Source organism: Nannobrachium achirus, assembly GCF_963921795.1.
Source record: "Nannobrachium achirus genome assembly, chromosome: 6".
Taxonomy (NCBI): domain Eukaryota; kingdom Metazoa; phylum Chordata; class Actinopteri; order Myctophiformes; family Myctophidae; genus Nannobrachium; species Nannobrachium achirus.
Window position 1 is genome coordinate 71,357,904 of NC_137815.1, and position 72,089 is coordinate 71,429,992.

A 72,089-nucleotide genomic window follows, 5' to 3' on the forward strand; every position below is an offset into this window, starting at 1 on the left:
AGCTTTGTTACTAAATAAAAGAGAGGTAGTCCATTATTCAAACCGCCGTTCTGCTTTACAAGGTTGTACAAAAGATTCTGTCAATTTAGTTAGCAGAAGAGCTCTCACCTCGCACAGACTGTCTTGTAGGCTACTTTGCAGTGTTGATATGGGCTTGAAGCAGAAGAACTTTTATTTGTAAATGCCTAAATAGACACAGAAGAGTAGGCTACCAGCTTTGCTGACAGAACGCTCTGCTTCTCATTGTTGGTCACTGGCACTTTTTGTGCATTTCATCAGTGAAACAGCAATAATTGCGTTTGCAGTTCGTTCGTTTGGCTTGAGCAGCGCGAGCTGCTGTTGAGCTCGCGCTGCTCTGCCTCTGATCTGAAAGCGAGACAGGCTGAGGGAGGGAGGGATCGCAGCGCAGGCAGAGAGTAGTATGAATAATACACGTTCCGGGGTTAGGGGTGGAAACCCGCCTCTCACAGTGTGTTTCCAAACGAACCATTGAACGTGCATCGTAAATGCCCGTGCTTTAACTGTGATATGCGCGAAACCCCGGACATTTGAAGAAATTTATAAAACCCCCCCGGACAGGCCGGACAGACCCCTAAAAGAGGACATGTCCGGGCAAAAGAGGACGTATGGTCACCCTACGTGACCCCTGCTCAGAAAAGATATGGGGCTGCGGGGGCGCGTGCCCCCGGACTATTTCAACACTGCCAATGACGCTCTTTTGAATTGAATTGAAGTCCCGGAAAAGATGTTCTGTGATTGGCCATCAGTCACTTTGAGTGGCAGCGTGCTTTCCACACTTCCACACTTACGCCAATATGTTTTTACAGGTCGTGCCATTGAAATGAGGTATCTAGCTTTTAATATCTATGTGCCCCACCTGAATTTGTATCCCTGTCTGTGGCAGACAGACAGGGCAAGACATTTTTTTTTGCCAGGTTCTGTGTATATTCTTCTGTCATTTAATGTCTATATGAATTGAGTACAAAAGGACCCCAATGTAAACAAGCCATTGTGCTTTCTTGGGTCTAAATCCTATTATTAGACCTTGTATCTGAACTGTACTGTCTTGTGCTTTTCCTATGCAAACTTCTAATAAAGTATTCAATCAATCAATCAATCAATCAGACAGACAGACAGACAGACAGACAGACAGACAGACAGACAGACAGACAGACAGACAGACAGACAGACAGACAGACAGACAGACAGACAAGTATTTGCCTTACTGTTTCCCTTATATATTTTAATTAAAAACATGCATGTTCCAGAAAGCATTACTGTAACCTTTTCTTTGTTTTGTTACATTTTACTCATTTGTATAAGGTCACTTTATTTTCACTTCTCTTTGTGAAAATCTTATTTTTTGTCCCATTCTGTCCCAAGTTTGTGCAGCACTTTGTCTAGAAATGTCTAGAAAGGTGCTGTATAAATAAAGATATTATTATTATTATCCTGCATTGCACTGTACTGTACAGTCATAAAAGCACCCACAAATAGGAGCAGGTCATCCTCGGTCACGATAGTGTGTGTGTGTGTGTGTGTGTGTGTGTGTGTGTGTGTGTGTGTGTGTGTGTGTGTGTGTGTGTGTGTGTGTGTGCGCGCGCGTGTGTGTGTGTGTGTGTGTGTGAATTCAATCTTTACACACATACACACACACACACACACACACACACACACACACACACACACACACACACACACACACACACACACACACACACGCACACCTCAGAGACTATAAGGTTTCAGATCCTCAATTATTTTAAATCATTTGCCTCCTGGTGCGGCCAATAAAGATAACATGACAAGGAAAGCAGGTGGGGAGGGAGGTTATCTCTGCACTAATAGTCCTCCAGGTTGGCCAGGGGGGGGGCTGTACTATTCAGTTGGGACAGGAACTAGTCTAGGAGGAGTGAGATCCTACACACTGAGTTAATATGTTAGTTCATAAGTTTGTCCCAGACTAGCACACACTGCTGCTGACTGCTGAGACACTCTTCATTACATCCAGACTGGACTACTGCAATAGCCTCCTATATAGTGTCACTATCACATAGCCAGACAGATCTGCCCTTAGAGGATTAGGTCTGGCAAGTTGTGAGGAACTGCAAATATAAGGCGGTCATATCACCTTTAGCGACTCTGATTGGTTGTAGGTTTGAATATTTTTTAAACCCCCTGTTGAAAAAAAAAAAAAAAAAGAGAACACCAACCAGGGCCCAGTATGCAAATATGGGGTGGGTGTATCACCTTTGCGCTACTCTGATTGGTTGTAGGTCTAACTCCTAGAGGTCTGTTTGATATATAAACTTTATTACAGGCTCAGGGCCCACAGGGTAAAGACAACACATTACAAAGATAAGAAAATAAAATAAAAGAGTACATTCACCAAGCCCACACCGGAGCTACAAGAGGCACTCATACTGTCAATGTTCACCGAGCCCCACCGGAGCTAAAGAGGCACTCATGCCAGTGTCCTCTAATGGAAGACGTGTACCTGACAGAGCTACGTCCAGGGTCTGTCATCTGCCCAATTAATCCATTCAAGGAGCGATCCAGTCTGCAAATGAACTTGTAAGTCAGGTTCCTCAACAGAGCCATGAAGGTGGTAAGACCCAAAGTAACAAAGAGCTCACTGGCTCTTGTGCTCCTGGGTTTCTTCAACAGTATACGAAGGCAGTCATTGTAGGCTATACTTGCAGCTTCCGTAAGCTCTCTCTCTTATACTTCACCCACAGAGGGGCTGTATATAGAGGGGTGCAGTAAGCTCTAAACAGGTTTACTTTAACCTCTGTAGTACAATGGTGAAATTTACGAACCAACATGTTTGCTTGTACATAAAGCATTCTCCTCTGTCTTGACATATCCTCATCATCCTCTAGGGTGTCTGTAATAATATGCCCAAGATATTTTGTACTTTTTGAAACACACATTGTTTGGCCAGACAGGTAAAAGGCAGGAAACTTGATTTTTTGAAGTCATCCTTAGTTCTACAGATCAGGACCATGCTCTTCTTAGCATTATACTTAATATCACAGTCAATACCATAATTAGTACAGATATTGAGCAGCTGTTGGAACCCACTGCTACTCGGGGAAAGTATAGTTAGGTCGTCAGCATACATAAAATGATTTATAAGGGTTTCTCCGACCAAACAACCTGTACTGCACCCTCCCAGCTGTTTAGACAGGTCGTCCATATATAAGTTAAAGAGGGCAGGGCTTAAAATCCCCCCCTGTCGGACTCCATTACCCACCTGAAAGGGGGTGGATAAGGTGCTTCCCCATTTGACTTGCATTTTCTGGTGAGAATACCAATAAACAAGAATTCGAATTAAGCAGCTAGGCACACCCCTAAGCTTGAGCGTATTAAAAAGCTTATAGTGATGGATACAATACAAAGCTCTGGATGCATCAATATATCCAACAAGCATTGTAGAGCCCTGCCTTCTATAGGTCTCCACTGCTTCTTTCAGAGCGTAAATACATAAGTCTGTACTATGCTTAGGCTTAAAGCCAAACTGATTGTCAGTCGTAGTTATATATACACTTAATCTGTCCAGGAGTAGTTTTTCAAAAACCTTGGACAGTATACTAGCTAAAGCTATGGGTCTATAGTTGTCTTTACTTCCTACTTTCCCAGCCTTGTCTTTTATTACAGGGACCAGAACTACACTCAGCATGGAGTCAGGTAAAGTACCATGAGTCAACATCCCTGTGAAACAGAGAGACAGCAACACTGCCAATCTGGGACCAGCTAACTTTAAGTGCTCAGCTGTTAAATTATCCAGACCACAGGATTTTCTGTCATCAAGTTGCTCTATGACTTTAAAAACCTCATGGATATTAAAAACAGTGCTTTGTTCTTCCATTATGCCTACATAGTAAGGCTCACCTTTGACACTATTGAACAGCGTTTCATAATGCTGTCTCCAGAGGTCAGCGATGCCAACTGGATCTGTTACCCCCTCTATGTTACATGGGAGAGCTGCTTTTGCCCTGTTTAGGGACTTTACCTCTTTCCAAAAATGAGTGATATCATTATTAAGCAGATTGTCAGCCATAGAGTGAGCACACAGAGCCTGCTCTTGCTTAGTTGTTGTACCGTAATGCATATTTGTACTTTGCATTGGTTTTCTTTTTATGTTATAGGACCGGTCCCAGTCTGGGCCTACCAGCTATTACCCACCATAGTTTTAATCTTTTTGTACCCACTAAACAATGTCCGTCTATTATACGTCTAGACTAAATTCATACCGAATTTTGCCCTGCTATTTAAAAAAAAATTTTTTTTAACAATATGTTTATTTTTGTTTTTCATTTTTTAAGAGACATACAAAACAACATATACAGGACAATAATATGCTACATAAAGATGAAACAAGCAAAAAAGAAAATACAACAACATACAGAGAAAAAACAAACAAAAAAACTGACACTAACACGACACATAAGAGTATTAAATAATTATAAAGAGCACATATACTATTTACACTATTTACACCCAGAGTCCTATGCCGTATGGCCGGACAAATGACTGCAGAGGAAATGCAGCTACCCCACACCTGGTTCCTCCTTTAAATAAGAGAGATCATTGCCCTTGACATACTGGATAAAGTTTCCCCATATTTTCTCAAATAGCTCTTGTTTGTTTTTGAGAGTGTATGTGATTCTCTCTAATGGAAGGCAGTTCCTTAAACCACTGAGCGATGCTAGGTTTCCCTGTCTTTTTCCATGAAAGGGCGATAACCCTTTTGGCTTGTAGGAACCGAAGATCCAGAAGTTTTATCTCGTTGTTTGGCTATTTTTTGTATATTTTTAGACCGAATCTAGACCTTTGAATTTTAAAACATTATTCACTAAATATTGATTGCGACCGTAGGTCGCATTTTCTACAGAAACCTCCACCGGCTGTCTGTCTGTCTGTCTGTCTGTCTGTCTGTCTGTCTGTCTGTCTGTCTGTCTGTCTGTCTCTCCGTCACACGTCACACTTTTGCCCTGCTCATATCTCCACAACCGTTGCCCCCATCCATGCCAAATTTTGCACACACACTCCTTACCTGCCAAACTACAACCTCCAAGGACCCCCGGAGCTTCAGGGACCCCCAGGTCCCTGGGGGACCCCCAGGTGTAAAAAATAACCAAATGTGCAAAAATGACCAAATGACAACCCCAACGGGGCTGCTTGCGGGGAATTCCCGGGGACCACCGACTCCTGGTGCTCCAGAACGGATGCAAAAGTGGTGGCGCCCCCAGTGGAGGACCCCCTGCCACTGCAGCGCACATAAAATGGCGTAACTCGGGCTAGGAGCGTCCGGGAGAGCCGGGGCCGGTACCTATTCGTCCGCCAAGGCAACGCGGAGACCCCACCCCTCATTTCTCACATGGCCCTATTCTAGCGCCACCTTCAGGCCGATTTTTAAAACACATTTTTGGACACTGCTCCTACAGTTTTTGCCCTAAAATCACGAATATCACTACACAGCATGTCTACACTCATGTCATCAACATGGATCAGGAAGATTTTGGAAAAACAAATTTTTGCCCTATTTGTGGAGATAAGCCACCTACGGTCGCTTATCTCCCGATTAGGGAGTCTTACTGGTACATGTACACTGTAGTTTATATTTAGACGTCTACGCGTGGGCGCCTGGTTCGAGTCCAAGGCCCCTACAGCAGTGGAGCTGCGGTCGGCGAAAGCCTGGAGCTCGGAGCATGTTCAACCGCTACACTTAGGCTCATTTTCCCACGTTTAGAATTTTTAACATTTTCTCCTGGGGCCTGCGAACGGCGTGGCGGGGCCCCGGCGCTCCATGGGCGGCCAGGGACCCCCGGGGGACCCCCCCTGAGAAGCGGACCCCTCCCCGGCCGGACCACGCCGCGTGGAGTGGAGCATTGGCTTGAAGATCAGCTACTTTTGGCTATTTTTCCATATTTTTTTCCAGGGGGTCCCCGGAACTCCGGGGTCCCGGCTGTGGCCCTGCCCCCGGGGACCCCCTGGGAGTCGAGCAGCGAAGGCCTCTCAAATCCCACTCATGTTGTCAATGATAATGTCATATTCAAATAGGACGAAACACTAAGTTTAGACGTCTAAAAAACTTGCATATCTATACCTCTGGTAGACCATTTTTTATACATATAAACTTAGACGTCTAGTATAAGTTTAGACGTATATTAGACGTCTAATATACCTAAAAATGTTTGCTGGGTAACCACCCCTTGGTAAATAAAATTACACTGAGAAGAACCAGACTAATATCCACACAGTGATATTGTCTGGCTATGCGAGGCTATGGCGTCACCAGGAAGGTTCTCAAGAAACTACAGTATGTACCAGCAAGACGCCCTAAGGGCGAGAACCGAGAAGAAGTACTCGCTCAGAGCCAGGTAGACCATCCTGTCATACTCTGTGATGACCGGGTCCACCGCACTGTTCACCAGAGGGGACTGCTGTTCAGACAGCTCGAAAAACATACCCTACACACACACACACACACGCACACACAAACAAACACACACACACACACACACACACAAACACACACACACACACACACACACACACACACACACACACACACACACACACACACACAAACACACACACACACACACACACACACACACACACACACACACACACACACACACACACACGTATCCACGCACGCACGCACGCACGCACGCACGCACGCACACACGCACGCACGCACACACACACACACACACACGCACACACACACACAGATGCCTGACTCCCTATCAAGTCCCCTCAGAAGAGGGAGAGAGGAGCACTCGTCAACAAACACAGTTCCAATACTTGTCTTGAGTGCATGGCTCAGGGAACGAATGTAATTTACAAACGAGATGCCAGCACTCACTTTAGAATGACTTCTTTCATTTTATTTCATTTTTGCCCCAGCAGCTACAACAAGTGGACGTTTCGACCCTGCCGGGTCTTCGCCGGGTCTTCCTCAGAGTCCTATGAGCAGACCCCAGAGAGCTGTTGTCTGCTTCGCATTACTGCTATAATACACCCCATACTTCCAGAGTACTGGCAGCAGTATGGCACTGGTGAGAATCTGCACATGCTTCCACTTCATCAAGCAGTCTCTCATCTTGGAGCACCACATCAAGACAGTGATCAAGGCACATATGCCTTGGAGACTGAAGATGACTGCATGGGCCAGGTGGGGATTAAACATGCAGTTATGGCTTCTGACCAATTACAATATCTAACAAACTTTGGAGAGCAAAAGACCTTGACAGAACAAGACACAGCATTGGTAGTAGAGAAGTACAACTGCTGAGACCAATAAGGCACCTTTCCAGTGTATTTCTTGCCACCTGCTTGCAACAGCCAAGGAACCTGAGGAAAGACTAGAACCAATGGAACATGGATGGATGGAAGGAACACTTCGACTTTAGTCCACTCCATGCCATGTCTGAAGCATGACCCTTTCGATAGCTGCCTTGCTGATTGAGTTGTGCATCATATTTTGCCATGGAACAAATGGAGCAAAATCCATCCTGTAATACCCATCATACTAACGTGCATGAACACAATCACAATATGGTGCACTTTGAGGGAAATTGTTATTAGTGGCCAAGGCCACGAAGTGGCAAAAGGCCACTCATTGATATTGGACTTCATCTTCTTCCGCCACTTTTTCACTTGTGGCTTGACCGTGCAGTCGCTTTTTACGAAACTCTGCAGTATGGCAGAGGACCATGCCAAACGGCTAAAACGCGAAGTTCGCAACAATCGGCCAAAGGGTGGCGCTGTAGGAAGCCTTCGAAAGTGCAAACTTTGAACTGGGGTAGCTCATGCCCTGTTTCAGGTACAGCAATGAAACCTGTATACACTTATGCGTCTCCTCATGCCGAACAACTTTTACGCTCTGACTTTTGACCTCTGACCTTTACCTCTCCCACAATTTTGAATTATATGAAAAACAGTCAAAATCTATCTCCTCCTGGGACTTTCGCGTAACGTGCGCGAAACTTTTTTTACATGAACTTTGGACCAACACGGTCATCGCACAGTGGCCGGATTTTCTTTAAAGCGAAACATTATTTTTTAATAATTCACTCAATGTTGCAGTTTTATGCAAATTATTCTTCTGCCTCTAAATCATACATGCAAAGTGACACGTTCATGGCATTTGGCAAATATGTCGAGGGTTAGTCCAAATATCACTGAAAGCAATCTTACTCGAATTGGCCAAAGGGGGCCGCTATACGAAGCGTTTGAAAACTCAAACTTTAAAGGGGCATAAGTCATGCCTCGTTTCGTTTGAAGACATGCAACTTGCTTACACGCGTGCCTTGACTCAAGCTGAAGACATCTGTGTCTTTGTTAAGTAAGCTCCGCCCTTCGATTTTCCGCCTTTTGGAGCAGTTTGTAAAACACTTAAACCCGCTTTTATTCCGGAACTTTCGCGTCACGTGCACAGAACTTTTTTTACATGAACTTTGGACCAATATCTAAAGATCTGTCAGATCGGATTTTTTAAAAATTGAAACATGCTTTTTTAATAATTCAATTCATAATTACGGTTTTATGCAAATTATTCTTCTGCCTCTAAAACAAACATTCAAAGTAATATTTTCTCACTGTGCAGAGCTGTGCATAGTTCACATGGTAAGGCCTTTGTCTATCATTCCAGAAGTCTCATGTTCAAGCCTTACCTCATGCATTTAAAATACATTTTACAACATTTTGCCGTGAAAACCCTGGTATTGCAACTAAACATGGCAACCCGACCAAACATGGCAACCCTATTAAGCAAGAGAGTATAAATAACGGTTGAGGTGAGGCCACTTCCTCCTCACTCAGTTTGTTTGGAAGCCGCATGCTGCTGCTGGATGCTGCTGGATACTCCATTCTGCGCCCATCTACTCAGCGGTGAGTTGTGGCTTGGGTGGTTAGTTTTGCTAAAGTGTGTTGAAATGTGTCTGCTAGTTGTTTGGTGATTTAGCAAAAAGGCTAACTTTAACATGGGATTTAACATGGAACATAAGCTCAAACCGATTATTTTATTCAACAAAATGGAGAACAGTACAAGTATAGTCAATACAATAGTAATTGTAACCCAGGGTTCAGATTGTATATTTTCATTTTATTTTTAAATGGAATGTTTTCTTCATTTCCACATGCAATGTTTTGGTCCCGGTCAGGGGCGTCACACCAAATTCTGGGCCCTGGGTACAAGGATTCACAGCGGGCCCCCCATGAATGTTAACTATTGAAAAATAGCAGATATACAAGCTCACAGCTTGTAGATCTGCTATTTTTGAAAAAAATGTGAAAATGTGTGCAAGAAACATATGTTTCCATGTCAGTGATGCTCAAACTTTTTCATGTGAAGGACCCCCAAAATTATATGTATTTAGCCACGGACCCCCATCTCAAAATATTTAGTTCCAGGGACACCCCAGAAGCAAAATTTGAGTTACAAATGTTCGCTTAAAAAAACATATATTCAAAGATTTGCACACATTTTCACGACTTTTCAAAAATAGCAGATCTACAAGCTCGCAGCGCGGCACCGACGCGCTGTGAGCTTGTATATCTGCTATTTTTCAATAGCTAAAGTTACTAGGGCCCCTCCAACTTGGGCCCTAGTAACTCAGTCCCACTTTCCTACCCCTTGTGACGCCCCTGGTCCCGGTACCCAATTCACAATCAGTCACACAGCTTCCCTTTAATTGACAATCATCACCACACCCAGTATAAAACTGTCAGTCTGCAGTTTGCTCAGTGAGGTGCACATCACTGGAGCTGCTGCAGATCTGTACTGTTCATTATTTCAACAACTATTCCTATTTCTAACTGTTTTAATTCATTCATTCAGTTTAATTCATTCACCTCAGCTCACCTCACCTCATTTTTCTCTCCCTCCCCCACCTAGACTGGCTGGAAGATAAATTGGTAAGTGAACATGTGGCTCAGAAATGTTTGTTTCTGGTTTTGGGATTGGAATGTAAAAAGATTCATTTCGGGAATGTAATTATTGCTTGTAGATAAGCTGCTAAGTTGATTATTGATGTGTTTTGAGTTCAATGGCAAGCTTGTAGATCAGCAGATTTGTCGACTTTATTTTGTTTTAAGCTTGTAGATCGGCTGATTAGTTTTTTTTTTTTAGTTTTTTTGCCTGTGAACTGAATCTAGTTGTTTGGTTTTCAGAAAAACTACATTTCCCAGAATGCAGCAGCTAAGATGGTTGCTTGTTGGGCGTCGGCCGATTGAATCCATCTGAACAGTTTGCGCAAAACACTGCTGAGTTGAGGAGGCTGTGTGCTTCTCTGTTAACCGGTAAGACTGTTTGCTTGTGTTTTGTATGGTCTCTTTTACCATGGTCTCTTTTACCGTTTTACTGTGTTATTTTGGTTCTATGGTTTACAGTGAGAATGTGTTTTATATTGTCAGGAGTGTTTAGTTGTGGATGATTGCCTGTGTCCACTATTGTTTGGGGTGTGGCCTCATCTCTTTCTTTAATGTAAGCATTTAACTAAAGAGATGTGAGTATTATTGCGACTGTTAGGTCGCAGTTACTATCGAAACCTCCACCGGCTGTCACTGTCCGTGTGACCTCATACTTTTGCCCTATTCATATCTCCGCTACCATTGCCCTTATCCATGCCAAACTTTGCACACACTCCTTGGCTGCCTGATTTCTCATATGGCCTTCCAGCGCCACCATGAGGCCGATTCTTGCAAAACATTTTTCAACACTGCTCCTACAGATTTTGGCCTAAAATCACGCAAATTGGATGGCAAATCACAACCTCCAAATCAGCAGATCTGTTGACTTTATTTTGTTTTAACCTTGTAGATCGGCTGATAAGTTGATTTTTTTTTTATTTTATCCAGGCCCTGTTTTTTGCATGTGAACTGAATCTAACTGATGGCTTTGTTTGGTTTTCAGAAAAACTACATTTCCCAGAATGCAGCAGCTAAGATGGCTGCTTGTTGCAATCAGTTTGATTTGTCAGCACCTGGCCGCAACACAGCTTCTCCGAGTCGGGCAATCCAAATGTTTTTGCTCTTAACCACCGAGCTCTGCTTCACTGTGTAGCTGGCTCTCGAAGGGACTCTTCCATCGAGCAGTAAGCAAAACTCCACTATGTTCTCCTCTGTCGCACATTTGCTCTGTATTTTGCCACATTGCTAATGGTGATTCTATCTGTTCCCATTGTAGGCAAATTAGGAGCTGCATCTGAATCTTGGAAGAGAAATGGCATGTGTTAATGGAAGCAACGGCATACTGTGAAACATGTGTTTCGAATGTAACCCCTGTTAAGTTCTGGAAAGAAGCATATTTTGAGTTAAAAGCCCCGGTTTTGGGAAGAACTTTATTTCATGTTTTAGGGGAACGCCCCATTGAATAAAACAACGCTTATTGCGTTTTCACCTTGAGAACTGTTTCCGTGTGCTGGTTTGGGTTCAGACTTCACAATACTTAATGTTTAAAAACTTTATCTGAAGACGTTTACTACTTGAATTATTTGAAAACATTGTGATTTAAAAGACATGCCTGAAAATGGCTAGGTTGTTAACCCTCTGTTTTGAAGGTTTACAACCTGATCACCAACTCTTCAACAACAAAGACAACTAATGAAAAAGTTGGAAAATAAAGATATTGAGTTAAAACCTTGAGGAGTTCTTTGGAACTATTTTATGTCTGTTGCATATAGTCTTTTGCATACATGTTGTGTAGAGGTCAATTTGTGCTTTTACCAATAACTATGCCGATTAGTGTAAAATCGGCAGAGTCTGTCATTTATAGCGCCACCAGAAGGCCGAAAACACTCTTCGATATTACTCCTTCAGATTTTATCCGATAATCACAGAAATGGGTACACAGTATCTCTACAGTGATGTAATCATGACGGATTTGTCCGATATCATATTTCTATCTAATTGGCTAACATTGAATTCCAAGGTTTGCAGGATTGCTCCTTTTTGAACAAAATGTCTCAAACGCAGCCTGCTATTTGTGTGAGATTTTGCACACACATTCCCACTAGGCCAAGGAACAGATGCCACCCTTCTCACATTGGCCTGTTATAGCGCCACCAGCGGGTCAATTTTTGCAAAACAAATTTTTGGAACAAAATGCTTCAAATCCCGCATGCAGCGTCCGATTGCCGTGAAAGGCCCAAGAACACGTGGTACCCTTTTCACTTTGGCCTATTATAGTCACCACTAGGCCAAAAAAAAAAAAAAACACCTGAACTGCCGGAGACCTGTTCGGAAGAACACTGCTTCCAGTTTTTCTTTGATTTGTTCTTTGCTTTCCCTTGATGCCTTTTTGCTTTCCTGCTTTTTATGCCTTGGCCACTTTATCGCTGCTTGCAGCTATATTTTAATTTTGTTGTTGTGATTTTATTTGTCACTTTTATTCTTTAATAGTCTTATTTGTTAATTTAAACACCCATTTAAAATCCCCATTTAAAGTTAAATGGGGATGTTTACTTATAAAGTTGGATTTTCATCATTGTGCCATTCATGCAGGCAAGCACCTCTGTGATTTTTCAGTCAGTAGGTCTAGGGACCCACTGACTTCAGGTGAGAAACCTCCCTCACACCAAATTGCAAACGGAAATATAGGCCAGGTACTGGACTAAGGGAAAATCTGCACATGCAGTTCCAGAAACAATTAGTACAACTAGAAGCTTGGCCGCCCGAACCTGGCCAACTCGGGAACGATGTAAATATGGAATGAATGCCCCGCCCTTTAATGCAATCCCCATTATACCTGTTTTCATAGGACCCGTTTTGACCATCTGTTTGCCTGTGTCCATGTATGCCCATATATATGGAGATATCTGTCTGACTGCGTCCATGTTATGCCCATATATGGAGATCTCTGTATCTGCCTGACAGTCAGCCGAGCGTCTAGTCGAGGACCGGCCTACTCGGGAACGATGTAAATAGGGAATGAATGCCCCACCCTTTAATGCAAACTCAATTATACCTGTTGTCATAACCTGTTTTGACCATCTGTTTGCCTGAGTCCATTTATGCCCATATATGGAGATATCTGTATCTGTCTGTCTGCGTCCATTTTATGCCCATATATGGAGATCTCTGCAGACACAGTGTCGGTTCCGGAAGACCCTGATGTCAGACAACATCTCCGCATACGGAGAATCCGAACCTTTCGCGCTGGGTTCCGAAAAATCGCGTATCGGGTCAGGTCGAGGCCGAATTTTTCTATTAAAGCTCATAGTTCGGCACCGAATGCCGTGCTACAGGCTCGTAGATCTGCTATTTTTGCAAATCTTTGTAGCGAAGGATTCTATATGGGTGTCTTATATCACCTCCAGGGGTCGGAATGTCCTTAAAGAGTCTAGTCACTTACTATAGTCATCCCACGTCTTCTCTCACCTTGAGTCTTGGATCTCTTTGGATCCTATAGGCTTATTCACTACCTTTTGATTCACTTTCTTTCTTACAACTGAGAACTAGCGGCCGGACAACTTGAATTGTAAAGTCATCCTTCTTATAGCTCCTAGTGTGACACCGCATTGTGACATCATATTGTGTCGTCATGCAGCATCATCCAAATAAGGCTGTTTCCTTTTCTACAAAGCTTCCCCCGTGAAACCGTTTTTTTGTCCAAAAGGTAAAAGTGCTGAATTCGATTCACAATTTCTTCTGGAATCTTATTGATTCTCTTCTTGATGATGGCTGTGGACAATGCATTGTGAGCTTGTAGATCGGGTTTCAAAGATTGTGTATACATTTGAATACTTGTGCATAATGAGTACTTTCTACTTTGCCACTTATAGCGTACATTTTAAAACCAATACCTGTGTACTTTTTAATTGCGGACTTTTACTTGAAAAATTGTATGTTTTACATTGCTGTATTGATACATTTACTTGAGTACAAAATGTGAGTATTTTTCCCACTTTCTTGTGATACCCACCCATTTAGACCGTGAAGTCTGGCCTTGCAGAGGTTAATCCTGGACCCCAAAAGAATGGATTCAGTTTAAAAATCACAATTCATATGACCACCCACAGTCCTTAAGATAATTGTCCTTATAACATATGTATTTTATTTTGTTTATAAAATGGTATAGTGGAACCAGAATACGCTGACAATAAAAAATGATTGACAAAGTAAATAGACACAATATTCTTTTGTTGCCACCTTTATTGAATACAATGGGTCATATTTTATGACCTTTTGAATACGATGGGTCATATTTTATGACTCTTTACGGTGACTTGAGTTGGAGAACCTATTCAGCAGCATCTTTTCCCTGTAAAGATAGGAATATACAATTAGATATTCTTCATTAGTCTTCAGTTAAATGTTAAAGATAATCATCTTAATTAACCTTTCATATTGAACAGGTATTTACCTTGGAGTCACGAGTCTTAGTTCTCATCTTGTTGACCTGGGATTCAGCGATGTCGGCACGCTCCTCAGCCTCCTCCAGCTCATGCTGAACCTTTCTGCACTTGGACAGGTGAGTGTTGGCTGCCTCCTCCTAAAATGTGATAGAGCGTCAAGATTTGAAAAGAGCAATTATGGTCCAAACAAGACATTTTGGGACCACATGAAGTTCTCATTGGAATCGCACAACCGTGGCTGTGCTCTTGATATTGTTCGGCAGCCTGAGCCTGAAATTACAGCTTACACAATCAATTGGTTTCTGCAGTCCATTTTGGATTATGCACTGTTACCATTATTCCTTTAAACTGCCTGCGTCTGCAGCTGTGTGCATGTCATACTGCAGAAGCATGGCAAACGATGGACACTGAAAAATGGACTGATGTTGGTCATATTCACTGATTACTATCGCTATTATTTCTTTAGTTATTCCATATGACTACAACACTATGCCCATGGCGACAACTAAACATGTATGAATACATATATGTCTTACCGCTTCCTCCGCCTGCCTCTTGTAGCCCTTCACCTTCATCTGCAGTTTGTCCACCAGATCCTGAAGCTTGGCCCCATTCTTCTTGTCCTCTTCAGTCTGTCGATCAGAGTGAATACATAACCTCAGTTCATGCATTCTATTAATTTTCTCAGAGGCATGATGGTCATTTGAGTGAACAGTACCTGGTATGTCAGCTCCTTCACCCTCCTCTCGTACTTGCGCACACCTTTAATAGCGTCTCCTCCGGCTCTCTGTGCGTTTTCAACCTCTGCCTCCAGTTCACGCACCTTCACAATTGAATAATATATTATTATCAAATGATGTATTCTTATTTCATTGACTATGCGCCCTGTTGAAGTGAAGGATATCTTACCCTGCCCTCCAATTTCTGGAGCTGCTTCTTGCCTCCCTTCATGGCCAGGTTCTCAGCCTCGTCCAGACGGTGCTGCAGGTCCTTGACGGAGACTTCCAGGTTCTTCTTCATCCTCTCCAGGTGAGAGCTGGTGTCCTGCTCTTTCTTCAGCTCCTCGGCCATCATAGCAGCCTGGAAAGTAGTTTTTGTGTAAGATCAAATATACTTTGTTGTCCCGCAAAGAACAAAAATTATGCCGCTGCATCACACACGCTGTGGAGATCATCCTAACTTACATCAGTGATGGCCTTCTTGGCCTTCTCCTCAGCATTCCTTGCTTCTTGAACACTGTCGTCCACTTCGCCTTGGACCTGGATCAGGTCAGCTTCAAGTTTCTTCTTGGTGTTCACAAGGCTTGTGTTCTAAAATAAAGATTCAGTTTAGGTACGCAGGTATGCATGATACTGTATATATGTTAAACTGAAAAGAAATAAGGCCATTCGACGCGACTAACGACATGATTATCTCAGTACACAGAACAACGTTCAGGAGAAAGGAGTATGTTAAATATGTTGATGTGGATGTACCTGGGAGTGCAACAGGCCACCGCGCTCACTGGCATCCACCAGTTCCCCCTCGGCTGCTTTGCGGCCTCTCTCTGTCTGTTCCAGAGCCACTCTCAGCTCCTCGATCTCAGCCACCATGAGGCCATTCCTACGCTCCACCATGGCAGCCTGTTCCTTCACGTCCTCCTGTCCTCTGACAGCGTCGTCAAGGTGCAGTTGGGCATCCTAAAACAAATCACATTCGAGGTGGTCGTGTTAAAGAGAAACATCAGAACGTGACTGTAGTTCAGAGCAGTTTCATTGTTTGAATATACCGGTATGTCTATGGTCTCTGTTTAACTACCTTGTGTTTGAATATGTGTCTATTGTCTACTGTCTAACTACTATGTATTCTGCACCTTGAGCTGTCCCTGGACATTCCTCAGCTGCTTCTGGGCCTCAGCAGCCTGGCGGTTGGCGTGGCTCAGCTGAACCTCCATCTCGTTCAGGTCTCCCTCCATCTTCTTCTTGATCCTCAGGGCATCGTTCCTGCTCCTGACCTCAGAGTCCAGAGTGCTCTGCATGGAGTCAATCACCCTCTGGCTGTTCCTCTTGATCTGCTCCATCTCCTCGTCCTTCTCTGCCAGCTTCCTGTCAACCTCACCCTTGATCTGGTTGAGCTCCAGCTGCACACGAAGAATCTTGGACTCCTCGTGCTCCAGAGTACCCTGAAATGTAACACGGGAGCAAAAGGTTATAGGACCTTTTAATGTAACATCCATCATATACTGCTACACTGTTTGAATATAAAATGTATTGAAAGAAATCTAAGATAGAGATATCTAGTTTTACCTCAGCTTCCTCCAGGGCTGTCTGGATCTCTGACTTCTCTGTCTCCACCTGTTTCTTGGATTTCTCCAGCTCATGGATGCTCTTTCCAGTCTCACCGATCTGTTCAGTCAGGTCTGAGATCTCCTCTGAAGTTGTTTGTAAATAATGAATGAGGATCTTTCCAATAAGCAACTGGATTTGTATTTGCATTTGAATAAAGTTGCAGCCTGAACCACAATTGATCTTGAACATTTAATGTTTTCTTTTCTTTTCTTTTTTTGTACGTTATTAAAAGAAGGATGTACTGTAGAGAAGACTTACGTTGCAGGTTCTTGTTCTCACGCTTCATGGTCTCCAGTTGGTCCAGAGACTCCTCGTAGGAGTTCTTCATCTTGAACACCTCAGTGCTGAGAGAACGAGCCTCTTTCTGAGCTCCCTCCAGTTCGGCCTGACCCTCTTCAAACTTCTGCTTCCATTCTGCCAGGACCTGCACAGCATTTGAGATGAAATGTGTCATTTATAGGCATGTAACGATTAAAAAAATAAAATTGGGGGGGGCTAATGAATTAGGGTGTGTCTGATATGAAATGTGAGTTTAACTTAATCATATTAAATGGTATTCAATGGCTTTTGGAGAGCGATTAGTTCAGAGCACTGCTGGGGGAGGTCTGTGTGTCTGTGACCAGGTTGACGCATCATTAATGCATCAAGGAAGGCAATTATGTTTCTGCACTGTCACATAGGTCAACTTCTATTCTAATATAGTGTAATGATGCGTGGAAGCGGGGATTGAACCCGGGACTCCCACTCGCCAATCCAACGTACAACCAGTCGTGCTAATAGGGCTGAACCCGATTAACAGGGCTCTTGTCGCTGATTCATGGCTGGTACTAACTGTGGGGGCTACAATCACCCCCCCGATCTTTGGAGCGCGCCCTCGTGCTCCACACTTCACGCCGTGGACCGCCGCACACGACGTGGACCTGTCCCTCACGCGAGGATATCACGCTCCTCGTCCTGCCGACTACGCCAGATTGTAGTGATGTATGGAAGCGGGGATTGAACCCGGGACTCCCACTCGCCAGTCCAACGCACAACCAGTCGTGCTAATAGGGCTGAGCCCGAATAGCAGGGCTGTTGTCGCTGGTTCATGGCTGGTACTAACTGTGGGGGCTACAATAGCATTAAAAATAACGTTTTTTTACATGTTAACCCTGTAGCTAGGTTCTAAACAATAAGAAAGTATGTTTACAGTTGTTGCACAGACATTGAGTACTTTTACTTTTGAGTACATGGAAAGTATGCTACTTTGGAAATGTAGTTAAATAAATGGTATGAAAATGTAGTACATACATACTGTATGAGATTAATAGCTGGGGGGGTTAGAGAAAAAAAATCGTGAAATTGTAAATCGTGAACCTTGCATCGTATCGTTTACCCCACTTTAAGGACCTGCACAGAATATGTAATAGAATGTGTCATTTACACCACTTTAAGGAGGAAATTAATTTGTTTTAAAATAATGTCTGTCAAAGCACCTTATCGAAGTTCCTCTGTTTCTTGTCAAGGTTGGCGGCCAAACCGTTGGCCCTCTCCACATCAATCATGAGGTCTTCCACTTCACCCTGGAGTCTCTGCTTGGTCTTCTCCAAAGAGGCGCACTTGCTATTTACAGCCTCGATTTGCTCCTCGGCCTCCTGAAGACGCTGGGCGAGCTTCTTCCTGTTGATCAGTGTCGAATGGAATCAAGTTATCGTGAGCAATATTTTGTACAGTGAGCGGTACCTGATGATTGTAAAAACACTGATGACTTACTTAGCTTCCTCCAGCTCCTCAGTGCGTTGGACAGCATCAGTCTCATACTTGGCCCTCCACTGAGACACTTCACCGTTGGCCTTGGACATTCCTCTCTGGAGTTCTGCCTTAGCTTCCTGTTCCTCCTCAAACTGCTCCCTCAGGAGGTCACAGTCATGGCGAGCTGATTGCACAGCATGGGCAAGGGCATTCTTTGCCTGTCGAAAGAAAGATGACAAAATAATGTCAACTGGATGAAATTACAGACAGATGTTATTAGGCCTATTCATAAGAAAAAGTGAAGAAACGCCTGTTCCTTACCTTAACCTCCTCTTCAACGTGTCTCTTCAACTCCTCAATCTGTTGGACGAAGGCCTGCTTGCCTCTGGTGAGCTGAGAGACGAGAGCTTCTTTCTCTTCAAGTTGACGAGCAAACTCGCCTAGTTAGAAATTTGAATATTAGTTCCAAACATTTACATAATCTTTGTTGAATACATGGGATAACTGCCAATCAAAGCATTGTCTCTAATTTCGGAATTTGCTCAAATACCATTGAAAACCCATGTAGGTTTTACAGTGAACATTTACCATTTTCAGTCAACAGTCTCGCTTTCTGAGCTCCAATGTCATTTAACTGGCGAACGTTCTCATCACTCTTGGACTTGATTTCACTGAGTTGGTCCTCAAGGGTGCGGCACATCTTCTCAAGATTTCCCTGTTGAATAACATTGGATCCAATCACTGAAGTAAGCTGCAATGTATACCCTCGTTTTTCCCCCCATGATCTGTTTGTTGAACAAGTGTTTTGACAAGAATTACACACAAGCATTCTCTTCTACCTTTGCCTTAGCGACAGCCTCCATGTTGCTGGACAGGTCATCGATCTCCATCTTGTACTCGCTTTTCTCCTTCTCAAGTTTCTGCTTGACTCTCTGGAGGTTGTCGATCTGCTCACCCAGTTCAGCCACGCTGTCAGCCTGCTTCTTACGGAGACCGGAGGCGGTGGCCTCGTGCTGCAGGGTGGACTCCTCAAGGTCACGACGCAGCTTCTGGAACTCCGCCTCACGCTTCTTGTTCATCTCGATCTGAGCGGCCGTGGCTCCACCAGCCTCCTCCAGCCTCTCGCTGATCTCCTCCAGTTCCCTGGAGAGGTCGGCTCTCTGCTTCTCCACCTTGGCACGAGCGGCCCTCTCTGCCTCGATCTCCTCCTCCAGCTCTTCAATACGAGCCTTTCAAATGAATGATGTCAGATTAACATCTGAAAATAAAAATGCACCCTTACTTATTATAATTCATTAATTACAGCTGGGAAAATACCTGAAGTTCTTTGATCTTCTTCTGCAGCTGGGCGCCCAGAGACTGCTCATCCTCAATCTTACTCAGAAGCTGGGCGATTTCAAAGTCCTTCCTGTGGAATACAGTACGTCATATTTTAGTGGTAGCTTTTCTCCATGGCATTTCATATAGTTGATATTATTGCAACCATAGGTCGCAGTTCACTATGAAAACTGGCACATCCTGTCCATCAGTCCGTCCGTCCGTCCGTCCGTCCGTCCGCTCGTCCGTAACGCCTCAAAGCTGTTCTGACATCACATTGTTGACTGTCAAGACTGCTGACTATCATCACCTGGATATCCATGCCCATATATGGAGATCCCTGATGTCATCAATAATAAGCCCCTATCTGGGAATGCCCATATATTAAGCCCATATTGGCAATGCCCCTATATGGATCCATATATGGAGCTGGTCAATAACTCTACATCTGACCTCACAGACTCCATATATGGATATAGCTGACCTGTTCTGACATCACAGTGATGACTCGACCAGCTCAGCAGAAGGGTGCCAAAGCACCCATGTGCACACACCCATGTGTGTGACCTCGCCTTCTCTCCCTTAGGGTGTCTTACTGGTTATTATTAATAATGATATTCATATTGTGATCCACATTACTTCTTTATCTTCTCGTCAGACTGCTGCTTGTCATTCTCCAGGTCCATGATGGATTCCTGGGCCAGTTTCAGGTCACCCTCCAGCTTTCTCTTGGCTCTCTCCAGGTCCATGCGGAGCTTCTTCTCTTGCTCCAGAGAACCCTCCAGCTGCACAACGATAAACAATTTGCACATCATCATTCAGTGAAACAATAAACATAATGTATTCAAAACACGTGCTTGACTTTGGTAAAACTTACATCGTCAACTTGCTGCTCCAGCTTGGTCTTGGCCTTGGTCAGAGTGTTGACTTTGTCTTCCTCTGCCTGCAGGTCATCCAGGGTCTGCTGGTGGGCCTCTTGGAGGGCCTTCTTCTCCTTGGTCAGCTTAGCAAGACCTTCATCCTGAGAGGCCATCTCCTCGGTCAGGTTCTTCACCTAAATAACATGAAAGAATGGATCACTATTGTTCTATAACTTGATAAGATGGCTAGAGTGTATAATCTTGAATGGATCATTGTTGTTCCATAACTTTACAGCTAGAGAGTATAATGTCGAACCTTGTTTTCAGTGGCGTGTTTTTCCTTCTCCACTTTGGCCAAGGTGAGCTCCAGGTCATCGATGTCCTTCTTGAGCTCAGAGCATTCATCTTCCAGCTTCCTCTTCTTGGCAGTCAGCTCAGCATTGATTTCCTCCTCATCCTCCAGTCTCTCAGAAGTCTCTTTGAGCTTGGCCTCCAACTGGATCTTACTTTTAATAAGACCCTCGCATCTCTCCTCTGCATCGTTCAGTGCCTCGTCACCCTGGTTGTCAATGGAAAGGATGAGTGAGGGAACATGCCAGCGTTTGTTCTTGGTAGAGATATATGCATTTTGCAGCTGCTTCCTTGGGCGGGTACATTAACACAAGCGACATTAACAGACTGAACAAGTTGTCTCTATCATTGTTAGAGCTGGGACAGTACGGAGGCAGTGGCGGAGGTGAGGACAAGGAAGAAGCTGGGGGACATCGACCACCTCCAGAAGGATATATATTACAGTATACAAGTGTAGCAAGTGTAGCTACTTACTGATGCCGCTGCGGTCGAAAGGTTATTTTTCTCTTGCGTTACAGCGATCAGCTTCTCCTCCAGGGTCTTCTTGGAGGCCAGCGCAGCAGCCAGGTCAACCTTCATCTTCTCATAGTTCTCCTTCATGTTCTGCAGTTCTTTCTCTGTCTCAGCGCTCTGCAGGAGAGGCTTGATCTTGTAGTAGACCATCATCCATGGCCAGTGTTTCACATTCACGAATGAGCGCATGTTGAACTGGATGGTGTAAATGGCCTCTCTGTGGAAAACAGTTAGTGTGAAGTGAGTGGAAGTTAATTTCATTAAGTGTCCCGCGAAGCTAGGCCAATGTGACCCTGGGCGTACAACAAACTTTGAGCGCTTTGTGCCAACATGTAGGCCACGCTTGAGCTTAGATCCTTCCAGGAGCTCCGCCCAAAAACTCTAAACCCACTCTAAACTTTTCCCAGCGGATTCCTCGTATCCCGCGCGCCAGTGTAACCACACTTCTAATTATTACTGCTATTATCGCGTCATTATAGTTGTTACTGTTGTCGTTGTTGTTATTGCTGTTGGTATTCTTCTCCATTTAACACATGGGAAGCCAAGGTTTCTAACATTTCTAGCTGTTGCTGCTGCCGTCGTTCACTTACGCTTTAATTTTGAAGAGCCTCGGAAGCTTCGTGCGTGTGCACGTGAGTGTCCACTGACTATTGAGGAGGATAATCCATTTGTTTACAAACACTCGCGAAACTAAACTCCAAACCGGGGCCGACCATCGCGGTAAAGTGTCACTTTGAAAACAATCAGATTTCTGCTTCCCTGGCGTTCTTTGCACCTTATTCATAGATAAAGCCCTTTTTATGTTTCAGTAGAGAATAGAAATCAATGCAGCCTAGATGCGCCATTTTGTCTCTCTGCGAGCTACGTTATGACGTATGGACCATCCATCAGTCCTTCACTGACAACACAGGATGCATGCAGCTCCATGTAACCAAGTTAACCCTTTGTGTTGTTCCTGAACGAGACAACTCCTTTTGGCACAGCGACCTCAAGTGGCCATATCTCGTTACTGAACGAGTTTGGCGTACAAATTGTTAAGGGGAGTTTTTTTACCTTGCCACCATCACCAAAAGCTTGCTTGGCAATGTTTGCTATTTTATTGACGCTTTACATTTGTTTTATTGAGCAATGGCAATGTTTACTTACAAATTGTACTCAATATTGAATTGATGTTTTCAAAGTACCTCCTAGCCATCATCTTGACAAACTCCTTCCTCATGACGTAACCTCTTGCAAGAGCCTGAGTCATGGTGACCAGAGTAAACAGCTTCTCATCTCGCATCTCCTCCAGGACACCCAGCAGACCAGCTTTGAAGAACACCTGAATGCAATGTCACAAACACTGTAACTAAACAAACTGAGGAACACCTGAATGCAATGTCACAAACACTGTAACTAAACATCCTGAAGAACACCTGAATGCAATGTCACAAACACTGTAACTAAACATCCTGACGAACACCTGAATGCAATGTCAACAAACACTGTAACTAAACATCCTGAAGAGTACCTGAATGCAATGGCACAAACACTGTAACTAAACAACCTGAAGAACACCTGAATGCAATGTCACAAACACTGTAACAAAACAACCGTAAAATCTACTTTTAGTCCTCTCTGGATAATGTTAAACCAGATTGGGAGTGTGTTTACCTTGGTATGTCCAAACTTGTACTCATCTTGAGGTACGTCAATGGAGCCAAGCAGCTTCTCAGAGGCTTTCTTGTTGTCCATAAACGCGCCTTCGGGGCATGCGCTGGCATTCAGTACTTTGTACCTGATTTGTAAAAGTTCATGGTCATTTTCCGCTGACGTTCAGTACTCTGTACCCGTTTTGTAAAAGTGGGTAATTTTGCATGAATATGAATGGAACTAAAAAAGTAAGGAATAATAAATACCTCTGCTTGAAGTCAGCATAAGGGATTCTGCTGGGGAAACCCTTTCTGCAGATCCTGATGCCCTCCAGCACACCGTTACACCTCAACTGGTGGATGACCAGGAAGTTCTCCATCAGCCCTGTAAACATCTTGCTTCATTATTACCAGTAAGACTCCCTAGTCGCTTATCTCCACAAATAGGCAAACAAAAAAGTCTTTCCAAAAACGTCCTGATGGTGGCACTAGATGGGACAGATGCGTTTTGATTACATGACTGTAGAGATACTGTGCAATTTGTGTGATTTTAGGGCAAAAATTGTAGGAGCAGTGTCCAAAAATGTGTTTTAAAGAATCAGCCTGAAGGTGGTGCTAAATGGGACAGATCCATGTTGATGAGATGAGTGTAGACGTACTGTTTACCGATTTGCGTGATTTTAGGGCAAAATCTGTAGGAGCAGTGTCCAAAAATGTGTTTGAAAAAATCGGCCTGATGGTGGCGCTATATGGGACAGATCCATGTTGATGACATGAGTGTAGACATACTGTGTAGCGATTTGCGTTATTTTAGGGCAAAAATTGTAGGAGCAGTGTCCAAAAATGTGTTTTAAAAAATCGGCCTGAAGGTGGCGCTATATGGGACAGATCCAAGTTGATGACATGAGTGTAGACATACTGTGTACCGATTTGCGTGATTTTAGGGCAAAAATTGTAGGAGCAGTGTCCAAAAATGTGTTTTGCAAGAATCGGCCTCATGGTGGCGCTAGAAGAGGGCCATGTGAGAAATGAGGGGTGGGGTCTCTGCGCCGCCGAAGTGGACGAATAGGTACCGGCCCCGGCTCTCCCGGTCGCTCCTAGCCCGAGTTACGGCATTTTATGTGCGCTGCAGTGGAGGGGGTCCTCCACTGGGGGCGCCACCACTTTTGCATCCGTTCTGGAGCACCAGGTGTCGGTGGTCCCCGGGAATTCCCCGTGTGGAGCCCCGTTGGGGTGGTCATTTGGTCTTTTTTGCACATTTGGTCATTTTTTACACCTGGGGGTCCCCCAGGGACCTGGGGGTCCCTGGAGCTCCGGGGGTCCTTGGAGGTTGTAGTTTGGCAGGCAAGGAGTTTGTGTGGAAATTTTGGCATGGATCGGGCCAATCGGTGGCGGAGATATGAGTAGGGGGAAAGTGTGACGTGTGACGAGTGACGTGATGGACAGACGGACTGACGGACTGACAGCCGGTGGAGGTTTGGATAGTATAGAAGTAACTGCGACCTACGGTCGCAATCAGTACAAAATAGTTACTGTACACACTGGACAAAGTTGCGTTAAATGACTATCACTGTTTAAATGTTTATTTTCTGTTTACCTGGAGTCTTGGACTCGTTGGGAATCAGGCAACGCACAAAGTGAGGATGAGTGCGATGCAAGTTGGTCATCAGCAACGCCAAGTTTGCCTGTTGAGACATAATGAGACAATTAAGCTTATTATTAGTAGAAACTCATACGACATTGTACTTTTTCCCTAAACTACTAATACTTATTTGAACTCATTAGATACTAGTTACTCTCCAGATTATTTCCCCCCTAAAACATAAATTAACCACTTTAAGCCCCATTTTAAAGCAGAGTTACAAGCTTACAACATGTGATACAGAAATAGTTTAATTTCAACATGAAAATACCTGCATATTTCATACATGGATATAATGTTGATAATAATAATGCTTCATTCTTACAATAATGTAATGTTGGAAAAAAATTATAATAAATATTCGTACAGGAATTTAAAGTTGATAATAATGAATACATATTCTTACCCTGAAAGCACTTGACACAGTCTGCATAGAGCCACCCTTCTTCTTGCCTCCTTTCTTTGTAGTATCTGTTTACATGTTACAATCATGAGTTATCATTAGTTAAACACAATAAAAATGCACCGTTGCCCACCAAACTTGGTCAGGGGTCTGCCGTCAGAATAGCCACACCAGAGACCTGCGCACACCATTGCTCTGCCACTGCCCCCCCCCCCCCCCCCCCCCCCTCTCTCTGTGTTCCTATTGGCCCGGGGTTTAAACAGCCATAACTCTAGTTCCCAGCACGCTAAAGGCCCAACCTTGGTAGGTGCTCTTATACAGCCAAGAGGGAAAGGTTGGAATTGTGCTCTGTGTGTCCCAGTCCCAGAACACACTATATTCTATGAATAAACATACCTTCAGGCTCAGGTGGGGGATACAGTACACCCAGCATTTTAACTGAACACATTTTATTCTATGAATAAACTTACCTTCAGGCTCAGGTGGGGGATACAGTGTTGCAAGCAGTTTAACTGAAGACTTGGTGTACAGCTGCACCACAGAGTCATTAAGTGGATCCTTGTTCTTCTCCAGCCAGCCTGTGATGCTGTAGTCCACGGTTCCAGCGTAGTGGACCAGGGAGAAGTGGGCTTCACCTTTGCCTTTCCCTGGTTTGGGTTTCTCAAAGGCCTTGTTCTTCCCAAGATGCTGGTCAATCAACTTCTCGGCGAAGGATTTGTCCGTAGCCTTAGGGAACATGCACTGCTCCTCAAGGATGGAGAAGATGCCCAAGGGCTTTTGTAGAGGAGACAAAAGAGACAAATCAACAAAAAACAAACTAAAAAAAATATTAAAATCATGTCCATTAAAGCACAAAATAATTGTTTACCTTCTCAATGAAGCTATATGTTACTCCGTAAATTCCAGCTGATAACAATAGTATATGACACTAACTAGAAAGATGCAATGTTGGGAAATTGCAAGTGTGGTTCTCCGTTTTTGTATTTTCCCATTCAAGTCAATTTTGTCAGAGGGACAAACCCATAGCACCACAGTGTCAGGCGTGACAGACAGACAGAGATACATACGGACAGGATGTGACCGTTCACATACTAAACTGCAACCTATGGTCGCAATAATGATACCTTCTCAATGAGCTCAATGCAGATAGCCAAGTCCAAGATAATACATGCAAATATAATAATAATTGTATACCTTCTCAATGAGCTCAATGCAGACAGCCAAGTCCATGCCGAAGTCAACGAGATCCCAGGGAATTCCCTCCTTCAGGTACTCCTCTTGCTCCAGAACAAACATTGTGTGGTTGAAAAACTGTTGCAGTTTCTCATTGACGAAGTTGATGCACAGTTGCTCCAGGGTGTTGAACTGTAAGTTGAAATATCATTAGCCTGTTAGTCCCTAACTTTGTGACAAAAAATAATGAGTATCCCACTTAAAACAAGTCAATTCTTACATCAAAGATTTCAAAACCAGCGATGTCCAGCACACCAATGTAGTAGTTTCTCTGAGCTGGTGTGCTCAGCTGCTCGTTGATCCTAATGACCATCCACAAGAACAGCTTCTCATAGATGGACTTGGCCAAGGCACCAACTGAGTTCATGACCTAAGGAAGTAGGAACGTTATTTAGTAGCGGTATTTAAATACACAATTCAGAATGTAGAATTAAAGATTTAGCCACTCTTAATCCAGACCAATTTACAGTAAGCAAGGAAAACACAAGGTAATATATCATATCAAATCTAGTCTTAAGTAAATAATAACTAGTTTAATGACTATAGAGATACTACTACCGATTAATCCTGCAAAAATACATTAGAGTTCTTGTGCTGCGTTGAGAATGTAAGGTGCGTATGAAATCAGATATCATACATACAAAAATGTCAAGTTACTCACCTGTGGCACAGTTTGTCCCTTAGTGACGTACTCATTTCCCACTTTGACTCTGGGGTAGCAGTATGCCTTAAGCATATCTGCTGAGTTCAGGCCCAAAAGGTAGCAAATCTTGTCTGCCACTGAAATGTTCACACAATTTGCAATTTAGGTATTTATCAGACGCTTTAACAGTAAGCAAGGTAAACACAAGGTAATACGTCAATTGCAAAGAGATAGTAATCTAGAATAGTAGGTAAACCCAATAACCATCCTTCTAACAGAGTCTCTGCAGCAGTGCTGTTGCAACTTCAATAGACTCCGCGGCTTGTGCAATTTGCATGGGAAGTTCACAGAGTATAGTAGCTAAATATGGACCCGGTCATCAAATTATTAGCTTAGGAATGCAACAAACTAAACTAAACAATCTCCATGAATTCAAGGAATATATTGGCCTCCTGTGTTAACTGTGCATAGCTGAATAGGATGGGGTAGGTCTACACAACTGTATTTATATCAGTTTTTATAGTGGTATAGAGACAGATCTTCTAGTGTAAAAGGGTTGAGAACCACTGGCTTAGTTCATTTAGAATATAACTAAATACAATCTTTGTGACAAAGCATTACAGCATTATTTTCATTCCTCTCACCCTCAGTGCCGTCTGGTTCTGCCTGTTCCTCGCGCTGCTTCTGTTTGAAGGTCAATTTACCATGGTGCATCACAGCGCCGGTGAACTTGTAGATGCCCTGTTTCTCCTCGAGACTGAAGCCCAGGATGTCAATAGCGTCCTGATGTCAACGAGCAGAGATGTATTCAAGAGATTGAAATTAAGCATTAGATCAACAAACATCCAATTAGAATTGTGTAGGCTACAACTCAACGGTAAACTAAATGTTCACTGACATCAGTAGCTTCGAGTTCCAGTTTGTCATCGATGCTGGCCACAGCGATCACACCCATGCTGATCAGGGGGAAGTCGTAGGGGTTGGCGGTGATCAGACACTGCTCTGAAAAGGGATTAAAAAAGGTGAGAACATGTGTTTTTTATTCATTCATTGATGTTCTCACTGCTAATCTTATAGGAAGAGGGGAAGTCCGCACACTGTTGTGCGCCAATTTTATTGAGAAGATACAACGTTTCGACCCTGGTGGGTCGTCTCCTGATGAAGACGCACCGGGGTCAAAACGTTGTTTCTCCTCAATAAAATTGTCGCTGGAGCTACAGAACAGTGTGCGGACTTCCCTTCTTCCTATGGTGTGTATTTTTGGTTCAGCACCTGAAACATCTTTTGGAGATGTGCGTGCTTCCCTCTCTGCTCTCACTGCTATACTATATGAGATACTTTAATGGTTTCCTGTGGAAATAAGCTTAGTCTTTTCATGGATCTCCTTTTAGTAGACCTTGTACCAGTGAACTGTACCGTCATGAAACTGTACCTTTTCCTATGCAAACTTCTAATAAAGTCTTCAATCAATCAACCAATGCTAATCTCACTCAGTGGTATTGAGTTCACAAGTTCACAATACTTTGTGAACTTAAAGGACAACTCCGCCCTAAATCACTTCTAGGCTCATTTTCCTACTTATATTGATCCAAAAAGACTGTCCATGGGGTCTATTAGGCACAAACGGAGTTGTCCTTTAACTTGTGAACTCAATTCCACCGCCATCTGGTCGGAGTCGGGTTATCTCACTGCATCAGCATCAGTAATTCCATTTAACAACTAGAAACAGCGCTCTCCGCCAAGTCAGGTAGGTTATTGTGGCCTCCTGGTGGCGCTACAATAGGCCAATGTGAAAAGGGTGCCATGTGTTCTTGGGCCTTTCATGGCATTCAGACGCTGCATGCATGATTTGAGGCATTTTGTTCCAAAAATGTGTTTAGCAAAAGTTGACCTGCTGGTGACGCTATAATAAGGCAATGTGAAAAGGGTGGCATTTGTTCCTTGGCCTAGTGGGAATGTGTGCGCAACATTCCACGCAAATCACAGGCTGCGTTCATGATTTGAGGCATTTTGTTCAAAACGGACCAATCCTGAAACCCAATGTTAGCCAATCAGGATAGAATATGAAATATCAGAAAAATCTGTCTTGATCACATCACTATAGATATACTGTGTACTACACAGTATATCTATAGTGATCACTACACAGTGTGTAGTGATATGCATAATCTTTGGATAAAATCTGAAGGACTAATATCAAAGAATATGTTTTACATAAGTCGGCCTCCTGGTGGTGCTATAAAAGGCAGATGTGAAAAATGCAGGGCAAATGTTTTTTCCTTGGCCGCTAGGGAGTGCGCATAGATAGTTTTAAACTGATCGGTGGAGTTATAGGAAACAATCGTCCTTTTGGGAAGTGGGGATGTGTGTGCCAGTTTCATGAAAACTGCACGCTGCGTGTTCATGATTTGAGGCATTTTGTTCATAACAGAGCAATCCTGCAAACTTTGGAAGCCAATCTTAGCCAAACGGGATGGAATATGGTAAATTGGACAGATTCACGTTGATCACATGACTGTAGAGATACTGTCTACCGATTTGCGTGATCTTTGGACAAAATCTGTAGGAGTTCTTCAAAGTTTTGTAAAAATCTGACTCATGGTGGCGCTAGAACAGGCCCATGTGAAAAATGTGGGGCAGAGGTTCTGAATTGGCATCCAGGAAGTGTATGTGTGCACAGTTTCGCACCGGGCCAACGGCGTCAGAGATTAGCTGCACAGACAGACAGACAGACAGACAGGGTGCAACAGTCTCTCGACCATGCCTTTCGGCCTGGCGGAGACAATAATCTATAATAATAATAAACTATAATAGTAATTCCACTTACCAATGATCTCAGGTTTGTGGTTGGTCATCATCTGGAAGAAGATGTGGTAGCCTCTCTCAGCAGGAAGCTGGAAGGTCACTCTGGACTTCTCCAGCAGATCTATATGGGTTGTACATAAGTCAAAATGTAATCCTCACATAAAGGGATATATCATTTACCATCTGTGAACTTCATACTTACATGTCTCAATATCAGCACTGGCCAGTTTACCGGTTGTGCCAAAATGGATTCTGATGAATTTACCCTGTTTGATAGAGCACACTTTGTTTCATCTCTCTACATTGTGGAATTGTTGCGGGTATTCTCATAAAATGACATTATTTTTAAACTTACAAAGCGAGAGGAGTTGTCATTCCTAATGGTCTTGGCATTACCATAGGCCTCCAGCAAGGGGTTGGCTGCAATAATCTGATCCTCCAGTGACCCCTATGGAATGTTTCAGACATCGCCCAGTTTAACATTTGGTCAGATTTTTTTCAAATTTTCAAAATGTTCAAAAACATTTATTTGTTAAAGTTAAAACCTGTATATACCTTGATTTTAGTGGCACCACCCTCTCCAGCAGAACTAGCTGTTGCAAAGTACTGGATGACACGCTTGGTGTTCACAGTCTTTCCAGCACCGGATTCTCCACTGGTTATAAATGCATACATTCAGAGAAATGCAGTTAGTCAATTTGTGTACAATGTTCTTGTTTTTAATGCCTAGTTAGTAGATGACAGAAACTTACGTGATCAGGACAGACTGGTTCTCTTTGTCTGTAAAATGTAAATCAAACCTTTAGTCACAAATACGGCACAAGACCGTTATAGTTATGTATGTTTTACATTATCCTCACTAGGACAGTACGTACCCATCAGCATGAACTGATAGGCGTTGTCAGAGACGGAGAAGATGTGAGGTGGGGCCTCAATACGCTTCTTGCCTCTGTAGGCATTCACAACCTCCTGGTCGTACACTGGGAGCCACTTGTAGGGGTTCACAGTCGCACAGAACAAGCCAGAGTAGGTCTGAAGGAAGGGGAGAAGAGAAAGAACATTAACTTGCTCACCCTTGTCTCCTCAAGGCTTTGACTACTGTCTGCAACGCACTTCTCATCGGGGTCCCTAACATGAGCATCCAGAAGCTCCAGTACATTCAGAACTAGAAAGATAAAATTCTGGGAAATTGCGAGTGTGGTTGCCTATTTATAGTCTGAGTAGCTAGAATGTCATGTGCTGCTATATAGGATCCTGATGATGAGAGAGAACATATCACAGCCATACTCCATTCTCTACACTAGCTTCCCATCTCCTTCAGGATGGAGTAACCTTCAAGGATCTGCCTTCTTACCCATCAGTGGATCCACAGCAATACCCCCTCCTATCTAAAGAAACTCATTGGACCCCCTACTTCCACCCGCTCCCTTCCGCTCTGGAAAACTCACTCAAAGGCAAAAAGACTGATCTCCGCTGGGATTAATGTTACGAGTTAGAAGAGGCATCAACTAAATGAACAAGTTAACTTTTGTTAACAAAAAAAAACGAACTAAAAGTTTGTTATTTACATACTGTTGTTTTATCTATGGGTTTCACTTGATGATATAAATTGTACTGTGTATTTTTCTCTCTTTCCTATCGACAGGTGCAACAACCATGAACTGTTCTCAGCATGTAGAAAATAGGGCATTAGCGAAAAAGTCAACAAGTCGACTGAGTCGACTTCATTACACAAGTCGACTCCCACCAGAGAAAGTCGAAAATCGAAGTTCTATCCTCTATCATTATGTTTGCTCCATGTGTGCGTCTGTACAGCATTCAAACAGTAGGATTGCTTATTTCCAAGGACGGAATGATCCAATATTACAGTGCTACATTACATTTGGTATAACATGGTTCTATTGTGAAAATAGCAGATCTACATGCTCACAACGCCTCGCAATGCGAGGCGTTGTGAGCATGTAGATCGGCTATTTTCACAATTTCTGCCTCTATATATCTGACAATTTGGACAATGTTTAATTAGTCTAATTAATTTAGAGGTATTAAAAAGTCCTTAAATTGGCACTTTAGAAATGTGAAGATACCCTCTACTGTATGTCTATATACTTAAACGTTGTTGGTTTGTTTACAGTTGAGTGAGAAAACAATGTTGCACATTAAGTTAATCGTCTGGGGGGCCCCCCCCAACATAATTGGGGGGTCGTGTGTGATGTGATGACGTCATCGAAGGGTAAAGTCGACTTCAACTCAACTTTTTACTGAGTCGAGTCGACCCGCAAAAATCACAAGTCTAAAACCTTACGTAGATCATCCATGCTGCATAACGCTCTTTGAGGTTATACAGGACGGTGGCTTCAGTGAGGTGGGTCATCATGGCCATGTCCTCAATCTTGTCATACTTGGGAGGGTTCATGGGGGTGACGTCAGCCTCAGGCACAGTTCTTTCCTAGAAAAATATAATAATAATCGTGATTAGGGCCTGCATCAGTGGTGGAAAAAGTACTCCATTTTTTTACGTGAATAAAAGTATCATTACTGCAATGTAGAAATACTCCGTTACAAGTAAAATACAACGAAAATATTGGCATCAAAATGTACCGTACTTAAAGTACCAAAAGTAAAAGTACAAAATGTTTGAAAATAGCTGATCTACAAGCTCACAACGCGTCACTTGGCGACGCGTTGTGAGCTTGTAGGCTATTTTCAAATGCCTATAGGCATAAAATAGGGCTAAAGTGGTTAATGTATCTTTTATAATATTATAATTTATATCCGCAAAGTAAATAGTAACTAAAGTTTTCAAATAAATGTAGTGGAGTAAAAGTAACATTTTCTGGATCTAGAATGTAGTGGAGTAGAAGTAATTGGAAATACTCCAGGAAAGTAAAAGTACCTCAAAACCGTACTTAGCACTTACTGTAAGTAAAAGTACTTAGTTACTTTACACCACTGGCCTGCATGTAGGCCTACTCCACTTTTAGAGTTAAATTTGGTCCTGGGTGTCACAACATCTCGGCAGCACCCCCCCCAAAAATATCATTTTTCTCAAACAGTGACTTATAGGCCATCCTGACTACTAATTAGGGATGGGTATCGTCTGCGATACTTTTAATGGTATCGATTGCATGACGTCGATACTATCGGTATCGGTTCACGTAAAAACGAACGATACCTCGTTTCGATACTCTGGAACGCACCCCTGGCCGGTCGCATTTGTAACAGTTGGGCTACTGAGAGTTTAGTGGCTGCTTTAGTAGGCTACACTCGTACTGTGGAAAATAGCCGACAATAGCCTATAATGTTTATTATTATGATGATTATCCAACGTCTATACTCTCCACATCATCATCACCTCTGCTCTACCGCAGCAGCAGTAGAGCAGTTAAACTTAAAAAGTATCGAAAATGGTATCGAAAGAGTATCGTATCGATTCCCAGGTATCGAAAAAGGTATCGTATCAATTCAAAGGTGAACGATACCCATCCCTACTACTAATTGATGCCGAGGCCGAATTGGCCCGAATCACATGAAAGAGGTCTCACAGCACATGGTTGGTTCTACAGACTCCAACTTTCGCACGCAGAGTAGCCCAGATCTTTGCCTACATACTTAGCTACTTCCCCTGCCGTTACTGTACTTACATGATGCACAGTTGTACAAAACGTAATTTTTCAGTAGAACCGCCGATCCAACGAATATGCCCATAAAAGGGGACAAGGACTGAGAGATACAGAGATCCCATATATGGAGATCTTTCGCACACGGATAGCTCAGATCTTTGTGTGGGCAGCACAGGCTTGGCGGCACCAGAACCTGGAGGTTGTTAGGACAGCTCATTCAAGTTAGTTTATTAAGGTGACGATATTGTAGTTTGAACAGAGCCGAACCGATTTAAAGTGGGCTCTAAAAGTGGAGTATACATCGGCCCTTACAGTGGTACTTGATTTTAGATAAACCTTTACCTCCTTCTTGTCCCCAAGCAGTTCCACTTTGACTTTGGCACCGTCCTTCCCTACGATTTTACACTTGAGGTACAGCTCGGCTTTGTCGGCCACATATGCTGCCGTTTTGGCATCAAAGGGCGAAGCCTGAGCCTCCATTCTCTCCTTCTCTGGCTTACGGAGATAAATGGCGGCCTTGCCATACTGCTTCATCTCTTCGTCCGTACTCATGGTGGCGGCTTTCTGTAGACGGACAAATAGATGGTGTTAATTATATTAATGTTGCTTCTGGGTGGTCCCTGGAACTAAATATTTTGAGATGGGGGTCCGTGGCCAAATACATATCATTTTGGGGGTCCTTCACATGAAAAGGTTTGAGAACCACTGACATAGTAGTCTGTCAAGAACAGAATAACGGAGCTCCAGTTAAGTGAAAAGGACCTTTTCTTTGACGATGGCTGGCCAGATTGCTGACATAGAAACATAGTTTTTTTTTCAAAAAACCTTAGAAGGATTCAAAAGACACGGGTCAAAATTCAAATGTTCACGATTTTTCAAAAATAGCAGATCTACAAGCTCGCAGCGCGGCACTCGGTGCCGCGCTGTGAGCTTGTATATCTGCTATTGTTCAATAGTTAAAGCATAAAATAATGATACACAATAAGGTGTACCCGTTCGTGTTAATTAATACTTTATTATGAAGGCGGACAAATAGATGGTGTTTATGCAATTGCTGACTTGAGATCTGAGTAGATAATTGTAGGACTATTCTTATGGTTATAGCTAATTGTAGATTTATTAGGAAAATTATGAACACTCACTTTTCTCCTCTACCAGTAGCGGTGGAATCTTGTGTGCAGCCTTTAGTGTGGAGAAAACACATCATTTTGAGGACATTAACAGGAGTTGAATGATTCAATACAATTTATAATCATGAATCAAACTGGATTATATTAATGATATGAATCCTAATGTTCATTCTTGCCACACAACACTTTGCACCAGAGACATTTTAACATTTCTCATCAGTTCCAGATTTGAAAAGAGTTATTTCAATATTAGTTACATGCAATGAAATTAAATGTAACTTGCCCATTATGTTTTATTCCTTTGTTTGTTTGTTTGTTGGTGTTTCGCTTATGCTTAATTCCACCAAATTATCTTAAGTCATCACAGCCATGCTTCTAGATTTTTTTTTATTTGTACTGAAGCAATGCTAGATTTCTTTCTCACACTTTTATTCCATTGTATGAATTAAGGTTACAGGTCACTGGTGGGCAGACTAGCCAAACTGTAAAATAAAATAAATAAACTAATGTTGTTACTTTAAACTAATAATAACTCCATAGATGTAAAGGTACTCTTCCAAATAATTACTTGATTAAGAGTACAAAAGTATCTGGTGAAACAACAAATTATTATTTAAATAATCATAACATAATTGAAACGTCCAAATAAAAATGAAATATCAAAATCTAATTCCAATCTGGCCGAAACCATATCATTATAAACTAAATAACTATAAACCTGTTCATCAATATAACATATTATTCTGTGCACTTAACATTCAGTGTCTGTAATAATGTCCGCAGCTATGTGGCACTATGTACAGAGTCATGTTAGAAATGAATAACAGGACTAATAGATTTATTCGACTATTAAAAGCTGACACCAGGATATGACTATGATTAGCAGACATCTCTAAAACATTTATACGACTATGAAGCCATGAAAACATCACAGATGGAAAGTCTCACTCACCGACCAAATGGAACTCTGATGATCTCTCCAATGGGTCCCTGACGACCATCTCAGCATGCCTTATATTAGGTGTTCATTGCATGCTACAGCAGAAAGTAAAAGTAGGGACTGCCTTTCAAGGTCCTCTCATTCCTGTTGACCATTTATATTTATTCACTCACATGATACTTGGTAATAGTGCTCCTTGGCTCTGTGTTTAATGTCCATGCCAGTGCCATGGTACAAAAATAGTAGTCTATTGGCAGGGTGTGCTTGTTATTTACTTGATATGCTACTTCATACTCCGCTCCTTTTGAGGAGGAATCACTTCACTAAATTTGACAGCTTCCCAGCAAAGCACGTCAGGACCCGGACCATTCAGTGACGTCTCGATTGGGGTCAGATCAAATCAAATCAAATCAAATCAAATCAAATCAAATGAAACTTTATTTATAAAGCACATTTAAAACAACCTGAATTGACCAAAGTGCTGTACAGAGAAAGAGCAAACAATAAAAGCATGAGCATATACTGTATACGGTACATATAACAAGTGTCAACAAGAAAACACAACACATATGCGGTATAAAAGCAAAACATTTAAAAGACCTCAGGTGAGATTAAAAGCTAGAGAAAATAGATGAGTTTTAACCTGAGATTTAAAAACAGTTATAGATGGAGCAGACCTAATCGAAAGGGGCAGGTTGTTCCATAGCCTGGGGGCTGCAGGCTGCAGCCGCGAAAGCGCGGGCCCCTCTGTTTTTTTTTTAGGAATCAGATCAAGTCAAACCATAATCAGATCTGGCCTAGAATATCACCTGATTTCAACCAACATGCAGTTGTGTGTTGACAAATTTGTTCATTAGTGTAACCACCATTCCTTTGACTTAGAACTTCAACTATGCTCAAAACTGTAATAATACATAAGTCCATATGACGTCCTGTTAATGACGTCAGGTTCATCCCCATGTGACCTGGTCAAGTTCTGAACATCACCGGAGTCACCGGAGGACGTTATCATGACGTCATCATGACATCATTTGGCTTGCAGGGAATTTAGTGACTTTTTGGGCAGAGTTTGGCGAAAATACAATAAAAAACAAATTTGAAATACACATTAGTCTTGTCCAGTGTTGTTTTTGACAGCAAATTTTGTGTTTGGTTTTCTTTTAGTCATAGTTTTTTGAATAAAATGTAATTTAGTTTTAGTCATAATTTAGTCACATGAAAAGTTTTAGTTTTAGTCAAATTTTAGTCGACTAAATATAAGATTTTAGTTGACTAAATCTGCAGTTGATTTAGTCAACTGAAATCTTGGCAAGCCTTGATGGCATCATAATCACTGATTTTACACTTGGTTTCATGCTGAAAATAGCAGATCTGCGACGCGTTGTGAGCTTGTAGATCTGCTATTTTCAACACGCAACACCTGAGAGCAACCAAACATAAAATGACTCTTGTCCACTAGTCCCTCCCTAAAGTTTTAGTCTAGTTTTTATTTTGTTGACGAAATTGCCAATATATTTAGTCTTAGTTTTAGTCATCACAGCTTAGTTTTTATTTAGTTTTCGTCAGTGAAAAAAAAACACAGTCGACAAACATTTTTGTCATAGTTTTAGTCGACAAAATCAACACTGGTTATTTGAACACAGTTCAGATGCATGAATAGTCTGGCACTGGCTTAAAATGGAATGACTTTGGTGTGGGGACACTACTGTCACTACTGTCCCCCCCCCCCCAATGTTGTTTCCATTCCTGTCTGTCTGTCTGTCTGTCTGTCTGTCTGTCTGTCTGTCTGCCTGCCTGCCTGCCTGCTTGATTGATGTATTGATTGAATACTTTATTAGAAGTTTGCATTGGAAAAGCAGATTAAAAAATGGAACCTTTTGATCCTAAGCGGCCACTGCCACTGCCACTGCCGCCCTGGAAGTTTTGGGGTCAACTACCCCTTGTTGGCAGCAGGGCTCGGCTTGGCTGCTTGATGTGATGCAATCAAGCAGCTGCATGTAACAGCAACCCTTGGACTGTATATCAGCTTGTGTGTGCAATTATTACATTACACATCGATGGCCAAAATGCAAAACCTCCTATCTGAAAAATTCACTTGTTGGGAAACTGAAAAAGAAAATATGTGTTAAACACCAAAACCTCCTATCCTAAACCTCCGATTTTCTGAAAAACATGTTTCTATATCAGTGGCGCTCAAACTTTTTAATGCCAAGGACCGCTAGAATTATATGTATGTGACGCCAGACCCCCAAAAACTTTTTACAGCACTTAATTGAGACATTCTACAGGTTTGTTACAAGTATTACCATTATCATTTTTTTTCAAAAGTTTCGCCACCTGACATCCAATCATTAGCAATCAACAAAGCTGTTCTAGTCACATGACATTTTTGGCAAAATGAGGGGCAGAACGATCTTGCAGACAGACTGACCATCTGCAGCATAGCCTGTTGTCCCCATTTCAAGTGAAATCCAAAAATCATGACTTTTGCAGATAGGAGGTTTTGCGTTTTGGCCATCGACATGTCTGTTAATGCATGTATTCATGGTGAAATGTAATGCTGAGATGAAATGTGATGAGTACAGACAGACAGACAGACAGACAGACAGACAGACAGACAGACAGACAGACAGACAATTCTTTGCCTCACTGATTCCCTCATATTTTTTAAAGGACAACTTTAGTTTTTTACTACAAGGGTTCATATTTTAGATTGTAATTAAAGAATATAAAAGATGAGTGTAAATTGATTTCATTTACTTATTTCTATTGTTTTAGAGATTCTTATTTCAGTGGTTGGGGGCATGCGTACAAGTGGCTAAATATGTCATTTTACACAGAATAAGCCCATTCCCAAGATACAACGCAACCTTTCATGGTTGGATCATTTGGAAGTGACTTATGGGGGCTAGAAGTGTTACTAATTACTTCTGTAATTATCAGAAAGAAACTGCTGGCTTATTGTGTCTAAAAAAAAAAATTTAGCCACTTGTACGCATGCCCCCATGCGTACGCATGCCACACATTTTAGCACGGTAAACACGCTAAAACAATAGAACGAAGCAAATTAAAACATTTTAACACTCACTTTTTCTTTTCTTTAATTACAATCTAAAATATGAACCCTTGTTGTAAAAAAACGTTGTTCTTTAATTAAAAACATGCATGTTCCCGAAAGCATTCCTGCAAATAACCTTTTATCTGTTTCTTTACCTTTTAATTACTGTATTTGTGTAAGGTCACTTTATTTTCACTTCTTTTTGCTAAATTCATGATTGTGCAGCACTTTGTCTAGACATGTCTAGAAAGGAGCTGTATAAATAAAGTTGTAATTATTATTATCCCGCATTGTACTGTACGGTACCAATGTTGTTTTTGAAGCACATTTTGGTTTAGTTTTAGTCATAGTCTTTTGAATAAAATGTAATTTAGTTTTAGTCTAATTTTAGTCGACTAAATATTATACGTTTTTAGGCGACTAAATCTACAGTTGATTTAGTCAGTTGAAATAGCCAATCTACAAGCTCTAGCTTTTTCAGCACGCAACACCTGAGAGCAACCAAACATAATAATAATAATAATAATAATAGCTTGGATTTATATAGCGCTTTTCTAAGTACCCAAAGCGCTTAACAACAAAGGAAAAAACAACTTTATTAGAATAAAAACATCAAATTCAACAATCAAAAGATAAAAGTCAGTCGGGGACACTGGGCATAAATTCCAGACCTCAGCTGGGATAGGCTATCTTGAAGAGGTGGGTTTTGAGTGAGGTTTTGAAGGAGGGGAGGGAGGGAGCGCTTCTGAGGTGGTTGGGGAGAGCATTCCAGAGGGTGGGGGCAGAAACAGAGAAGGCCCTGTCCCCCCAGGTGCGGTATTTGGCCTTGCGGACCTCCAGGAGGTTGGCCTCACTGGACCTGAGGGATCGGGTTGGGACGTAGGGATGAATAAGGTCAGATAGGTAGGAGGGAGCCAGGTTATTGAGTGCCTTGGTTAGCAGGATTTTGTAGTGGATGCGTTGTTTGACAGGGAGCCAGTGTAGGTCGTGGAGGACAGGAGTGATATGGTCTCTGGAGCGGGTACTGGTGAGAAGGCAGGCGGCGGAGTTTTGGACATCCTGTAGTTTGCTGAGGATTTTGGCAGTTGTGCCGTTGAGGATGCTGTTGCAGTAGTCTATCCGGGATGTAACAAATGCGTGAATGAGTGTTTCGGCAGCTGTGAATGTGAGTGAAGGCCGGAGGCGTGCAATGTTCCTGAGGTGAAAGAAGGCAGTTTTGGTGATCTGGTTAAAATGACTCTCTTCTCCACTAGTCCCTCCCTAACATTTTAGTCTAGTTTTCATTTTGTTGACGAAATTGTCATTATATTTAGTCTTAGTTTTAGTCATCACAGCTTAGTTTTTATGTCGTTTTTATTTAGTTTTTGTCAGTGAAAAGAACACAGTTGACTAACATTTTTCGTCATAGTTTCAGTCGACGAAATCAACACTGCACTGTACAAAAGCACCCACAAATATAGTAGCAGGAGTCATTCTGGGTCACGATACGATACTGTGTGTGTGTGTGTGTGTGTGTGTGTGTGTGTGTGTGTGTGTGTGTGCGCGTGTGTGTGTGTGAGAATGGTGGCACAGGCATAGGCGCAAATCGCGGGGGGGACAGGGGTTACGTGTCCCCCCCCAGGTCCAATTGGTACCCCCCCAAAAAAAAAAAATCTAAAATTTTTTTTTTTTTTTTCTAAAAAGAGTGCTGCTGGAATAACTCAATAGATAGTCCCCCCAGGAATCCGCGGAGAAAAAGTATTGATTCCGCGGAGAACAATCCTGATAATGCGGAATTCTGCGGAGAACATTTCTTGATTCCGTGGACATTAAAAAACAACCTAAAACCAGTAAGACTCCCTAATCGGGAGATAAGCGACCGTAGGTCTCGCTAGAAGAGGGCCATGTGAGAAATGAGGGGTGGGGTCTCCGCGTTGCCTTGGCGGACGAATAGGTACCGGCCCAGGCTCTCCCGGACGCTCCTAGGCCGAGTTAGGGCATTTTATGTGAGCTGCAGTGGAGGGGGTCCTCCACTGGGGGCGCCACCACTTTTGCATCCGTTCTGGAGCACCAGGAGTGGGTGGTCCCCGGGAATTCCCTGTGAGCAGCCCTGTGGGGGTGGTCATTTGGTCATTTTTGCACATTTGGTATTTCTTTTACACCTGGGGGTCCCCCAGGGACCTGGGGGTCCCTGGAACTCCGGGGGTCCTTGGAGGTTGTAGTTTGGCAGGCAAGGAGTTTGTGTGGAAATTTTGGCATGGATCGGGGCAAAGGTTGTGGAGATATGAGCAGGGCAAAAGTGTGACTCACTCACTGACTGACAGACAGCCCGTGGAGCTTTTGATAGTAAATGCGACCTACGGTCGCAATGACCAGTTATCAAGCTAAAAATTATATAGTTCTAACAATCAAGTAAAACCCTTCATGAAATAGCTACAATTAATTGTAATTAGTGGTTAGAATAATCAAATAATCATTTTTGAGAATAAAAATCTAATATTAAATCTATTATTTTTTAATTGCTATGGTTTTTAATAATTACTTTCTGTTGCAAAGACTATATTGTCATCCAAACCATGCCCATAGTAAACACATTTTAGAGGATATCCTACCTACTACCTAGAATAGGTGTAATATTTATTTATTCTCTTCTGCATTAGCAGGACCATAGAGAGGAACTATAGTTCAGCACACAGTTTCTGTCAGGAACGATTGTGGGACCGGACCATCCAGCAACAACAGCAGGAGGGAAGCTAAGCTCTGTATGAGGTGGCCACTGGTCAAATCATGTACAAATCATTTTATAATAGTAGTAATAACAGTTGACTCTCAGTCTGAGAGTCTCAGAGTGAGTGATGACATCATAATGTGGCAACTTTGTTTTGGCTGTGGTGGATACACTCTCTTGCTGTGGTGTGGAAGAAGCCAGAAGGACAGCATGATTTTTTCATTGGACTATGTTTTCATTGGACTACATTTATTGGAATTAAATGGATACCGACCTCACAACCTGTCCCAAGTTGCTACAGAACTAGAACTGTACATTTCGGGAGGACCAAGTTGACCAACAAGCAACAATGGTAACTATTTACTTTTTCATGTAAGCTTTGGTTGTGTTGGTTATTGCAGTAGTGATAACTTGAAAAGTAAATAAATAATACATCATAAAACCGTTAAGGCCCGTATCTGAAGGAAAATGAGGGGGTAAAACTGGCCGAAAACCGATCTCTGCACGCCAAAAAAACGAAATCGCGCGCAGCGCACGCGCATCGCGCACGCGCGCCCGGCGGCGCGCGCTTCGCGCGTGCAGGTCCCCCCCTATGCATTTCGTGGATCTACGCGGCTGGGCACAGGGGTAAAGTCCCCCCCACACACACCCCTCAGAGACGGCATTCCTGGCTATACGTTTCAGATCCTTGATTATTTTAAACCATTTGCCTCCTGGCGTGGCCAACAAGTACATTTAAATACTTCGAACACGCATCATTAACATACTCTGAAATGTACAGGAAACAATGTTCACATTCATAAAAAAGTAACACACGTCCACCTAGCAGAAGCCACCTCACTTTAAGGATGAAACAGAGAGATATGAACTCATTATGATATGGAATGGGGAAGGAAATCTTGCTATTTCCACGCTTCATTATTTCGACTAAGGGTTAGGGTTAGGTTTTAGGGTTAGGTTTAGGCATAGTTTTACTGAGGTTAGGGTTAGGTTTTAGGATTAGGTTTAGGCATAGTTTTACAGAGTTAAGGGCTTGCCGCTTTGCACACAGGACCGTTGCGTTTCTTTCCGTTTGCTGCTTGATTAAAAACGCTTTGGATTTGGTGTGCAAGGCTGTGCGGAAAAGAAGGCATAAAAGGAGTCAATGAGTTTTCACTGCATGCGACAAGACGCACATCGAACTGGTTTCGATCTGGAAAAAAACGCACAGCCGCAGCCACCTGCCGCATGGCAAATTTGGAGCCGGTGTGCATGAGAGGTCATAGAGAATCATTGTTTTCTTTAAAAAAATGGAATCATCCGTTTTTTCCGTGCGAAAAAAACACGTCTGTGTGCAAAGGGCTTTAGTGTCGAAGTGTCCTTGAGCAAGACGCTGAACCCCTAATAGCTCCTGATGAGCAGGTTGGTGCCTTGCATGGGTGAATGTAATGCACAATCTGTGTAAAGGGCCTTGGACAAGGCACACGCTGTGTGTGTGTGCGACTAAGGTGGTTAACATTGACCAGCTTAGCATTCACCAGCATCGGCAGGTTAGCATTTCACCAGGTTAACGTTCACCCGCGTCGAACAAATGGAACGTCGAACAAAAATTTTACGTCGCAAAATCGACGACACGCTCCCATATGGAGCTTCATTGTTCCAGATTGGGGGTCTGGTGGCTGGGTGGGCGGGGTCACATGGCTGGGTGGGCGGGGTCACAGCACACAGCTTGTGTGTGGGCGGTAAACCACCCCGCCCTCCACACACGCACGCGCGCGCGCGCGCACGCACACACGCACATGGTATGATGACTAATCCCCCCTCCCCCCACCAACCATGGTTTTTAACAGCCATGGTTGTTCTGCGCTGCATGCTACTGCCAGGGGCGTCACAAGGGGGGGGGGGGGGGGGGGGGGGGGGACTGAGTTACTAGGGCCCAAGGTGGAGGGGCCCTAGTAAATTTTGCTATTGAAAAATAGCAGATATGCACCGAGTGCCACGCTGTGAGCTTGTAGATCTGCTATATTTGAAAAAGTCGTGAAAATGTGTGCAAATCGTTGAATATATGTATTTTTTAAGCGAACATTTGTAACAAAAAATTTGCTTCTGGGGGGGTCCCTGGAACTAAATACTTTGAGATGGGGGTCCGTGGCCAAATGCAAATACATATCATCTTGGGGGTCCTTCACGTGAAAAAGCACCACTGACATAGAAACACTCGTCCTAGACAGTTTTCCCTCCTGGCCCCCAAACTGTGGAATAAACTCCCTGTCGCACTTAGAACTACAGACTCACTACCGAGCTAGCTTCCGCTGTGGACTTAAGACTCACCTCTTCAGACTCCACCTAAACCCATAGCAGTACTGTAACACTCCCCTTTCCTCAATGACCAATATACCAGTAAGACTCCCTAATCGGGAACTGGGTATTTGGCTGCATGCTTTATGAGGCTTTATCACTTTATTGCTCGTACATCAAGTTGTGTGGGGACTGGGGAGTGGGACTCTGTAGAGGAGGATGTGCTCTCTGGGCTTCGCTTCCTCTAAACCTTGGTTCGTCTTAGTTTGTGTCACGCACTAGCAGCTCATCTGTGGTCAGACAGCTGCAGAGGCGGAGGCTTATATCTCCCAGGTAAGAATGTAATGGAAGAGTTTTCTAGGGAATTCAAAAGACACGGTGGCAGGAGGGTCCGTGTACGTTTTGTCAAACCAGAAACCTAACGGACTTCAACATTCAAGAGGGTCTCCGATCCCACGTTCCACATTCCAAGTATCTACCTGACAACTAAACACGTTAATTTAGCCTTACGGCAACGTTACTTTCACGGTTTTAAAACAACAAACGGGTTCAAAGTATCTACCTGACACACACAGTACAGCGCCTTTCACAATGTGAAATGTGGTATGTGAAATTCACATACCAGAATTCACATACTAGAAACCGTGCAAGTGGAAGCTTCGCCCTCTTCGTTTCTCTTCCGCCTTACGTCACCATGAAACCATGGAAACGGCCCCACAAGACTATAGAGAGAGAACGTCTTCAAAATAACAGTACTCTACAAGAGCACGAACCCCAGTCTGCACACAGCGGGGAGGTAAAGGGTTGCCACCCGTTCCGTATAATACGGAATCGTTCCGTATTGGAAAATTAAAAGATGCGTTCCGTATTGAACCAATACGGAACGCGGTTTGTTCCGTATTTAACCAAATGCCCCATAAAGGTCTGTCACACAAACCTCAACACAGAATTTAACAATAATGAATGAAATAAAACACAGGAAAAGACAGCAAAAGGAGGGACGCTGTCTCCTCTCCTCTCCTCTCCGCTGCCCGGCCCCTGTCTATTATGCACTGCATGTCGCTGTCAATCACCGTTGCCTAGTTCCAGTCAGTGGCACACCGCACGCTTTAAAAATGTCGTCTGAAGACAATACTCCACCGCCTCAAAAAAAGGACAGACGCCTACAAAGGCACAGACGGGAGTGGGAAGAAACAAACCTGTGGCTTGACAGCGTCAGTGAAGGTTGCTTGCCAAGCAATAGCCTACAGTGTGTGGAGAAAAATAACAACATGCAGTTGCCAGGTCTGATAATATAAGCCATGTTGGGCTAGGTTGGATGAAATACCATGCAGTGTTGCCAAATCTGACTATTATAAGTATTTTGGGCTCTTATTTCTGTAAAGTTGCTCAGGTTTAGGCTAGTGAAGCCTATTCAGCCTAAAGTAAAAATGTTCAATGTTCATTGCTAATAAAGCACTTTAAACTAGGCTATGCTCAGGTTCAGGCTAGTGAAGCCTATTCAGCCTAAAGTAAAAAAATAATAATCTTCGTTGCTAATAAAGCACTTTAAACTTTAAGTATATGACTTAATGGTTTCTTGACTACCTTCTCTTTACTGACCACCAAGTGACCCAATACAAGAGCCAGGTTCAAATCATTCATACATTGCTTTATTTCATACAAAATTAACTTATTCATATTTTAGAAACAATTGGCCACTTCAAACTGCAAAACAATATAGGTTATCCCATGTTGTGTGTTATAGTTATAACTATTCTATGCATTTCATGGGTTTGGGACTGCATTTTTTCGCCGGCCGGCGGCTGTGCCACGCGCACGGAACGCACGCACCGCGTGCCCGGAAGAGGTGTTCCTTATTTCAATTTCTGAAAGGTGGCAACCCTAGAGGTAAGCTGTCCATAAACGTTTCTAATAGCACGTATAACCTTTGCGTGTTTAATGTGCACGTTTCAGCAAAGTTATATATATATATATATATATATATATATATATATATAGTTCACCTGATGGAAGAAATAAGCCCATAGAGTATTATATAAGGGGTGTAGCCTCCGTTAGCATGTTAGCTTCCGTCTATGCTAATAAGCATGGACTTGAGACATTGTACTTTATTAATCAACATTTACATCACCACGATGCCATGTTTAAACTCATGGATGTTGTAGTTGATCAGGGGTTTCAACAGGTGGTCCGTGGACCACTGGTGGTCCCTGGAAGGGTGCCAGGTGGTCCCCAGCTAAATGGAGAGATGGTAAACAAATGGACCCTTAGATCTTTAGTTAACTTATTGTTAAACATCTGCATTCATCCTGGTATTTCTCCTATGCTACCAATATCGTCTCATACCCCAACACAACAACAGTGGTCCCCAGGTTGATTCTTATGTGAGGGTGGTGGTGGTCCCTGGCTCACAATCAGTTGTAGATTAATGACCAGCAGTGTGATGAGACGTTTTCTGCCCATTTGGATTGAGAAAAACGTGTGGTTGGATGTGAATTTGACCCTTTTCTAGGGGGTATTTTGCATAATCTGTTGAGCCATATAACATCACAATGCAACGTTTTGATAGTCCCATCATGTTCTATTAGTCGCTACACTTGATTCATGTTACAATCTTGTGAGATAGTTAAATAAACTAGTTTAAAGACACTGTGTTGAGAATACAACTGTGATACAACCCCATTTAATTATCATGCCAGATTAATTATATCCATAATGATCTCACCCAGATAGCACTGTAATTACACCACAAAATAAGATTAGCAAATTGCAACATGACTTTTGGGGATTGAAGAAGGGATCAGAGAATGAGCAAAGAGAACAGAGGTTCGGTTTCAAGACGTGTACTGTAGAAACATAAACAGGCCCATCCAGTCGAATGGCAGGTGCTAAACAACTGCAGGTAGAAGCTCCCAATAAGGGCATATTTATTTCTGGTTTCGACTTTGCATTCTTCTTCAGAAGGTACTGTGTCTTGACAATGTGAGCCTGTAGATTGGCTATTTTCACTAAAGTGTGTGTGTGTGTGTGTGTGTGTGTGTGTGTGTGTGTGTGTGTGTGTGTGTGTGGGTGTGTTTGTGTGTGTTTGTGTGTGTGTGTGTGTGTGTGTGTGTGTGTGTGTGTGTGTGTGTGTGTGTGTGTGTGTGTGTGTGTGTGTGTGTGTGTGTGTGTGTGTGTCTGTCTATAACCTCAAGTTCAACAGTGTTCACATGAAGGTTCCACCGTTTCCACCTGGTCGACCTGTCACCCCTCCTGGATGGCGTTCCCCAATGTGGAATGGACCTACACATCCACCAGACTAGTCCACCTGCTCCACATGCTGAACAATGATGACGGCCAGGGCTTCTCTTCTGCTGGATCCACGGAGGAGGAAAGTTAACCTGGTCATTGCAGACCAGATCAACTTCTTTGGCTTCAGGAGGAAAGACTACGGGAAACTGGACTCACAGGACAAGGGCTTCAGGGTCTGGTCTGATTGGCCAGACCTCACTGACCTTTGCAACTGGTCCAGAGTCCAGCTGAAATGGACAACATCTAACACACAGACTGAAGTCCTGTCACAGACCCCTGTGTGTAGCTGGGGAGGCCACCTTCACCACACTACAGGGAGAAATCAGCAGACTGACCAGAGACTAGAGTGTTACCTGCCATTGATGGTTTTGCTGATGTTGTTTTTATGACACAGCCACACTCTCTCACACACACACACACACACACACACACACACACACACACACACACACACACACACACACACACATTCTAATCCCATTTCTAATGCAATCATAAGACATAGTTTCGGCAGTTCTGCTTGTTATGAATTATGACCTTGTCTGATTGAACCAGTACGGGGCACATACTGCATATTTGATACCTATGACATGACAACACCTCAATAATACAAAAGGCATGTTCTGTTCTTGGCCATCTGTTGTCTTATTCTTGTTTCATATCTCATGGTCACGTTCTGTGGCCACTGTGCAATACTGTATTATATATTCTGTGTGTAATAAACCTCAGTGATGTGATCCTGCCTTGGTCTGTGTGCATGCTGAAAACTCACTTGGACACTTGGGAACACTGCTGAGCTAATAATGCATTATGACAAGCACTTAATACTTCATAAACCTTGTTATAAATTGATACAAGTGTTAACATGCTTTAAAAATACAATGAAATTCATTATAACTCTGACCCGAGTTGCACTGTACCTGGCAAGTTATCTTATTCATGTAAAACAAATCCCTTCACCAAGGAAGAAAAAACATTTTTGGGGAAATGTTCAACCCCCAAATGGGGATGCTGGGGTTTAAATGTTATTACTATTATATTACTTATTTTCAATCTGTCCTAACAATGAAAATTTGCTCAGGTTTTCTTTGGTAAGTAGTGTTCATATTTGAACATTATAATAATGTCCTGCCAATCTAAATGTCAGAATGTTGATGGCGTCATTAAAATTCATGTTGACATGGCACACCATGTAGAAAATCAAAACATGGCACTTCGTTTCAAAAAGGTTGCTGACCCCTGCCTTAAAGGTTGCTGTATATATAAGTAAAATAAATAGCATAAACTTGGGTAAGAAAAAAATGTTCTGACTAAACCTTATGACTATCATTTATAGCAGTGACGTGTTATTACAACTATAACACTGACCCTTGCCAAAGTTTGTTTCATATAGTACAGTGTAGTATGTTTGAGAAAGAAACAACTCTATAACATAATGGAATATGATATAACATAATATATATGATTTATATGGAAACATATTGTAATACTTATAGGTGGATGATCCTTTTTTTTTTTCAATGATCATAGTGTTGTCCATTCTGCTATAACCTAATGCTTAAGTGTGCCATTTCTATGGCCGTTCCTAGTGGATGTGCACACTCTAGTGGACAGAACCTGCACTGCACCCAAATACTTGACATGTTGCAACAGGAAGACAAATTCTTAGAGTATGATCTACAGAAGGACTAGGCAAAGGATAATACTGCAATATCATCATTTTGAATAAATGAACAAGTCAAGAGTCATGCCATATTAGTCATGCCATATTACTCAATATCCATTTTATTTACTGCCTCAGAATGTCCCCCATAATGTGGACGAACTCTGACATCCCCTCAAGCTCCCAGTAGTTGTCCTCGAACGAGCCGTCTCTGCATTTGGGACACCTGCCGTTGTTCTGACAGCCTGCTGCACACACGCCAGCCCATCAACCCCCGACAACACCGGGCAGCTACCGGCTCGCTCATGACATCTGCCAAGAAAATAAAAAGGTTGATTAGAAGATACATTTGAGCAGAGTCTACATGACTGGAACTTATTCCTGGTAAAGAACAGAGATATATATGCCAAAAAGCTTTTTGAAATTGCATTTAAAAAACAAAACTGCAACTCAATTTCAATGTGTTCTCAAACTCTGGCAAAACTTAAAAGCTACATTCAAATAGGCTGCTTCCATAGAGTTACTCTTGTGAGTCTAGTGATTACTAAAGATGTAGGTGAATGGAATCACACCAATAGTCAATCAGGTTAGCTTGTTGGAACTGTAAAAAGTACACTTTCATGAATCAGCCAACCTTGTCAAGGGAACCATTTCCCTCCAGAAACTCGTTCATCTCCCTCAGGTAGGTGGAGACTGGAGACTTCCTGGACAGCCTGGAGCAGTTCCTCCACTTCCTTGGCACTCTCCTTCTGAACCGTACTGTGGAAATACAAATAATTTCATTTAGACCATCTCAAATGCAAACAGTTGATGCTCATGCCTTAAGTGTTTGAGACATTTACCTTGTCCGCTTCCTCTTGCATGTCAGTAACTGTGTAGGAGCTCTGTGGGACAGCAATGACCTTCTGGCTGTGAATGTAAGGTCTAAGAAAACTACTTTTGGCAAAAACGTATTTTAATTCATTTGGTTTTCAAGAATCATGAGCATGGCGATCTTTACCCGTAAAGCAACCTTTTTACTACATATCAGTCTATCAGATTAACAATGTTAAGTCCATTCCTGTAAATGACAGGAGGCTTTGCCTCATAACATTTTCATTTTTGATCATACTGTAGGACAGATCTTCTGGATTTAAATAGCTTGAGGGTAAAAGCTAGACACCGATAAAACTGGTGCATAGTTACCATTGCAGTCAGGACTAATAATAATAATAGCTTGGATTTATATAGCGCTTTTCTAGGTACCCAAAGCGCTTTACAACAAAAGGAAACAACAACTGTATTAGGATAAAACAGTAAAAACAACAAATACAATAAGAAAAAAAAAAGTAGGTCAAGGACTAAGGAGGCATAATTTGCCAGACCTCAGCTGGGATAAGCAATCCTGAAGAGGTGAGTTTTGAGTGAGGCTTTGAATGAGGGGAGGGAGCGCTTCTGAGGTGGTTGGGGAGAGCGTTCCAAAGGGTGGGGGCAGAAACAGAGAAAGCCCTGTCCCCCCAGGTGCGGTACTTGGCCGTGCGGACCTCCAGGAGGTTGGCTTCACTGGACCTGAGGGATCGTGAGGGGATGTAGGGGTCGATGAGATCAGATAGGTAGGAGGGAGCCAGGTTATTGAGTGCCTTGTAGGTGGTTAGCAGGATTTTGTAGTGGATTATTTGTTTGACAGGGAGCCAATGCAGGTCGTGGAGGACAGGAGTGATATGGTCTCTGGAGCGGGTACTGGTGAGAAGGCGAGCGGCGGAGTTTTGGACGTATTGTAGTTTGTTGAGAATTTTGGCAGTGGTACCATTGAGGATGCTATTGCAGTAGTCTAACCGGGATGTGACAAATGCATGGATGAGTGTTTCGGCAGCTGTGAATGTCAGTGAGGGCCAGAGGGCCCGAGGCGGGCAATATTCTTGAGGTGAAAGAAGGCAGTTTTAGTGATCTGGCTTATGTGGGGGCGGAATGAGAGGGTGGAATCAAATATGACACCAAGGTTACGGATGTGAGTGGAGGTAGTTACAGTGGAGCAATCAATGCTGAGGGTGAAGTCGACCAGGCGTTGCTTTCTGGCATACAGAACAACAGGCTCATCTTTTTCTATATGAGCCTGAACCTTTTGGACGATGTCGTCCACGTTTGCCTCAGTCTGTGAACTGGATGCTCGTGGTGTCATCCTCATACAGGACCCCATGTTGAACACTTCCTAGGATGATGGCTCTGACAGAAAAAGACCATGTGGTTCAAACTGAGATTCTTAATTCTCCTTTCCAAAAAGGTTTGGCCTCATACAGTAAACTCTCAAACATTAAGAACAAAATTCAACGTTCATAGTTCCACACATGTTCACAATTCTTAATCAATGGCCTGAAGCAGAGTGTCATATTCTAAAGCCAGTCCATCAATGACAAAGACCTGAGATGTTTGCTGAACGTCATTGCCCAGTCAGGATGTAGGGTTCCGGTTTGGACGCCTTGGCCTCAACCATGTTAGTTCCAGGCTGAAAAAACAACAACAACAAAAAATTAGGGCGAGTAAGGACCAAATGCCTAATAAGTATACATTGTAAGGACCATATTCTTTTGTTAAACTGCCAAAGAGTAGCTAGCCTATTTCAGAGACATTCTGACAAGAAATAATAAATGTTATTGTTTTAGGTTGGGTCGCATCTAGCCGACTAGTCCACTATTTGTCGACTTTTTGGGATTAATCGTCGACTATGGGACAATTTCCTGTTTGTAAACAAGAAAGGATGCGCGCGCATCAACGGGGACGCACCTAGAGGGCGCCAATATGCGCAGCAGCTCTAGTCAAGTTAAGACTATAATAAAAATTGGTCTTCACAAGTTTAATCAAAGTAGATTAAATATGCACCGTTTGTAATAACTTGTTCACTGATTTAAAATGGTGTTTCAGAGTTGGATTAGTCTTTTAATGTGCCTAATGCCTATAATTAAAATGCGCAAGTCATTGAATGATATCATCCTAATTTTGCAGTCCTCACGTTATTATCATTATAAGGAGCATGATGGTGCGGTCACTTAAAAAGAAATGTTTACTACAAGAATACTTTACGATCTGTTGCCACCTGTGTAGTCACATCACCTTTTCAACAAGTGATCAGATCAGTGAAGAAGAAGAACAACAGTTTGAGGTACATATTTAGCCCCTTGCATGCATGCCCCCAACCTGGGGGCATGCATGCAAATCAAAATACGTTAAAATCACTAAAACGATAGAAAAAAGTAAATGAAACATTTTAACACTCATCTTTTTTTTTCTCTGATGACTAATGACTATCTAAAATATGAACCCTTGTTGTAAAAAAACAAAAAAAACAAAACTAATTTCTCCTTTAAATGTAATACCTACAATTCCAAGTGCTTGTCAGGGTGGGGGTCCCCAGTTCAAATATGTTTATTTTGAGGGTCACGGCCAAAAAAGGTTTGAGAACCACTGAACTATAGGATCACAGAATGCAGACAGACAGCATAGCGTCTCAGTAAACTACATTTCCCATGGTTCCCTGCTCACCTTCAGCAGCTTGTCATCGGTTTCCATGGTGACCTCAGTGGAGGCGGGGTCCTTGGCGTCTCCGGCCTAAGCTCCTCCTCCTCGGCGCTCACCTCCTCTATCAGGTAGTCTGTGATGTTCTTCAGCACCGGGTTCGAGTCTGGAAACTGAGTTATACAAAAATATACTTTTATTATACATTAGAACAGGGGTCTTTAACAGGGGATCCTCAAAGTTAATACAGGGGGTCCTCCAATCTTTGTGTGATAGAAAGAAACCTTTTTTCCTTTTCCTTTTATATTAACCATTGAACCTTAGCGTCCGTATTCAGAGAACCTTAGGCAAAATCTACAAGTTCACAACGCCTCGCAGATCTACAAGCTTGTAGATCAGCTATTTTCGGCAAAGAGGTTTGGTGTAGAGGGGAAAAAGAGCAGACTAAGTACAGAGTGAAAGGTCACGTTTATTAATTATTGACGGTTCAAGTGGTTAAATATCTGAAAACACAAATTGACATGAATCCAAAATACACTGATGATTGTGCTGTCAAGCGATGAAACTATATGGAATCTATGAAAAGGTTGTGGGGGTCCCTGCTTCATCTCAGCTAAGGGGTCCTTAGCCTGAAAACGTTGAAGACCCCTGCATTAGAACACTAGTTCTATGCCAATCAGACAAATTGAAACATGTGTGTAACAGAGTTAGAAATATCCCTGTATTCATTTCTACCAAATCGATGTGCTTGCCTTTCAATGTATTGTATTGTGCTGTATAGTTCTAAAGCCACCTGGTGGACAAACAGTACAGCTGCATGCAGTGTCCGTTTGTGCAGTAGGGATGCGAATCTCGACCACTGAGGCGATACGATACGCACCTCGATACACTGCCAGCGATACGATATAATTGCGATACATTGAAATCCTGCCGATACGATACATCACGATCCACCCCTGTTCCCGATACGATGCGATACGATTCACGATTCACCACGATTCAAGCCCAAATCCCAAAATTTACAAAACATAGCGACTAAAAATTTATGAAATTTTAATTCAAGGCAATTTATTGTTTCACTGTAGTACTAGGCTCTGTCTAACAACCCAACATATAGTATTCTGGGAGAACGCAAAGCTGCTGGCTATTGTAGAATTGTTTGATAACTAATCATATAGAAGGCCTATGTCATTATTAGTAGGCCTATATGTCTTCAACTGGGGGTCAGGGACCCCAATCCAGGGTTATTACAGGGGGCCTGCCAAATATTTGTGTGATACAGTAGGCTATAATGCCTAGCCTACAGCGAGGGTCCCTGCTTGATCTCTGTCTGAGCCAAGGGGTCCTTGACCTGAAAAACAATAAAGTCCCTCCCTGGTTTGTATTATTATATTATATCCAGGATTATGCAATTTCTATAGCCAAAATGTTTTAAAACAGACCTACAAGCTCACAGCGCGTCGCATCCACGACGCATTGTGAGCTTGTAGGTCTGCTATTTTAGGTGCGACACCCTTGTACAGCGATGTATAAATTAGGCTTCTTTCCCAGAGCAGAACTAGCAGCAGAGAAAGTGAGAGAGTTGCTTGCATCAACAGGAAAGTTGTAGAACAGTGACAAATACTTTGTTTTAAACGCAAGCAGTAGTCCTACAACACCCAGCAACATTGTTGTTGTGTGTGTGCAGTTAATATAGCGCAGAAGATGATCTCAATCAATTGTCCGTCGGAGATTCGCTATAGAAACGGCTGTTGATTACATATCACTCGATCAGCCTGTGCTACTCTGTGACAACAATCAGCACAGCTGACTTGGATGTTATAAAGCTAAGTACTGTACTACTAATCTTGCATATTTTTAACCCGTGGGGCTGCTAGTTCATCTGTGTTGATTCACTCGCATTTGCTGCACTGTCTGTCTCCCTGGTTGCCTGCATGCAGAGTGCAGATGTTGTCCGTCTGTCCAAGTCGCAGCTCGCGTTAAAGACTGGCTTTTGGGGAGGGGGCTGAACGGTTGATGATGGTGCATTCATGGCGCCTCGGAAACACAGGATAGAATGAAATACTATATGGAAGAACCGATACAACCGCGATATTTACCGATCCAGACACTCACGGTACGATCCATCACGATTTCGGCAGTCTATTGTACCGGTACACACTGAATGAACCTATTCACCCGTATCGCGGACGTTTGTATCGCGATTACGATCCGTACCGGTATATCTTCGCATCCCTATTGTGCACACATATCCATGCTGGAGGTATTAGGAGCATGACAACTCTGTTGCAAACATTAAATGCATTTGTGGGGTTTTATATTCATCATCTTCACTCGGTGTTACAGATGTGTAATGTATGCTGCTGATGTGCTGCAGATGACCACTGTGTGTCTCATGATCATCTATGTTTATACCAGGTAGGCTTTATTTGTTGAATGTGAGATCCACATATTGTTTACATACAATGGGGGAAATAAGTATTTGATAAACTGCCGATTTAGCAGGTTTTCCCACTTCCAAAAAATGGAGAGGTCTGCAATTTTTATCATATGTATAAATCAACTATGAGAGACTGAATCTAAAAAGACATTCCAGGAAATCACATTGTATGACTTTTAATGCATTCACGGGCCTCTCCAAGGTAGACAACATTATTAAAATAGGGAAAAAGACGTGATTTAGTCTACTTAGCAGCGAGTGAAAATGCCTCGGTTATAATGGGGGCGGACGGGGCTGAAGAGCAGCAAAGGCTCGCTAAGAATGAGAACAGGCTCCAGTAAGCTAGGATAAGCTAGCTTTCCACGCTTACAATGGGAGTCGACGTAAGTGTCTCTCCATTCTACGGGTCTGACTAATGGTAATCTTTCAGACTGTGGTCCCAGCTCTCTCTGTGTCCGTCTCTCTCCCAGTGTTTACCGGTCTGTCTGCCTGCCTGCTTGTCTCCCTCCCACAGCAGTCCTCTGGTGTCCCGGGTGTGGATGAGTCTGGCAGACAGCTTGATGTCGTTGCGGACCACCAATTTGTGGTGCGTCAGACCTTGGACGTTACGAACCCAACGAGCCAGGTCTCTGTTCACCACCGGAGACAGCTCACAGTCACGCAGCTATGGACACGCAGGCACACACACACACATTTTGTTAGATTGCAGAGAGACAGCGTCATCACATCCTCCTAGTACAGTGGTTCTCAACCTTTTCAGGCTGCAAACCCCAAAATAATCAGATTTTAACTGGGGACCCCCCCCCCCCCCCCCCCCCTAACAGGAAACGCCTACTTACTGAGTGGCAAAAGGAAACTGGCCTTGACATTCCATACATCCAAACAAGTCCTATCTGATTGCATTAAATGACATTAAACTCACTTTCCAACTCGATTTGCCATTCACTGTATACAGCAACAAGTCTCTATGCATAGAGACACAGAGGTGGCCCCGGATTTAAAGCTAGAAGACCCTAACCCTTTTTGAACACCTACTGAAATGGGCCGGTGAGCAGGAGTAAGAACTAGAGAACATCAAACATCATGTGTGATGAAGGTCACAGCGACAGGAACTAATATGCATTAAACTATTTGTGCTGTAAGTGTAGACAGTGTGCAGGACTAACATTTTTTAACCTTTGCTTTTAGAAAAACATCCCAGACCATTATATTTTATGGAAGATGTTTCTATAGCTAGTTTGACCTTTTGAACACCCTTTCATCTCAAGATAACTTTAAGGTGCTGACACCAGGATGGTCAACCCAAATGGGATATGGTCAAACATGTGCATGTGTGCAACTATTACTGGGGCAGTAGTTGCTCAGGAGGTAAAGCAGCAGCTTCGCAATCAGAGGGTTCCCAGTTGGATCCCGGGCTCCCCCAGAGTCAGTGTTGAAGAGTCCTTGAGCAAGACTCTGAACCCTTAACTGCTCCTGATGAGCAGGTTGGTGCTGCGCATGGTTTCCTCTGCCATCTGTGGAAACGTGTGTGAGCCTTGGATAAATGGCACTAGGAAAATGCACCATATACCTAGTAGGTTAAAAAGGGCATTTGTTTCAAATCTATCTTGTATCTAAATCTAATGGACACCCCAGATGAAAAAATGATGTTCCAAACGGGTCTACTGTTAAACGTGAGAGTACTACCTGTAGGAATCTGGACTCAAGACACTTCAGAACAGATGTTACAGATGTGTGCTCATACTAACAGATGTTCTACAGTACTCACAGCAGTGATCTCATCCTTGGACACCTCAGGACAGATGTTCCTCATGAACAGAGAGGTGGTGAAATGCAGAGGTCTGGGTTTAGGAGGTCCCTCCTTCTGTCTCTCCTTCCCTCGTTCCTTACGGCGCTCCGCCCCGTCTGACACACAAACACATGCGCGCACACCGCACACACAGAACATTCTATTTCACTAATGCATAATTATTCGTATTATCTCTCTATGAATTCCATGTCTCTGCCTGTGTGTCTGACCATAAACTCAATGACACACCAGAGATTCCATTCACTTGTTGGGTCGTGTTTGATACATAGCGGTGAATTTTTTATAGATGGTTCCAGACATCCAGACAGTAAAGCTGTCACGATTATGACATTTTACATGACGATTAATTGTCAATCAAATAAAGGCGATTAATGATTTAATTGTGTTTTTGTCGTTGACAATTACATTTCTGTTTGGCTTTTTGGTTTGAAGTTGCACATGACAGATATGACACATAACCCAAATATTCAAAGAAATGAAGGACATATTTGACAACTTTATACTTAAAAAAGAACATTGATGGTGGAAATAGCCGATCTACAAGCTCACAACGCGTCGTGATGCTTTTATTATGTATCCAATACATTATAAACTCAATGTTATTTATTTCATTATGTTATAAATTATAACCCCTCTGCACTACATAATTTAAGGCAGTGGTGGTTTCTCAACCAGTGGTCCTTGAGGGGGTTCCAGCTAAACAGTGGTGTAAAGTAACTAAGTACATTTACTTAGTACAATTTTGTATTTTGTACTTCACTTGAGTATTTCCAATTTTCCAATACTTTTACTAGATCGAAATATTGTACTTTTACTCCACTACATTTATTTGAAAACTTAGTTACTAGTTACTTTTTAGATATAAGTTGTAATTATTTTTAAAACATACATTAACCACTTTAGCCATGTTTTATACCTAGGCTGTTTGAAAATAGCCGATCTACAAGCTCACAATGCGTCGCATTGAGACGCGTTGTGAGCTTGTAGATCTACTATTTTCAAACGTTTTGTACTTTTACTTTTGGTACTTTAAGTACATTTTGATGCCAACACTTTCATACTTTTACTCAAGTACATTTTGAATTCTGGGCTTTTAATTGTAACAGAATTTCTACAGTGTAGTATGGGTACTTTTACTAAAATAGGCTATAAGTAATTTTCCCACCACTGCAGCTAAATGATGGAGTTGGTAAACCAAATGGACCATTATAGATCTTTAACTCTTATTTTTGGGGTCTGGGAGGCATCAAATGGTGGTCCGTGGCTCAAATGCTGAATAAACACACACACAAAAGAATGTTACATGAATCTTCAGCCGACCTGTTGGCGTTCGAGCTGATAGGGCGCATGCATCTTGGCCAAAGTCCTCCCCACTCTGCCCTCACTTGCATGGACTCCCTGTGCAGCCAAGTGTCCTTGCATCATTTTGCGGCCATAGCTTGGTCCAGTCTATTATTTGAAGAGTGGGGTGGGGGGGGGACATATATATATACACACACACATGTGAAAGTTAATACTGGGATGAGGACTGACAGTGTCAATTTGGGTATGTGAGAATGCACACGCACACACAAGCACGCACGCACGCACGCACGCACGCACGCACGCACGCACGCACGCACACACACACACACACACACACACACACACACACACACACACACACACACAATTTCGTTCCTATAGTGTTCAGCTGGGGGCTGCTGCTAACATACAGTACTACAGACTGAGTAGCCCTGGCTATCTAGAGGCTGCCTGGAAAGTTGTGTCCTATAGGCTTCCAGTGTGTGCCCAGACACACACAAACTCAGTCTCACACACAGTTAGCTTGAGCTCCGTTGATGACTAAGCTCCGCTTAGCCGCAAATTGCAACACTAGATTTTAGGTGATCTAGATCGGATGAATCTAGGGTTGCAATACCTCCCATAGGCAGCCGATGCATCAAAACGTTATTTTGCTATCTGATTGTATTAAACGACTTCAAACTCACCAATATTGCGGCTCTATGGAAAGCTTGGAATTTACTCTTTCTATCTGCAAAATTGTTTGTTTCAGAAAAATCCACCATAGACATGTTATGAGCCAGTTTCTATCAAAAACTTTGGTTCAGGTGATAATTTTTTCTAAGTCCTGGAGTTTGGAAGCGCTTGTGGAAAATCTCTCAACGGTCCTGTGACCAGCTGGTTCTAAATTTGCGTTATGGAAGACGGGCACTTCCGAAGTTCAACACTTAGAAAATAAACCATGTCTGCTCGGATTTCATATATTTACGGTGGACATATTTACGGTGGATTTTTCTGAAACAAACACTTTGCAGATAGAAAGTAAATTCCAAGCTTTCCATAGAGCCGCAATATTGGTGAGTTTGACGTTGTTTAATACAATCAGATAGCAAAATAACTTTTTGATGCATTGGCTGCCTATGGGAGTTCCCAGATAAATGATGGATAGTTAGGAACAAAATGGACCCTGCAGCTGTAACTCCCGGTGTACAAATGGAGTCCATTTGTATATACAGAGTTATGGTGGTCTGTGATCTAATGCAGGGGTTCTCGAAGTGGGGTCTGGGGACCCCTAGGGCCCTATCTGCCAGTGGTTCTCAAACTTTTTCATGCCAAGGCAAGGACCCCTAAATTAATGTCTACTTGGCCCCATACAAGATTTGTGGTGTTAAAAAAAACTACAAATATTTTCAAAGAATGTCAAGATTTCTTTAAAATAGCTGATTCATATAGGGCCCTGGGGGTCGCCGGGCCCCACTCTGAGAACCACTGCTTAAGACCACGGAGGGCCTTAACTCTGTATACAAACGGAACCAAATATAGACCCGGTGTATTTGTACACTCAGGAGTTACAGCTGCATAAGGGTCCATTTGGTTCCTAAATCATCTGAGGACCCCCTAAAAAACACTTAAGTAGCCCTGGGGGTCCCCACCGACGCTATCCTGAGATTGTTTTTGTATCGGTAGTGTTAGCCACCGTCTTTGGACTAGGAGGCTAACGTTTGCTAGCGTGAGCTAGGCTAACGTTAGCTGTGTTAGCTTAATAGCCTCGACAATTGCCTACTTTAAGACTTTAATGGGTGACGTTAGCTTGAGTTAAAGCAGCACAGTCAATGTGAATTAGATATATAACGTAAGTGAGCACAAACCTTTATTGTTTTGATCATCCAGAGAGATCTGCAGTGATTTGCTGCAGTGCAGCAGAGTGAGACGCGCGCGCTCCAAGGAGACCAGACAAAGGAAAGGGAAGTGACGTAGAACCCGAGGACGTACGCACAAACAACCCTGCGTGGTCAATGTGTTTATTTTTACACAGCAGATGTGTAATAATGTATGAGCTGTACAAAAGAACCCATTATACGTCCAAACACCATTATAATAACCTATAATGGGTAAACTATTATAATAATGGGTAACTGTTTTTTACTCAGCGGCTGGGTAGATTAATCACCTACATACACTTGCACCACACTCTTTTCTTAATTTAAAAAAAAAAATGTAATTTACTTTCCATACTGTATATTCAATTATTGTATTGTTGTACGTGGCTATGTTGTCTGTTCTTTGTATTTAATTTTTTGTGACCGACTTTTTATTTTATTGTCTTTAAAATAGAGTCAGACATCACACTGCATTACATTTGACATTTGACATTACTGGTGGTTGCCTACTTGCAAGGACAAAGAGTTCCTATGGCTTCTTAACTCCCTCCCATATCCCCATATTTGCCTTTTAAATGGGGATGCTGGGGTTAACATAACAATACCATGATGCTTTATAAGAATATAATGATTTATATGGTCAAGTATTATAATACTTAATAGTGTTATGACCATACTTCTATAAATGAATGCATCATAATAGTGTGCCTAAATTATGTTTAGGCAGAACATGTTTTTGCGTATTCTTATTCAATTGATCACACCACAATGTAAAGCCACTTAATTAATTAATGTAAATTGGCTTAGTGGAAGCAAACGTGGAACTTAAAGGGATATCTCACTTTCAAAAAACTTTTGGTTATTTAATCATCTAATCAGGCTTTTATGAACACCCTGGACAGGTTTTAATTATACACCGATATTTGATGTAAATGTTATCAGGCCCTCCAGGCCCAGGGCCTCTCCATTTCCGTTCCTACCTAGTGGACCTGTACACTCTAGTGGACAGAACCTACACTGCACCCACATACCTGCCAAGTTGTAAGCCTCTGCATTTCCAAGACCTTGAGTGGGCTCAAATTCTTAGAGTATGATCTACAGAAGAACTAGGCAAAGGAATGGAATGACAAAGGATAATACTGCAATATCATAAATTTGGGCGATGCACATATATGAACATATGATGCACATATGAACATATACGTATATTGGGTGATGAAAATACATGAAAATAAATTAACAAGTAATCATTTTGGGTGATGCACATATATGAACAGATATCGGTTGATGAAAATAAATGCTGAACATAAATGAACAAGTCAAGAGTCACGCCATATTACTCAATATGCATTTTTATGATTATTAATTGAGATACTGTACACAACATTGTTGTTTTTTCTCTCTCTTTATTCTCTCCGCATAACTTCTTTTTTAAACATATCTATGTGTAATGTTGACCAAGTCAACTAAACATTCCTGGAATGGCCTGTATTCCCTGTTAACTGTGCTGTTAAACACAGCTGGCAGGTCACGGTGACGCAAACAGAAATGTGTTTCTGCCCTAACCTTGGCCTCTTCAGAACGGAATGGATCAGTGCCAAAAACAGACAGTCTGGTCAACGAATTCCCCTTTTCTTGCTGGTAACGGTCAGCAGCTGCAGAGGATCCAGGCAAGAGGTCTTCGAAGACTCTTTTTTTGCAACCACCTTGGGCCTTAACGTTGGGAATGCCTTTGCCTTTTCCAAAAAATAAAATGAAAATTACAATATACAAAAAGCAATAATGTGAAATCACAAGCCTTTGTGAAATCACAAAGGCTTAAATCCAACAGGGTTTGAGTATAAATACAAAGTATTACAGGGGACCAAGTGCTGATAAAAATAATGTACCTGGAATACGATGAGCATTCCACGCATCCACTGTCCTCTTCATCCCAATGCTGCTCATCTGACAAGTCAGATTGGATGTGCAATACTTGGTCAATCCATCATCCATGTCCAGTATCTCTTGGTCTACCATGTTAACCAGAGCACTTTTGATGGGAAAGTTTACCCTCTGGTTAACTTCAACCCACATCCTCTCCACCACATGGTTCTGTAGAAGAAAAAGATCCATAAAAATACATATTACTGAACTAGTATCCACAACTTTCCCACGTCCCATTGCGCAGAAGTTGTGCGGCAGTTTCCGGTGCAAGCTCAGCGGTTGCATCTGCGACGCGCTGTGAGCTTTTGTCTGCTGTTCTCCGGAAGTGTCCCACAGATAATGCTACAGTAAATTATTGCGTAAACAGGTCGATAGAATGTCATGTTTCCCTGACAGTCCACATTAATGTAGATATGGTACACACAACATAGCTTAGTATGTGAAATTGATTACACTTAAAAGGTTGAAGTTTTATTGGACCTGTGTGGAATATCTTCAACCACAGAAATCCTACTTCAATGTTTTTCAGGCCAAGGACCCCTTAGCTGAGAGGGAGATGCATCAGGACCCCGACTACATATTGTATAAATTTGTGTTGCAAATTATACATTTTTAATAGATTTGATAGATAGCTTCATGAATTAGTTATGACAGCACCATCATCAATGTTGTGCAAATTAATGTTTGTTTATTGTTTTGTTTGTCAACTCTAATAATTTGAATAATAAACTACTGTGGATAAAGTCGAAATTTCTCAGTTGATGCTACACATCCAAGTTTTGTAACACAGTTCTTACATTCTGTGACTGATTCTGTGAAAATGTGTGTACCAGGTAGGAAAGGCCATTGAAGTCAGACTAAGGGTCGATTCACACTCTTATAAAGAGCCTAACTTATTTCGGTTCGGCACTAGGCGAACCCAAATATGGTTCGCCTCCCCCGGTTCGGGAGGGCGTCAACCGACTAAACTCGGCCCCACGGTGCTGCCGAAATGTTGTGACCTCCCGACTTAATTTCGGTACTCAGTGGTGTCTTCTCATTCATTCAGCCCGGCTTCATGTTCATATTCTCGACTGTGAATCCAAGGAAACAGCGGTCGGTCACTGGGACACACACGCACGCGCGCACACACACACACACACACACACACACACACACACACACACACACACACACACACACACACACACACACACACACACACTATGGGTCTCGATCGCTTCCAATAACATGACCAAAACCCACAACAACGCTTGATATTACACTTGATGTGTACGCATAATCAAAATACACGATCGCACGTCTTTAGTCAAGGGGACACTATGAAATTCAGCCTCAATACCAGCAGACAGCATTTTAATATCCTGTATGATAAATGATTAATAATTATCTCTCGTGATGTATATTGTCGCCAACTATTTCTGTATTTTTTCTTCTTTTTTTTTAAACCTTTTTTTAACTATATTTTTCTATGGCTTACAAACAACAGTGAAACACCCATTTAAATTGACTTTAAGTTCATTATTTAAGCAATTAGGATAAAAAAAAGTAAGATAAGATGCAGGAACTACGATCTCACTGTGACTCACTGCACAACGAGCAAATGTCATATCACCTGATAAAAAGGTTAAGTTCCTTAATGTGTCCATCCTTAATGTGTCCATACTCCCTTTCTTATTAAAACATACTTTAACCACTCCACTTGTAGCCCTATATTTTTTATAGGTCGGATGGGATCTTTGAAAATAGTCAATCTACAAGCTCACAAAAATGCAACGCATTGAGGGCCTCAATTGACACACCTGGGCCTCATTGTTCATTTATTAACACATGGCCTTATGAGCCCATTTGGTTCGCCATGTCTAGGGCAGTTCTTTCGAACCCTAACCCTGTTCTTTCGATAACCTTTTTAGTTATTTGGAAAAATGAAAATACAATTAAGAAATTATTAAAAATAAATGAAAAATGATATTGACAAAACATAACCTGCTCACGTATAGGAGGATGTCAGGAGTCACCAGAAAAAAGGACGGGTGTTTCATTAAATCTATCATGGTTAAAGGACCTACACCATGAATTTTCACTTTTCCTATTTTAAAACCTTTTTTTGGGGTCCCACTGGCACCTTCTATCCTCACAAAGTCCTATTTCTGTACATTGTGTCTTTCTCTGGTTTTGGGAAGACAGAGATGAAAAGCTTTCCACGGGTTCTCAGAACAGTGCTGTTCTGAGAGTTGACGCATGTGACGTCACACGCGTTTCCCGTTTTTTTTTTCAGTCAAAAAAAAAAAAAATTCAAATTTTTTTTTTTTTTTCAATTTTTTTTTTCAAAAACTGTCAACAAGTGAAAAAAATTGTTTAAAAAAAATTTTTTTTTTCAAATTTTTTTTTTTCAAAACCTTTTTTTTCAATTTTTTTTTTCAAAAAACTTTTTTTTTCAAAAACTTTTTTTTTCAAAAAACTTTTTTTTCAAAACACTTGAAAAAAAAATTTTTTTTCAAAAAATTTTTTTTTTCAAAAAACTTCTTTTTTTTCAAAAAACTTCTTTTTTTTTTTTTTTTTTTGAAAAACCCCACTAGATGCGCCCCTGAGCAAACAGAGGCCGTTTTGGTATTACAGCTGGAGAGCCTCATTATAGTAGAGCTAGAACAAACAAAAAGAATGGTCAGAGTGTTTGTTGAGGGTTAAAACCTCTCTAAGACTCAATTTTGAGCATATATGTATACAAAAAATATAGTTTTAAAAGCATGGTGTAGGCCCTTTAAAATGGAGTTTGAAGTTACAATGGGTTTGTATAGGAAGGGGGCGTGTCTGATAAAATGAATAACAAATATCTAAATCTAAACTGAATCAAAAATCGCAAAACCCTGAATAATATATGATAACATGATGAAAAGTTTTTTGAAAGAGAAATATTGCTTGAATAAATAGTTCAAAATGTACAATTTGGCAGCCACTTTGTTATGCACATTAGAAGGTCAAAAACTCAAAATTTTGATTGTTAACCAGGTTTTTCAGATTCTGCACCCTTGAATTGTGTAAAATAGACTGTTTCCCAACTTTTACCCCAAAATGCCTCTAACAATCACATTTTTCAGAAATTCAACTGACTATCACGCCTTGATGGACAGACGGACAGAAAGACAGACATAGCAATCCGATCTGCTGCCAAAGAAGTTCAATGATAGGCCTATGTCTACTGTATGATATATACTGTAATAACTGGAGTGGAGGAGTTGTGACCACGAAAAAAAAGAGGGCACGGCTGCTGATTTTTATAGCATACAATAGAAAGGGAGTTACATCACATAATTATCATAGATAGGCCTATACGGGGGGAAAAAGTTATAGTTAACAGAATAAATACAATTTTGAAATAGAGCAATCACTTTAGAAATGAGCATATATTATATGGGCTTGCAGGGAAAAGGCAATCATAACATAGGTCCTACCCCAGACCCGACCATTTGTAAGTTTAATTTGTATTAAGTTAACAGGTGCCGGAGCTCGGCCGATGCCTCGTGCACGGGCAAGTAAAAGTATCGGAAATTAAATACTCAAGTAACCTCAAAATGTTAGTACAGTATACTGAAGTAAATGTACTTAGTTACTTTACACCACTGTTATAATTAAAGCAGTCACATAAAAACGCAGCCGCAAGAATGCAAAATAAAACAATCACTATTATTATATTAGATGAGGAAAGCGCATAGAAAGTTTAGAAACAGCTGAGGCCAGACGCGCTCTCTCTCTCTCTGCTCTCTTCTCTCTCACACATGCAGTGACTTCACTTCTGTTCTGTCGCATGCGTATAGGATAGCCACAGAGAGGAGGGGGAATTCAATTAGGGACTAATATTACTAATATTATTTCCACCAAGCAGGCTAAGAAATTGAACATACAGGTAGATGCGTTCTGTCTGTCCTATTGAGAGGTGTACAGTGGACAGATTGACAGCAGCTGGATTTAATATAAAATTCCGTTATTCTATCAAATGATTTATTTATAAATACTGCATAAATAGGCCAACTTTGGCTTTATAGTTTCTTTCCTAAATTGAAATATGAAGAAATATAGGCCTACAGATTACAGAATTCTAATTATATTAATTTGATATGAAATGCTAATATTCAAAAATCAAAAAAACAATAATTGAATTGCTCTGACATTTAAAATTATATATTTCGTTATTTAACACTTTTCATGCCAGGCCAAAATGGCCCCAAGGTCCCTGTGCCAGGATTTTGTATGTTTTTCTTTACTATGCAATGAAAAAAAAATGATTTTTTTTTTTAGATTTTCCAGAGATAGAGCTGTTTGAATCAAAAAAAGTGTCCATCCACTAGAATGGACACACATTTTCTCAATCAGCTAAACGAGGGAGCCAACACACAAACAGAGAAAAGCATCTCTCTGATCTCAGGTCATTTTGACATCTTAAAAAAAAAAAAAAAAAAAAAAAGGAAAAATAAATAAATAAATAAATAAATATTCATTTTTTTATTATATACGTCAAAATACGTCATTGGCACTGACGGCTTTTGACCCATTTACGTCAATCTACCTCTGTGGCATGGTAAGAGTTAATCATTATATAAAACATTTTAAATAGGCCTACATTAAAAATAAAAAATAAAATCCACCAGGTTGTTGAACCCTGCGCTGTTTGCAGTTTTTTATTTTTTTGGCAGTTTCCTCCAGTTGAAAACACCGACTCTCCAGGTTCCTTGCTAAACTGTGGAAAAAGTCTTTCTGTGACAGCTTCCTATCAGTTATTTTTCCCACATGTAACGGGACCCCTTTGAAGACGTTTTCCTCTATAGCGGCCTGGGTCAGCTGTGTGTGTTGTCCAGTGCCAGATGGTTCTGCCATGGCCTGCAACACCTTTACCTCCCTGTATATTATATATTATAATTATATTATACTATATATTATTGATTCATTAACACATTGGCCGCCATTTTAACATTGACTGTATGGCTCTCCTGCCATTTTGTTTAATAAAAAAATTGATATATTTTTTTTATATTGACATTTTTCCTAAATTCTGTATTTTTTCGACAATGTCATACAGAACCTCAAATGAAACAGGACAAACTCTAGTCTCACCGAAAAATAAAATAAATAAATAAAAAGCTTTTTTTTCTATAGTTGCAGCCATCTCAAAATAGCCATTTTTGACCAAAATCCAGCTATAATTGAAAGAACTGGAGATATTGACCTTTTTGTGATTGATGGCTTTTCGAGCGAATAACTCAGTTGATATTTGTATTTATGGCGTCAGGCACTTATCAGATAAGTGTACTAATGTAATTATGTAATAGGAATTATTTTTAGAATTTTCTGTTTAGAAAAATGCAGAGAAAAATATTTTTATATGCTATGTCTGACCAAAAACAGCAAGTTCACATTGATATACTATTACTGCTACAGTATTCTACAAGTCTGCTACAAGTCACTTGGGGGCGCTGTCTCTCTGTTTCTGTGTGTAAATGCTAGTTGCGCTCTGTAGGCCTACAGGTGCACACACACACATTGACATCAAAGGGGGCATGAGTCTTTACAACCAGTAAGACTCCCTAATCGGGAGATAAGCGACCGTTGGTCGCTTATCTCCACAAATATCACAACCTCCACCTCTCACGTCATACGGGTAGCCATAGTTACACCTGGAATGTTGAATCTCCATATATGGAGATAACCTACGCATCACACAAAGTCTGACCTCACCAGCCCATACTTGGGCATGGACGACTTATATCTCCATATACGGAGATGGCCATATATGGAGATACGATGACATCACAGAGTCCACAGCTGATGATGTGGCGTGATGTCATACAATACACAAACAAGCCCTATATAAAGGGGCAATTCTCACCAGGGAAGAGAGCATTGCCTGGAATGTTGAATCTCCATATATGGAGATAACCTACGCATCACACAAAGTCTGACCTCACCAGCCCATACTTGGGCATGGACGACTTATATCTCCATATACGGAGATGGCCATATATGGAGATACGATGACATCACAGAGTCCACAGCTGATGATGTGGCGTGATGTCATACAATAAACAAACAAGCCCTATATACTGATGCGATACGATGACATCACAGAGTCCACAGCTGATGATGTGGCGTGATGTCATACAATAAACAAACAAGCCCTATATACTGATGCGGAGATATGAGCAGGGCAAAGGTGTGACGTGTGACGTGTGACCGACCGACGGACGGCCGGTGGAGGTTTTCATAGTAAACTGCTCCCTGACGGTCGCAATAACACTTCTAGAATACACCTCTAGAATGGATTGCTATGACATTTGTTCAACAAGGTGATCAGCAATCTCTCAACACGTCGCTCTGCGACACTTTGAGAGCTTGTAGAGCTTGTAGATCTGCTATTTTCACATTCTAGCACATGTTAGAAAATGTCTCCCCCTGCCCCTAAAAAATCCTCTGCACTGCCCTGGCAAGAGCAGGGCAGACGCAGTTTGCTAACGAGGCGAGGCTGTAGTTGATCGATCGCTTGTTGGCTGTAGTTGATGCTTGTTTTGGTGGAGCGTGGGCCAGGGACCCCCACGCCCACCTGGTTCCCTAAGTGTTGGCTGGAGACCAGGGGACCCCCTTTGTGAGACCCCATCGACAGGGACCACTTGTCCCTGCAACTGGATCATGTGAACTTTATGTAACAAATGATCGGCTTATTGATTGATTTTACAATGTTATGTAACTCCGCACTGCTCTGGGAGGTCGGCGAAGCGTTGGACCCGCGGACCCCTTATTGGTTCCGTTAGAAAGGCGACCAGGGACCCCCACCTTTGCAAAGGCGATCATGGCTTGTTTGTGGACTAAAGTTTGTGGACTAAATACCATTATAAAACTAATATTATAGCCTGGATATATGGATTATAACCCAGGGTGTGGATTCAAATCAACCATCATCATTATCAGGTACGTTTTAGAAGCATTTATATGGCGAATTGGCGATAATTGTGTGTTTTGTGTCTTGAGAGAGAGAGAGAGAGGCAGATCTCACTGATAGCACTGTTTTTTTATGGGACTGAACACCATCAGGGGGTCCAACAGGGACCACTGAAACAGAGATATAGTGGTCCTGGAGGGAAGCACACACACACACACACACACACACACACACACACACACACACACACACACACACACACACACACACACACACACACACACACACACACACACACACACAGCTGTTCTCACACTTTTTTTCTTCTCTTTTTTTTTCCGGCAGCCAGCCTTTTGAGCTCAAATGCGTCTTTTGCCAGTTCACTGTGGGTTATGGGGAGATTTATACATTTGTATTGCAATTTATACATTATTACAGTATTTTTTTCAAACACACTTACTTTGATGTGTGATATTTTAGGTTCCCTTTAAGATAAAAGGCTCAGACTTTGTAACGGGCTGTGGAAGAATGTAATTAAACATTACATTATATAAAAGCAAATTCTCGGGACTATCGGGCCTGGCGGGGAACGACATTGGGATTTTCTCGGGACTATCGGGGGGGGGGGGCGGGGAATGAGTTAATGGGGAACGGCGATGGGTGTAATAAATAAAGAAAAAGAAAAAAGACAACCAACAAGCAGACAGCAGTGAATGCACCGCTTCATGGCGTGTCGACATTTCATTTTAATATTTTATTTTTTACTAAGCCTGTAGCTTTGGACACTATGGGCAACAAATGTAACTTGACGTTAATGGAAGGTAGGTATTAAAGGTATTAAACAAATGCCAAGTTAACTGAAGGTCAATAGTTGATGCATGCTTAGCTAAACACATTTGTTTTATTTTGCCGTTTTAATATGTAAATGTTATGATGAAAAAAAAAACATGCCCAGCTCTGTGCATGGCTCAGGCCGCGCGCAAAAGGAAAGAGGAGGGGGAATGTATTTGATATATATAGACCTATATTGGGCTTGTCATTCATTAATGCATAACATAAGGATTGCCCAGGAGCCATTTGATCTCGAGAAGGCCTATTTGGGAATATATTTGCTTCCCTGAAATTAAACAAACAGTTTCACACGTGCGTGCGTGCGTGCATGCGTGGGTGCGGGACACACACACAGACCCCTGGATCACGGCCTCCCGAGGCAAACACGGAAAGCCCCCCTCTCGTTCACCACCTTCTCAAAACCCCCCGCTACCCACTAGAAACTCATTCTCTATTTTAGATATGAATGACTTCCCCCCACTAAGGCCATCACTACCCCCACTAGTTGTGTTAACTAGCCCGCCCACTGTTAGCCAAATTAAGACCCACCAGCAAAGGACAAAAAAGGCTGTAAAACGCCGGTCCGAGGGCCAAATTGGGCATCAGCCTTTTAAAAAGCCGAGCCCTCTCACACTCTCAAACACCTGGAAGTGGCCGGGTAGCCAGCCACCGCTAAAGCCCACCCCGCCCGCAATGAAAACGTCTGCCGCCCCACCACCACCGGTCAGTAGCTCCTCACCTCAATCGCTCCCCACATCGTCCATCCCCTGCTCTCTCTCTCCTCCAACTATATTACTGATCGGCGATTCAATTCTGAAACACATCAAACTGGCAAATACTTTAACACGTTGCTTCCCTGGCATAACTACTGTGGAACTCACTGAAAGAATCCCCGACATCCTGGTTTCCCTCCCCACCTCCGTAAACACAATTGTTGTTCACGTTGGGACAAATGACCGTCAGTCAGAGCTCTCCAAAATCCATTTTAAAAGTCTTCTTAATCTCCTCGGCTGCAGCGGAAATTTGGTGAGCATCTCCGGCCCACTGCCTACGCTGTGTCGCGGCCGTGGAGATGTCCACTCGAGTCGGCTACTTGCGTTGCACCACTGGCTCCAAGCGGCATGTCACTCGCAAAATATCCACTATATTAATAACTTCCATTTGTTCTGGGAACGTCCACCATTCTACGCTGCTGACGGCCTCCATCCTAACAAACTTGGAGAACAAATGCTTGCGACAAACTTGTCTCGCTCCATTGCGCAGCTGTGTGAGCAGAACTCATTACCAAAACATTGACTACTGATCACACCCCCCCCGGCATCCTCTATCGATTTGACCACTGAAAAATGCGCTCATAAACCATGCACTGCCCCCTGTTGGTTCGACTGTCCTATTTCTCACCAAATAGTGCCTGTCATTATCAATGATGGACCCATTTACACTAACGCCATTCCTGTTTATATTTCTGACAGATACAGTACCAACCTCCACTGTTTATCCTCCTATAGATCCTTTCTGTCTCCTACTACAGATCGCCGTGGTGTAGTCCCCCGGAACCTCTCCACACTTGCGAGGGAGCCCCTATCCCAAAATGAGCGTACCTCGGTTAATCACCAACAGAACCTAGTCAAATTTGCTCTGTTAAATATTTACTCTTTAAATAATAAGGCATTTACCCTAAATGACACATTTAAGTAAAAAAATCTAGATTTTTTATTTCTCACAGAGACCTGGCTAAATGTTGGTGACCTCACCTCACTCGGTGATTTATGCCCCCCCCCCACTGCAGCTTCTTCAACTCCCCAAGGGCTGGTCGTGGAGGAGGCTTAGCCACAGTGTTCAAGGACACTTTTAAATGCAGACACCTGCCTGTAGATGTTTATTCTGCTTTTGAAGTTCAACTCATGAAAATTGATGTCACCTTCCCCATCCTATGTGCCTTAATCTACCGGCCTCCAAAAGCAAATGCTAATTTTATCGAGGAATTTTCTGACCTCCTTTCTTTTATGATATCCCGCTCTGAGAGACTGTTAATTATAGGGGACTTAAATATTCATGTCTGCTGCCCTGAAAAACCCATGGTAAAAGAGTTTTTACAGATAGTGAACTCATTCCATCTCACACAGTCGGTTTCAGGCCCAACTCACAATAGAGGTCACACCTTAGACCTTGTGCTCTCCTCTGGTTTCCCAATCACCATCACTGATATAACCAAAACTGGCATTTCTGACCACTTCATGATTCATTTTGAATCTATGTTGCCCTGTACCAGGCTGCCCCCCCCCCCCCCCCCCCCCCCTCAGGCCCGCACCCTCACCCGCTCTATAAATTCATTGACAGCAAACAATTTTTCAAACTCATTTATGCTAACTCACTCACCTCCTATATCAGACGCCATAATCTCCTGCATGGACACTGAATCATTAGTCACACTATTTAATTCCATTTGCTCAGACACTTTGGACCATGTAGCCCCTTTAAAATACACCAAAATCAAGTCTGGCACTGCTGCCACCCCATGACTAAATGACACAAACCGCAAGCTCAGACAAGCTTGGAGGAGTGCGGAAAGAAGATGGAAGAAGGACAAACTACAGGTGTCCTATGAAATCTTCATAAACTGCCAAAAAGCCTACCAGATATCAGTAAAATCAGCAAAATCCCAAAACTTTGCTGATCTAATAAACACAAATGCCCATAGACCTCAAATATTGTTCAATACAATAAATTCCATCTTAAACCCTGTCTCATCTGCCATTTCCACTCCAGCCCCTAGCCTAGCATCATGTGAGTCATTTCTTAACTTCTTCATAGATAAAATTAACAATATAAGATCAGCTATTTCACCTCCAGTCTCTACTCTCCTAATAACAAACCCCTCCCCCAATCATCTCCACGATTTTCAATCCGTATCATCCGCTCATCTGTCAGAAGTTGTCTCCCACCTTAAATCCACCTCTAGCCCCTCTGACATCATCCCA

General features: G+C 42.3%; 1 protein-coding gene across 1 annotated transcript; it reads right to left on the minus strand.

Moving 5' to 3' along the window:
* Window positions 1–14,257: 14,257 nt before the first annotated feature.
* LOC308287611 (myosin heavy chain, fast skeletal muscle-like) lies at window positions 14,258–34,003 on the minus strand (the record flags this gene model as incomplete). The annotated part of the gene is made up of 39 exons (XM_080728839.1): window positions 14,258–14,278; window positions 14,381–14,509; window positions 14,909–15,004; window positions 15,091–15,195; window positions 15,282–15,452; window positions 15,557–15,682; window positions 15,848–16,051; window positions 16,225–16,533; window positions 16,658–16,782; window positions 16,958–17,123; window positions 18,175–18,358; window positions 18,452–18,648; window positions 18,752–18,870; window positions 19,019–19,145; window positions 19,270–19,659; window positions 19,748–19,838; window positions 20,387–20,532; window positions 20,625–20,801; window positions 20,924–21,166; window positions 21,433–21,688; window positions 22,656–22,792; window positions 23,125–23,248; window positions 23,370–23,487; window positions 24,700–24,787; window positions 25,151–25,215; window positions 25,618–25,921; window positions 26,342–26,512; window positions 26,601–26,750; window positions 27,042–27,160; window positions 27,668–27,806; window positions 27,922–28,025; window positions 29,851–29,949; window positions 30,031–30,094; window positions 30,184–30,276; window positions 30,384–30,483; window positions 30,581–30,608; window positions 30,704–30,860; window positions 32,134–32,277; window positions 33,794–34,003. The coding sequence occupies 39 exons, from the start codon at window positions 34,001–34,003 to the stop codon at window positions 14,258–14,260; spliced, it is 5,796 nt and encodes a 1,931-aa protein (XP_080584965.1).
* Between the last annotated feature and the right edge of the window lie 38,086 nt (window positions 34,004–72,089).